At 39.2% G+C, this 72,089-nt stretch overlaps 2 protein-coding genes and 1 long non-coding RNA gene across 53 annotated transcripts in view; 1 reads left to right on the top strand and 2 right to left on the bottom strand.

Moving 5' to 3' along the window:
- The window catches only part of LOC110972619 (NACHT, LRR and PYD domains-containing protein 14-like), a 35,277-nt gene extending 3,499 nt beyond the window's left edge, over positions 1-31,778 (bottom strand). Inside the window, exons 1-14 of one of the 50 annotated variants that reach the window (XM_051942253.1) lie at positions 31,341-31,774; positions 25,180-25,311; positions 23,645-23,752; positions 22,111-22,218; positions 19,711-19,818; positions 19,303-19,410; positions 18,896-19,003; positions 18,488-18,595; positions 17,084-17,112; positions 14,982-16,752; positions 14,262-14,438; positions 12,401-12,574; positions 11,619-11,792; positions 5,059-5,232 (exon numbers count right to left, since the gene is read on the bottom strand). In XM_051942253.1, the coding sequence (XP_051798213.1) occupies positions 5,059-5,232; positions 11,619-11,792; positions 12,401-12,574; positions 14,262-14,438; positions 14,982-16,752; positions 17,084-17,112; positions 18,488-18,595; positions 18,896-19,003; positions 19,303-19,410; positions 19,711-19,818; positions 22,111-22,218; positions 23,645-23,752; positions 25,180-25,292 (3,260 nt within the window). In that variant the 5' untranslated portion in view covers positions 25,293-25,311; positions 31,341-31,774. Of the gene's footprint in view, positions 1-5,058; positions 5,233-11,618; positions 11,793-12,400; positions 12,575-14,261; positions 14,439-14,981; positions 16,762-16,876; positions 17,113-18,487; positions 18,596-18,895; positions 19,004-19,302; positions 19,411-19,710; positions 19,819-22,110; positions 22,219-23,644; positions 23,753-25,179; positions 25,312-26,476; positions 26,549-31,340 lie in introns of those variants that run through there. The other 49 variants (XM_051942233.1, XM_051942235.1, XM_051942234.1 and 46 more) reach the window with 49 other exon arrangements.
- Positions 26,663-29,626, top strand: LOC127531902 (uncharacterized). 2 transcript variants are annotated; one of them, XR_007939136.1, is made up of 2 exons: positions 26,663-27,204; positions 28,460-29,626. It is a non-coding gene; the product is annotated as an uncharacterized LOC127531902 (long non-coding RNA). The 2 variants fall into 2 exon arrangements; XR_007939135.1 differs by having other exon boundaries at positions 28,417-29,626.
- Positions 31,779-41,641: 9,863 nt separating the features above from the next.
- On the bottom strand, positions 41,642-71,852 carry nab1b (NGFI-A binding protein 1b (EGR1 binding protein 1)). Its single transcript, XM_051942305.1, is given in 9 exon segments — positions 41,642-45,669; positions 46,643-46,804; positions 51,186-51,242; positions 51,245-51,344; positions 55,378-55,497; positions 56,752-56,803; positions 58,128-58,261; positions 58,334-59,136; positions 71,314-71,852. Coding segments are annotated over 8 exon segments (1,503 nt in total). The 5' UTR covers positions 59,135-59,136; positions 71,314-71,852; the 3' UTR covers positions 41,642-45,592.
- Positions 71,853-72,089: the final 237 nt, after the last annotated feature.

The following is a 72,089-nucleotide window of genomic DNA, read 5'->3' as shown; positions in this document are numbered from 1 at the left end:
TCTGCTACAAAGTCTCTTGTCTCAACACACTGAAGAAAACAGAAAATATGATCCACAGCAGATTTACAGCTTCATGGATGGAAGTTCTGTTGAACATAAATGAGCTTCAGTTGAAACATATCAGATCTACAACAGTAACAGACAGACAAGGCCCAGTTACATCTAATTTTTCATTCAGATTTTTTTTTCCCCCTTGTCTGCATTATCTTTCTAGCTGGCCACTGTATCCGAAGACAGCATCGAAAAGATCTATGCATTTTTATCTTTGCAGTGAGAAATATTAAATGCGAATCACTGCCAGTGACCTTCACCGGCCCTCCCTTCAGGCTACTCCATCAAATCAAACTTTATTAAACCCCTGATGTGAGCTGCAGGGGAGGGCTGTGATACACCACAGTGTAAAAAAAGGGGAAATAGTGACAGAAAGGACAAAACAAACAGACAGGGAGGATGACAAACAGGTATTGTTATTAATTGTGGGTCGCAGTCCAAGTGCTGTGCTAAGCTAAATCCAGACAGGAAATAAAGGCTGTAAGAAAACCAGGGACACCAGAGATGTGGGGTCTTGATAGTGGGGAGGTGGTAGGCCCATAGGGATGAGAAAGGGAGGGAGCATGCATCACATGATGTAAAAGGTGTGTGAGGATGCCCAACTCAGCATGTTCTGACGGAACCAATCACTTCTAGAGTAAGTCTCGACAGGAGCTTGAGTATCTGTCAGCATGCATGTGAGTTAATCACCGAATACCCAAGTACCTGCCCATATCCCGGGTGACCACAGCAAGGGGTCCTCCCCGAGCCAGCAGGGCACCCAAGACCCACAACATGGCCCCCAAAAGCCACCGGACCCAGGAACAGCCCCAGGACCCCAAGAGGCACCGATCCGTCTCCCCCAAGGGCACCCAGGACAACACCGGGTGGTCCAGGGAGGAGGCCCCCCGCAGACAACACCTGCCTCCACCAACCAACAATCCCCCCCGGCCCCAAACCACCCCTATCCCCCGCCTCCAGCCGCCTCCCACCCCCCCACGGCAGGCCAGGGGCCCCCAGCCCCACCAGGAGCGCAATCCCCCGGGACCAGGCTCCCCCAGGGAAGGGGGCCCACGACACTGCAGCAGCAAGGCCAGGCGGGGCGGAATGTGGGCATGCGGTGGTGGGGTTGAGCCTAAGCCCCGCCTTCTAGAAGAGCTAGGGCCAAAGGACGAGCCGGAGACCACCGTCCGGGTGACCAAGGGGGGCCTGGACCACCCGCACAGAGCGGCAACCCAGAGGCAGCCCCCCGCGCCGAGGCACCCAGTGAGCGACAGCTCTGCGGACCCCGCACCACAGACCGCCGGGAGACACAAGCCCCAGCAGGGCCCACCCGACCCCCGGGCACCGCCCCAGGGCCCTACCCGCAGGCCCCGGAGCCCGACCGCACATGAAAGCCACCGACACCGTCCCAGTAGAAGGAGATTAACTCCCCAGCGCACAGCCTCGGCCATAAGGAGCCGGACCCCATCCACCCACCAATCCCCAAAAAAAACGTGCAACACCCCTTGTCCCCGCTATTCTGTATCCTTGCTCCCTAACAAAGATACATTTTCCCTCCCCCGTGACTAAGTGCTCTAGGTGTAATGTGGTGCATTAAAACTGGAGGAAAGACAGGACGAGCGGGAGCCCACCGACCCCCCCCCCCCCCCCCTGCCCGCCCAAGGGTTGTGTATGTAGTGCAATTAAAATTGGAGGACGGGAGAGGCGGGGGGGCGAGGTAGTCGCTCCCCCACCACCCCCGACTCCAAGAGCCCTAAGTGTTGTGTATGTGCCCCAAGGTGAAAATATGTACAGTGCAATGTGTGAGTTGTGAGGTGCAAATTAAGAGGTTAGGCAAATGGGGGCCAGCTCCACCAGGCCAAGACAAAGCAGGGGGGCGCGGGAGCGGTGCCAATTGGCCTCCCCAGCAGCAAGCCCCAGGACCCACAGGCAACGACCCAGACCAACCCCTCGCGGCCAGGCACGCCAAGCAGGAGCACCGCCCCCGGCAGACTGTGGAACAAGAGCCACCGACCCAACGCCCACCAAAAAACCCAGCCCAGGCGGACCGCCCCAGGACGCCGCCCCCACGTAATGACCACAGGACCCCCCAGGACCCCGAACCAGCGGGCCCCCAGGCCCACTCCAGGCCCCGACCCACAAGGGGAGGCAGGACTGGCACCAGACGACACCCTTCACGAGGAAACCCAGCTCCATGATTACACCAGAGACCGCCCCATCCAGGCCTGGGCCCCCACACCAAACCTGTTAATTGGCAGGTGGGCCCGTGGGCTGCGGCATCAGGGCCCCCCACCCAGAGGCAAGCCAGGCCCCAGCAGCGAACCCCCAGGAGGCTGAAGCCCCCCGGCCCCACACAAGAGGGAGGGGGGCAAGCGAGGCGAAGGGAGGAGGCAAGGGGCCCGGGGCGGACAGCAGGAAGGAAGAGGCACGGGTCCGCCGTGGAGGAGTCCCCCACCCCAAAGCCCCGGGGCCGGCCAAGGCACCACCGGGGAAGCGGCCAGCACCATCCTCAGACCCCGTCGACCACACCCAGATCCAGCAGCTCCGGGGGGCAGGAGACAAGCCATAGAACACCCCAGCATCCCATGAGGAGGCCGCCAGGCCAGTGGGCCCCACAGGGCAGTGGGTCCGGTCTGGGTACAAAGATGGAAAGTTGCCCCCGACTACCATAACCAGAGTATACTTATCGTCTCGAGGTCCCAGGAAAGTGTACTATTTTAAAAGGAAGAGAGAAACAACAGACAGAGCAAGGGGCAGCGCGAGTTTGTGCATCGTGCGTGTGTGGGTGTGTGTGTAGGTGCGTGTGTGTATGTGTGTGGGGGGTATTGGCAAGCAGAAAAAAAAGAGGTAAATAAACAATTATGGTGAGGTGAGATTTACATTTTTGTGCTTTTAGGTGTGCAAAAAATTAAGAAAAGGTGATCAATGAGCTTGATCATCTGCAGTGTTGTTGAGAGGAGAAGTTAGATTTTCCAGGGAGATGTAGTCAGAGAGAAGTTTTTTCCACTGGGCTAGATCTAGGGATTTCCTTGATTTCCAGTTTAAGAGGATAGTTTTCTTGGCGATGGTTAGGGCCACAAGAAGAACTCTATTTTTGCTTGTGTTAAAGTTAAGTGAAGATACGTCACCAAGTCAGCAGAGTGAGGGAGACAGTGGGATGTGACTTTCCAGAAAGAGGGATAGGGACTCTGTGACCTTTTTCCAGAACTGTCGAATGGGTGCACATTTTTCATTCGGATTTAATTCATTTGGAATCAACTCATTCGGAATTAAAGGTCTGTGCTTGGCGTGTACATAGAAATATTAATTCCGAACTGCGGTTTACATTGGACCACACACTAATTCCTCTTCCTTAATTCCGCTTTTAGGCTTTTCCATTGGAAAGGATTCTGATTGGACAGGGAGTGAACGTGACGTGTCCATGTGTTACCGACCCAGATTCTGCCAGCCGTTGAACCGTGGCTGGGCAGCCCCAGGTAGCGCTAGTCCGTATAGCTTAGCGTGGCTTGTTGGTGGCAATAGCCAACACACAGTCCAAAAAACTTTGCAGGTGGAAGAACGAGGCACTTTATTTAAACGGCAGCAACTCTCCACACTTACTGCTCAGAGCACACACTGGCTTCACACACTTTTCCTCTTTAGCTTTTGTATTGTTAGGTGCAGCTCAATATACCTCGATCAATACTCGTCTCTGCCACAGACACCACTGCGGCGCTCCTCCTACGTCTCACACACACACAGAGACAGACACAACCTGCCTCGGTTAAGGGGGAGTGCGCCTTATTTCCCAGGTTCGCAAAGCCATTATATTGTATAGGCTCTTAATGTTTGATATGACCCAATTTAACATGCTATACATAATTTTAAAGCTTATGAGTTGCAAATTATCATTTTAACTGTTAGAAGTTACATGCAGTGATCCCTGGGGACAAAATCTTGTCATAAACATGCCAATACACATTTCCCGGTGACCCATCTTTAGATGCCATCTACTCAGAGTCCATAAATTTTGGGTTAATGACTATTATACCTTTTGATAGAGTAACCTACTGTAAAAAAATAATAATGGGTGCTTTGGGAATAACTCTTTTTCTTATTGCCACAGCAACTATTTCAATATAAATAACTCTTTACCCCAGAATGAAAATGGTTTTAAGTGGTCAGATTGTAAAGTATTTTAAAAAAGCATCCATTATTTTAAGAAGTACCGTCTTAAGAACAATCTGTGAAAAATCAGCATGATTGCTCAAATAGTTTAAAAGTTATTAGGTTTTATGTAACGCCTGTCCCAAAAAATACAGATTTTGAGAAAATGGCAGATAAAGATTGTGAACCATGCACAAGTACTTGCCAAGCTGTTGTATGTCACTAACTAAACATTTCTTTGATACCTAAGGAATAGTCTAAGGACTTAACATTTTTTTTTAGATTTTTGAAGGCATATAAGGTGTACTCCCAGCTTAAGGGAGAACAGGCTAGGAACAACCACGCTTTTCTTTTTTTTTTTTTGTTTAAAGTTATTTTTTGGGTTTATTTGATAAGTGAGGTGAGAGACTGACAGGAAACGGGGGAGAAGAGTAGTGAGAAGACATGCAGCAAAAGACCGCGAGAGGGAATCAAACCCGGGCCGCTGCGTTAGGGACCAGCTCCTGTACTAGATTTACCCGCTTAACCAATTGAGCTATACGAACGCACTTCCCTTTGGTTTTTATTGTCGTTTTGAAACAGCAACTCAACAAAGGTCGCAGTACGTGTACGTCACTACATCATCGCGACGTGAGGAGCCAAGCATGCGCAGAATGACCGGAATTAACTAAAGTGAAATTAACTGTATACATGGATAGAACATACACAGGAATTAGTTTATTCGGAATGAACATCGGAATAAACCAGGAAGTTTATTTGGAATTAACTTTTAAATTCGGAATTAGGTGTTTACAAGGACATTTTTAAGCAGAATTAACTTTTATTCCAAATGAAAGAGGACTTAACAGTCTCATGTAAACGGGCTGACAGTGAACTGACCTCAGAGTCTTCAGGATGCAGTCTGGACTCTCCAGAAAACCACACAGATGTTTCACTCCTGAATCCTGCAGGTTGTTCTGACTCAGGTCCAGATGTTCCAGATGGGAGGGGTTGGACTTCAGGGCTGAGACCAGAGAATCACAGCTGATCTCTGACAAACTGCAGTTCTCCAATCTGAAAAAAAGAATAAAAGATGTGAGTTTAGGAGACAAAGTTCCCGCTTGAAATCATTCGGAGTTTTATCATGAGTTCAGAGCTGAAGAAGCTTCAGAACTTCCAAGTTTAGAAAATGGAAACTCCAAACAGCTGAAGCCAACAGGATGCAGCTTCAAACAGTCCAACAGAAGCAGTGAAGAAGAGCTCTCATTAATATTAATGACAACATGCTGCTGCTTCAATAAAGACGGAGTGACTTCAGCTCTGAAACTCTGCAGCTTCACCAGTGGCTCCATCCACACAAATTCATGCTGAGCAACAAACACAAAGAAAAAAACTCTGACATTCATTTCACTTTCTGCTCAGTCATAGAAACACACAAGAAGGAATCGTGGACAAAATGAGGCTCTAGACCTGAACCACTCAACCCTCGGCCTGCATGCTGTAACGGTGCGTGCCACGGCTTACTGTCAGCAGTAAATATATTTTTTTCTACTTTTAATGAGGACAAAAAGTTTCTGAAATGCTGACACCAGAAGGCAATATGTTTGACCTATTGACAACAGGCAGGTTAGTGTTGCAAATTGTGGGACTGTACCAGTTGGTGGCGGTAATGCATCAATAGGCTGTTTGCTAACTGCAAAAAAAAAAAAAAAAAAGACGACTCAAAACAAGACAAATCGAAGTGGCGTTCATGGCTGCCGCCGGTAAAGTTAAATGTAAGTTATGTGATGATCACAGGACATTTCAACAGTCATGGGAGGAAGAATTTGCTTTTGTGGAGGTAAATAAGCCAGTGTGCCTTCTTTGCCAGAAACAGTCCATTCCAAAACGACCGACTCTCCAGCACCACCACGACAGCTGTCACAAAGACTTCAAAGTTGACTATCCACCAGGCAGTAATATAAGGAAAGACAGAATATGCAGTCTCATTGGAAATCTTCGTAGTCAACAAACTGTTTTGAGATTCAGCTGTAAAGAAAGTGACAGACTCACGGAGGCATCATTCAAAGCAGCATGGAATGTAGCAACGACTCAGCGACCTTTCACTGAGGGAGAGCTGATAAACAAAAGTGTTTCTGGATGGCAGTGAGTCCCTTTTTGCCAAGTTTAATAACAAATAGCTGAGATCACCCGGCAGATATCCAAACTGCAGTTTTCAGATTCAACCCTAAGCAGACGTGTGGAAAACATTTTGGATGATTTGTTCATCAAATTGATTGACGATCTTAAGAAAACGCAGCACTTTCGCCTGGCCATTGACAAGTCCACTGATGTGTCGGATACAGCGCAACTTATGATATGGACTCGGGTTTTTGCCACTGACTGGTCAAACAAGAGGAGAGGACATTTGTTTGCCATTCATGGACTTTTTCCAGGGACCAGCGAGAGAGATTGATTTGGGGAAACTGGTGTCAATTACCACCGATGGTGCACCGTCGATGGTCGGAAAAGAAAGAGGACTTGTGACAAAGGACTTGTGAGAAAAGACGACACATTTCCCGACTTTTTTGCCTGCCTTTGTATTCTTCACCAAGAACAGCTCTGTTGCAAACTCAAAGGTGGTGAACTGAAAATAACGATGGGTAAGGTGGTGAAAGTTGTTAACTGCATTAGAGGCCATGCTCTTAAGCACAGACAGTTCCACATCTTGGTCGAAGAATATGACAAACAATAGCAAGACCTGACAATGCAGGCTGAAGTGCGATGGCTGAGCAGAGGCATTGTACTGGACACGTTTGTGGATTTACTGCCAGTGATTGGAGCCTTCATTGCGCAGAGAAAGCATGCTGATCTGTATTATGTCAGCGATGAGAGGTTTGCACTGGAAGCAGCTTTTCTGGCAGATACAACCAAGCACTTGAACTCCCAAAATTTGAAGCTCCAGGGAAACAACAAATTGCTGCCTGCCTTAGTGAATGATGTTTCTGCATTCATGGAGAAGTTCTCTCTTTATCAAACCAGCTTGGTAACAATTACTTCACACACTTCCCAGACCTACGTTCACGTCAGTTAGTTGCGCAGCATCTCATCTGAACCTGCTATCTGTGTTCAGTATTTGGGTGAACTTGCCAGTGAGTTTTCCAGTTGTTTTAATGACCTACGCGTGATTGTGCCAATGCTTGTTGTTGTTGTTGGTTTTTCAAATGCATTCAACTCCATCCAACCCACCATCCTCAAAGACAAGTTCACAGAGATGGGAGTTGATCCTTCCTGTGTTTCATGGATTACAGATTACCTGACAGGAAGGCCGCAGTTTGTCAGGCTGGGGAACTGTGTTTCTGGGACATTGAGTAGTACTGGGGCTCCACAAGGAACAGTCCTGGCTCCATTCCTGTTCATTCTGTATACATCTGACTTCAAATACAGCACCGAGTCCTGCCACATTCAGAAATACTCTGATGACACTGCTATCGTGGCATGTATCAGAAATGGACATGAAGCTGAATACAGAGATCTGATAAGTGCCTTCAGTGACTGGAGTCACAAAAACTGCCTGCTACTCAACGCCTCAAAGACAAAGGAAATGATCATAGATTTCCGCAGATCCAAACCCCCTCTTCAGCCAGTGAACACTTGTGGCGTGGACATCGAGATGGTGACATCATATAAATATTTAGGTGTCCACCTTGATAATAAGTTGGATTGGTCTACAAACGTAGACTTCATCTACAAAAAGGGCCAGAGCCGACTTTATTGCCTCAGATCACTAGACATCTGCAGTAAGATGCTGCAGATGTTTTATCAGTCTGTGGTAGCAAGTGTCCTGTTTTATGCTGCAGTCTGCTGGGGAGGCAGCATAAAACAGAAGGATGCAAGGCATCTGAACAAACTGATTAAAAAAGCTGGCTCTGTGGTTGGAATCAGATTGAACACATTGGAGGATGAGGTGGAGAGACGGGCACTGAGCAAGATGGAGGCCATTCTGACCAACATGGATCATCCACTTCACATTTGCCTCAATGAACAACGAAACATCAGTGGACGGCTCCTATCCCTGCGCTGCAAGACCGAAAAATTTAGGAAATCTTTCTTGCCATCAGCAGTCAGGCTATTCAATTCAAAATTAAACAGATAAGAACCCTGACAACTGAATTTCCCTTCGGGGATGAATAAAGTATTTCTGATTCTGATTCTGATTAAAATGGTGGAAAATCCATACAATGCTTACGTGAGGGATGTTTCACAGCACTGTAAGAATTTTGGTGTGTCAAAGGAAAATTTTGAGGAAGAGCTGATTGAATTAAGGAACAATCACGCTTTAAAGCAGAAGCATTTGGATGAATCCATGGTCACTTTCTGGATGCAATCCATACCCACCACTTACAGCACTGTCACCCTGTGTGCAAAGAAGATCTTGACCCGTTTTGGATCAACCTATGTGTGTGAAAGTGGTTTTTCCACAAAGGGGGTAATCAAGTCAAAGCAGTGCAACTCTCTAAGTACCGTATTTTCACGACCAAAAGGCGCACTGTACCAAAAGGCGCAGTCTCAGTTATGTGTGCCATTACTGTATTTAATACACACATAAGGCGCACCTGATTATATGGCGAGGGTTTTATATACAATCCACGCCCACACCTCCCCCTTTAACGTTCTCATGGTGTCCTCTACTACGTCGGCCTTACAACAACAACACACACACAAGCATACAAGTGTGCGTATTTAAAAATAGAGCGGGAGCAAAACTGAGTTTGGTTGTGCTTTATTTAAGTATTGATTACAAAGTACTAACATTTTTTTTAATCATCAATAGGCGCGGGCATGGTAAAACACAGATAAAACAAGCACACAAGTGTGCGTATTTAAAAATAGAGCGGGAGCAAAACTGAGTTTGGTATTCACATTTTTTTTTACCGGTAATCGTCATCAGTCAAACCCATGGAAGTCCTCATCCTCTGTTTCTGAATTGAACAGCTGCGCTAAACCTCCATCAAACATGCCAGGCTCACTTTCTTCACTGTCAGAGTCACTTTCCGTGCCGTGCGGCGCCTCGGAAATGATGCCGGCTTTTGCGAAAGCTCGAACAACAGTGCCAGCAGACACGTTAGCCCAAGCATTTACAATCCATTGGCAAATTGTGGCGTAACTCGCCCGGCGCTGCCTTCCACTCTTAGTGAAACTGTGGTCTCCATCGGTCATCCATCGCTCCCACGCCGCTCGCAGCCTTACTTTGAACGGCCGGTTCACACCGATGTCCAGCGGTTGGAGTTCCTTTGTCAGGCATCCCGGAATGACAGCAAGCTCAGAGTTCATTTGCTTCACTTGTTTTTTCACATCGGCTGTGAGATGGGCACGCATAGAGTCACAGATCAACAGCGATGGTGATGCGTGGAAAAAACCACCTGGTCTACGTCCGCCTTACAACAACACACACAGGACGCACTGCACCATAGGGCGCGCCGCACAATTTGAAAATCTAAGACTTTTATGTGCGCCTTATAGTCGTGAAAATACGGTAACCAACACCTCAGTGACTGTCTGCACACAGCAACATCTACATACCAGCCAGACCTGAGGTGATTAGTGGCAAAGATGCAGACTCAAGTCTCACATTAGGTAACAAAAACTGATTTATTCATTTTTGTCTTGTAAAATTAAGCATAGTAACTGTGAAAACAAGAATAAATGTTACTTGTTTTTCATTATTATTTTTTGCTGTATTTACACATGTGCTGGATCAAGTTCAGCCTGTCAAGCAAGCATGCACAGGATGTCCTTTTTTCAGTTTATCCCTGAGACACTTCAGAAACAGCCATAAACATTTAGCAGCTTAAATATTTTTTTGGAACTGTTGGACAGTCCTCTCACTGCAAGGGCTCTCATTTAGACAGATGGGAAAACAGAAAAGTGGACAAGCTTTGGCAAGCTCAATCTGAAAGAAAACCTTTTGGTTACAGTCGAGGAAACAGACTTACCCAACAGGAGTTCTCTGGAAACGACTACATAATATTTCAGGATTGATTGTAGAAGGACCGTATCCTCCTGTGCTCTCATGTATCACCGTAACTGTTTATTGGATGGAGCTTATGTAGTCGATTACACAAGCTGCACTATAGGTGTTCAACCCTGATCAAAGAGATCCCTTGTAGCCTTTAAAGTTACAGAACCTCAGACTTGCTTTTAATACTCTTTGGTGACCTGCAAACTCTCCTTCTGTGTGTGGTATTGCTGAAAATTTTACATCACACACGTCTATATGCACAGAAACGCACCCTAAAACTCTCCCAGCACAGACAGGCCAAGAAAAACAGCTGAGAAGAGTTCAGGAACTTGGAGTGAGTTTCTGTGTTGGCTAATGTGTTAATACACTAGGACAGCACCACTCAACCTGTGGCAACATCTACACTGCCACTATTTTGATACTGAGACACTTCAGAAAGCTGTTTTTTCTTATTTTAAATCCTATGTGAATTTGACTTTGCTTCTCCATGCTAAGGAATGTGATACAACGTCCTGATTTCAACTGAGTGTAATTGTTTTAGCTTTGAAATCTTCTGTCAGTGCTGCCTATTGATGCACAATTTCTGTAAATAATGCACACCTATACGTTTTTAAAAAAAATCATTTGGTTGTACCTCATTGTTCAAAAAAGTAAGTCACCTAAAGAGCTATGTTTGTATGTTTTACAATGGTTGGTTTTTGGCCACAGATGAACTTTTTTGTGACATGCAAGATTTAATTTTTGCTTTATTTTTTGGAGTTGTAGATCAGTTAATTTTTATAAGCAATCTCCTGATTTATTTACTTTTTTTTAATAAAGCCTACTTAGTTTTCTGATGTAATTTAGGGAATGTTTAAAAAAAGCATTGCTTGAAAAATGTTTTAAAAACTTTGAAATATTACTTTTATTTGTAACAAAAAAGTGCTGATACGCATAGTATGTATTTTGTTCTTATTTTGTGAATAAAGTCCCATTTTGTAATTTGATATCTATGACCATTTTTTTTTTTATATCATGACATTTGGCCATTTTGCTTTTTACTGGAAATGCAAAAAAACAGCCACAAATAGAAACATAATTTTGACGCAAAAAAATTCAAAGTAAGAAATATAGCAGCTTTTAAAATTCAGAATGTGATGAGTCTGATTTGCTTCCATATTGAGCTCCACATGACAGCTTCATCAGTCATGAAAAATAAATGTTAGTTTACCCAAACCATAACCCTGATGGCAGTTCTTTGGAGGATCTTTCGTGTTGTCTTGAGCTTTGAAACGTGCAGCTCAACATTGCTCTGCCAGTTAACTAAAACTAAGACTAAAGCAGAGAAGAAGACAACAGACGTTACCATGAAGATCCTCAGTGTGGATCAGTAGAACATCAGCCTGATGGCTACAGTTTAGAGTCACCATAACTTTACATCACATTCATCTCAACAAACAAATAAAACATGAAGTCTGACCTCAGAGTCTTCAGGATGCAGTCTGGACTCTCCAGAAAACCACTCAGACGTTTCACTCCTGAATCCGTCAGGTCGTTGATGCTCAGGTCCAGATGTTCCAGATGGGAGGGGTTGGACTTCAAAGCTGAGACCAGAGAATCACAGCTGATCTCTGACAACCTGCAGCCCTCCAATCTGAATAAAGAATAAAAGATGTAGATAAAATCATTGATGATCCATCAGATGTGTTCAGGTTCTGAATGTGCAGATCAACATTACTTTGTCCTCATCAATCAGCTTTTCTCTAAAACCAGCAGAGTGACTTTGTCCTTCTCTTATTGTGGATCATCATCATGTCAGCCTTCTACACACATCATCCACATGTCAGCACAACATTCATCCACCTATTCATGTCCACACATCAATAACATGCTGCATCATCAACAGGATCAGTATCAGTCAAATAAAACTGAACTCAACACAAACCAAAGAAATATTTCTGTTTCACTCTCCAGATTTTGCCACTTCAAATTGATTTGAGTTCAGAAGATCTTCTGGATCCACATGTGACTCTTCAGTACAAATTACAAATAATCATTTACTTGAACAACAAACACTGAACATTTTCTACACTTTCTCCTACGAAAACTCGTCTCTTGTCTCAACACACTAAAGAAAACAGAAAATATAAATCACAGCAGATTTACAGCTTCATGGATGGAAGTTCTGTTAAACATAAATGAGCTTCAGTTGTCATTAAACACATCAGATCTACAACAGTAACAGACAGACAGTGAACTGACCTCAGAGTCTTCAGGATGGAGTCTGGACTCTCCACAAAACCACACAGATGTTTCACTCCTGAATCCTGCAGGTTGTTGGAGCTCAGGTCCAGATGTTCCAGATGGGAGGGGTTGGACTTCAGAGCTGAGACCAGAGAATCACAGCTGATCTCTGACAAACTGCAGTCCTCCAATCTGAATGAAGAATAAAAGATGTAGATAAAATCATTGATGATTCATCAGATGTGTTCAGGTTCTGAATGTTCAGCTCAACATTACTTTGTCCTCATCAATCAGCTTTTCTCTAAAACCAGCAGAGTGACTTTGTCCTTCTCTTATTGTGGATCATCATCATGTCAGCCTTCGACACACATCAGGGTTCTCGCCAGCGAATTTCAGCGTAATGGCCCGTTACGTTGTCTAACGGCCCGTTACGCTGTCGTTACGCTGTCTAACGGCCCGTTACGCTGTCGTTACGCTGTCTAACGGCCCGTTACGCTGTCGTTACGCTGTCTAACGGCCCGTTACGCTGTCGTTACGCTGTCTAACGGCCCGTTACGCTGTCGTTACGCTGTCTAACGGCCCGTTACGCTGTCGTAACGGCCCGTTACGCTGTCAGTTTAAAAGATTACGCTGTGATTAGGGCCGCTACGCCAGCGCATTTCAAAGATTACGCTGTTGTTTTGAGTGTGTGTGGCTCCGTCATAAGAGAGGGAGAGAGAGCAGCGTGTGTGTGTGGGAGAGAGGGGGAGAGCGAGATGTCCAAGCGACCTTGAATGCAGCGAGCGAGAGAGACGGCAGTCGGTTCAGGCAGTTCAGTAGAGGAGGAGAGAAGGTGTGTAGTTACTGGGTTGGTGGTACTGTGCGGCTCAGCCACTGTTGATAGACAATAAAGGCTGCAGTATTCTTCGATACGACTGGGCTCCTGTGTCTTTGCCTCTATGGCTGCTGAGGAAGTGAAGGGGGTTAACCCTGGGCTTCCTGACCACGGTCGGGGGCCGAACAGGAAGGGTTAACACTGTGATTAGGGCCGCTGCGCTGTTATTTTGACAGATAACGCCATGTGCGTTTGTTTTTAATCGACTGGGTGCCTATTTAGGTTAATATGTGTCTCCTGTCTATTGACCGGTTCCTGTCTATTGCGCGCACACGCGCGTGCAGGAGGACCTGCCGTTACACTGAAAAAAAAATCCTGGTGAGAGCCCTGCACATCATCCACATGTCAGCTCAACATTCATTCACCTATTCATGTCCACACATCAGTAACATCTGTTGACCTCAGTCCACTCTCTCATTACAGGATCAACATCGAATCTCTTCGTTCTTTCATTTATTCCATCACCTTCTTCTTCTGTGGAAATCAGCTTCATAGCTTTGTCTCATTCACATCTTCCAGTGTGTCTTCCAACAACAGTCACATGCCATCTATACATTACAGAGGGATTCTGATTCCTGCTGTCCACTCTGACTGTCCACTGCTCTCTTCCTAACACAACTCCACTGGAAGGAATCACTTCATCAGCTCAGCTCACACTAACACCAAGCTTCAGCTTCTGACTCACACTAATCAATTTCCAGACCGTTGACAACTAAACTCCTCTTTCAGTTACCGAGGCTCCACTGCAGCTCAGCACAAACACACTGACTGGATCTGTGGAAGTCACACTGCTGAAGCCTCACATCACTTTCACATCAGCTTCACATTCAGACACACAGCAGGACTGTGGATTCTGTTCTCCATCTGGGAACTCTGCAGTCAGCTGATCAGGGGATTTATTCACAGAGAGATCAAGAAACTAAAATGTCTTCAGGAAAATCCTGAACGTATATCAAACAAAACTTAAAACTTGTGATATAATAATGCCACCAACAGTGAACTGACCTGAGTCTCTCCAGTTTACAGTTTGGACTCTGCAGTCCATCAAAAAGATGTTTCACTCCTGAATCCTCCATGTTGTAGATTCTATTCAGGTCCAGATGTTCCAGATGGGAGGGGTTGGACTTCAGAGCTGAGGCCAGGACTTCATAGTGACTCTCTGAGATTCTACAGTTATAAAGTCTGTAATGAGACATAAATGACAAAACATGTTAAGATGAAAGTGAACACTTTATATTTCACTTCATTTAATTGCAGAACATTGGGACACATCAGTGGTTCAGCTGATCTTCTCCGCACTTGACGTAAAACTGAATTCTCATCAGCTTCTTTCACAGCTGCACACTCTGAATCTGTATTAATTTTATAGAAATATATAGAAATGTAGAATCTGCAGATGAAGGACAGAAGGTGGAGTTACATTCACACTTCCATACTGTCCACATTTTGTCTGTCATCTAATACCATGTCCAGCTACACAAAGTTCTCAGGAGAACATCTGGATCAGAAGAACATTTTCTGTCCTGTTTTTACTGTGACTTTATTGCTTGTTGGTTTTGTATAAACAGTTCCAGCTGAAACCCTGTTGAGGAACATCTGAGACTAAACACTGCTGACATGTGACGTTTGAAATAAACAAATGGAACACTGAGAATAATGACGATCTTCAAGTGGGAACATCTGAAGAACTGAACTACTGATCATGTTCATCACATCTGTACTCACCGAGCCTTTCTGCAGTTCCTCACAGCTGGAATCAGTCTCAGTTTTCCCTTCCATGATGTTCTGAACTTGTCCAGGTCCACCTCATCCAGAACCACCTCCGACATCTGCAGCGTGTAGGCCAGAGCTGAGCAGTGGATTTCAGAGAGTTCCTTCTCTAATCTGTTCTCTGACTGCAGGAACTCTTGGATCTCCTGATGTACTGAGAGATCCTTCATCTCCATCAGACAGTGGAAGATGTTGATGCTTCTGTCTGGAGACATTTTATTCGTGTTCATCCCCTTCAGGTTGTTTATGACTCCCTGGATCATCTCTGGACTGTTCTCCGTCTGATCCAGCAGACCTAACAGTCTCTGGTTGGACTCCAGACAGAGGCCATGAAGGAAGCGAACAAACAGGTCCAGGTGACCATTTTTACTTCTGAGGGATTTCTCCATGGCGCTGTCCAGGAAATCATCCAGGGACAAGTTTATATAGTCTTCTTCCAGGAACTTTTTCAGTACCTCGGTGTTATTGTTGGTGTAACAGTGGAACATGTAGACTGCAGCCAGAAACTCCTGAATGCTCAGATGAACAAAGCAGTAGACTGGTTTCTGGAACATCACACACTCTCTTCTGAAGATCTGGGTACAAACTCCTGAGAACACCGAGGCCTCTGTCACATCCAGACCACACTGTTCCAGGTCTTCTTGGTAGAACATCACGTTTCCTTTCTCCAGATGTTCAAAGGCCAGCCTCCCCAGCTTCAGAAGAACTTCCCTGTCAGCCTCCGTCAGCTCCTGAGGACTCGTCTCATGTCCCTCATGGTACTTGTTGTTCTTCCTCTGTGTCTGAACCAGCAGGAAGTGTGAGAACATGTCAGTCAGGGTCTTGGGCAGCTCTCCTCTCTGCTTTGTGCTCAACATGTGCTCCAGAACTGCAGCAGTGATCCAGCAGAACACTGGGAGTCGACACAAGATGTGGAGGTTCCTGGATGTCTTCATGTGGGAGATGATTGTGCTGGACAGCTCTTCATCACTGATCCTCCTCCTGAAGTACTCGTCCTTCTGGACGTCGGTGAAGCCTCGTACTTCTGTTAACCTGTCCACACGTTTAGGAGGGATCTGATTGGCTGCCGCTGGGCGGGAAGTGATCCAGACCAGAGCTGAAGGAAGCAGATTCCCCTCGATGAGGTTCACCAGCAGAACGTCCAGCGATGACTTCTGGCTGACGTCAGACACAACCTTCCTGTTGGTGAAATCCAGGGAAAGTCTGCTTTCATCCAGACCGTCAAAGATGAACAAAAGTTTACAGACAGCCAGCTGCTCTGCCGTCACCTTCTGTAATGTTGGATGGAAAACATGGAGCAGCGTGAGAAGACTGTGCTGCTCATCTCTGATCAAGTTCAGCTCCCTGAACGGAAGCACCACCACCACACTGACATCTTGGTTTTCTCGGCTCTCTGCCCAGTCCAGAGTGAACTTCAGCACTGAGAAGGTTTTTCCGATGCCAGCCACGCCGTTGGTCAGAACCACTCTGATGGCTCTCTGCTGCTCAGGTAAGGCTTTGAAGATGTCCTGGCACCTGATAGGAGTGCCATGGAGACTCTTCTTGGAAGCTGTTTCCAGCTGGCTCACCTCATGTTGGATATCAGCCTCTCCACTGTGTCCCTCTGTGATGTAGAGCTCAGTGTAGATCCTGTTCAGGAGGGTTCCACCTCCTCTTTCATCACTTCCTTCAGTCACATGTTCACATCTCCTTCTCAGACTCATCTTATGTTCCTGTAGAACCTCCTGCAGAACATCTGCTCACAGACCAGACAAACAAATTCAACAAACACAAACATCTTTCATGTCTGGACAACACAACAACAGGATCAGTTTTCACACATCAGTCCACCAGCAGATGTTCAGTCTTACTTTGTCCACAGCCGCTCTGACTGGCTGTCTGCAGTCCAGCTCTGGTTCTGGATCTTTTTACACACTGGGGACAGGAGGAGTGTCCTGATGGAGCAGACTGGTCCCAGTATGAGGTGATGCACTGTCTGCAGAACCAGTGTCCACAGCTGGTAGAGACTGGATCCTTCAGGACGTCCTGACAGGAAGCACAGCAGGACGGCTGCTCCTTCACACAAACTCTCCTCCTCTTCATCACTCTGTCAACACATTTATTCATCACTGAGATCATTTGGAGAAAAACATCCACATCTGACAACACAGTGCAGAAGCTCAGATGGTCTCGGAGAACAGTAAAAGTCAAGCTACTCTTCTGTCTGAATTCAGTCATAAAAATGCTGCTTCCTTTTATTATTAACACCAGTGAATTCTTTTCCCATCAGCTCTCTGATTAAACTCTGACTGATCTGCCTGCAGTTTGCTGTTAATAGAAACTCAACACTGTGCAGCAGCTGCACAGTAACAGCCTTCCAACACAGGCAGCTGCTTCTGGTCTTTGACGACGACGACCCCCCGCCCCCCCAACGTGAAATGTTTAAGTCTAAGTCCTGAATATAAATATCATCACAAAGTGTGAGTCTATATCATTTTGCTAAACTTTCAGATTCAAATATAATGTTCTTTTCATAAAAACAGGCAGTCAGGGGTGAAGACACATTCCCATGTATTTATGCATTTGGCCATTTAAAAACCTGTACCTGAAACATGTTCATAATCAAAACTTTTTGATCCATAAAAATATTATTTTTTTGTCCAATTTACCTTCTTTTCCTCCTATGTCCAATTCTTCAACCCTTACTATGTACCATATCTCACAACTGTAGCAATAAACTCAACAAAAACCTCCTCTTTCTTGCTTTTCCTGATTGCAAATGACTCGCCTTGTGGCACACCGTTAAGAGATTTCACGCAGTAAAAATAGCATGCTTTTCTGTGATTGGTCGAGAGCAGGTCATGACTCGGGCGTGTGATCAAGATTCGGGTGGCTCCGACCATTTCCGACGCCTCTTATATTCTCGCTCGGGCGTTTCGAAGAAAAAGTAAGTCAAACCCTTTTTTGTTGCTTTTTACAAGAAAAATAGAGCGCCACTGTGTAGACTAGCGCAAGCCTAGAGATGGGACAAATAAGGTGAAATTTAAGTCCCCAATCAGATTTGTGCTTATTCTAGTGTCATTTATTAAGAATTTATCAAACTATTAAATTTTATCTCTGAAACGTGTACATGTCTAAATTCTGACAGAGCAGGACTCCCACCCAGACCAGAACAGGACTCTCACACTGACATACAACATACTACACAGCTCATGAATAACATTTTTTGTCTTTTTCATTCTAAGTGGGCCAAATCACTTGAGCCATTTAACTTGCTATGATCTCGGGTTCTGGACAAGTGTGATGCTGGTGTGGCCACAGTGTACACATCTGATGTTGCTCACTGAGGTCCAAGGGATTCTCAGGGAGTTTGTGTGTTTGCTCAGACACATGAAAAGTTAGGGAGGGCATCGGACACAACATAAAATTGAAAAGTGTGATATAAAGGAGTCATATGAATAAGTTAGAGACAGCTTTCTTACTTTGTTTCTGAGGGTTTAGGTTCTTTGCTGAAGTTTGGACCATGATCGTTGGACCAGTCACTCTTCACAGACAGACAGCTGGATGCTGCAGACTCTGTTCTCTGTATGCTGAAACACGATTGTATTTTCATCAATCACTGATCAATTCTCTGATTAAATATGTAATTTAACGACACAAGCTGCAGATGATGGGATGGTTAATGTTTGCAGTCGTTCTCTTTGATTAGATTACAGTTTTTCTACTGTCACAGATGGTGAGAGGAAAACAGGACAAAGGACTTCTATTTGAAACCTTTTCAAAGTCTATTTCAATCTGCAAATCAAAATTAATCATGTAGGACACAACATATAACTGACCGATGCAAGTATAAAGGAGTCATATGAATAAGTTAGAGACAATTTTCTTACTTTGTTTCTGAGGGTTTAGGTTCTTTGCTGAAGTTTGGACCATGATCGTTGGACCAGTCACTCTTCACAGACTGACAGCTGGATGCTGCAGATTCTGTTCTCTGTATGCTGAAACACGATTGTATTTTCATCAATCACTGATCAATTCTCTGATTAAATATGTAATTTAACGACACAAGCTGCAGATGATGGGATGGTTAATGTTTGCAGTCGTTCTCTTTGATTAGATTACAGCTTTTCTACTGTCACAGATGCTGAGAGGAAAACAGGACAAAGGATTTCTATTTGAAACCTTTCAAAGTTCATTTTAATCTGCAAACTAAATTCAATCATCAAGAACACAACATATAACTGACAGATATAATTATAAAGGAGTCACATGGATAAATTAGAGGCAGTTTTCTTACTTGGTGTCTGAGGGTTCAGGTTCTTTGCTGAAGTTTGGACCATGATCGTTGGACCAGTCACTCTTCACAGACAGACGGCTGGAGGCTGCAGACTCTGCTCTCCGTCTTCTGAAACATGTTTGTATTCTCATCAATCACTGATCAATTCTCTGATCAAATATGTAGTTTGAATACACAAGCTGCAGATGATATATAGTTTAATGTTTGCAAGCATCCTCTTTGATTAGATTACAGCTTTTCTACTGTCACAGATGGTGAGAGGAAAACAGGACAAAGGATTTCAATTTGAAACCTTTTCAAAGTCTATTTCAATCTGCAAATCAAAATTAATCATGTCAGACACAACATATAACTGACCGATGCAAGTATAAAGGAGTCATATGAATAAGTTAGAGACAATTTTCTTACTTTGTGTCTGAGGGTTTAGGTTCCTTGCTGAAGGTTGGACCATGATCGTTGGACCAGTCACTCTTCACAGACAGACAGCTGGAAGCTGCAGACTCTGTTCTCTGTATGCTGAAACACACGTTTGTATTTTCATCAATCACTGATCAATTCTCTGATCAAATATGTAGTTTGAATTCACAAGCGGCAGATGATGGGATGGTTAATGTTTGCAAGCATCCTCTTTCTATGCTTGCACTAGGATTTTGAAATAAAGAGCCACTGTGGCTCACTCATAAGAATAACAATGAGCCACAAATTTCTGTGTCAGTGATAGCGGAAAAAAATCGAGTCATTTTCCTGCATTCTGGTGCATTTTGAAGTAAAAAATGCTCAATTAAACAGTTCTATTTTAACTATTTTATTTCATAATAATACATTTTATTTGGCAACACCTTTCAGAACACCCAAGGTCACTTTACAGAGGATAAAAAACACAGTACAAACACAGTACACAAACACAGTAAAAACATGTTACTTTTTGGTCAAAAACTTTGATATCGATTTCAATACTTTTCTAATATTTCAGAGATATGTTGTACTGTTAAAAAAAACAATAATTTATGCAAATAAAACTTTGATGCACTGCTTTCAAATAAATTTTGCAGTCGTACATGTCACAACTGAACAGATTTTGTTTTCAAGTGTAATAGATAACAAAAAGTGCAACCAAAGTAAATAAACTATGATAATTTCACCAAAGTGCATAAAATGCAAGAAAAATGTAAACAGGAAATGGGACCTTTGCCTAATAACACTAAAAACTAGTGGTGTGCGATACCGCAAGATTTGGTATTGATCCGATAGCAAGTAAATACAGGGCCAGTATCGCCGATACCAACTTTCACAGTAGTAGATTTTTAAGATACCACCGCCCGTTATTGTCTTTGATAATAAAGTATGATACACATTGTAAGGTCATGGCACCCATCTGGTCCCACCTGGTTGCTTAACGAGGGATATTTACCGATGTTCCCTGAACGCTCCACAGTGCAGACTATGGTACATGCTGCTCAGTGGCTGAGTGATCAGACCACTGTGAGAGCAAAATTTACTTAAATTTACTTATTTAAAAGAGTCAGATGAAGTGTCTTCATTTCAGATTAGTCCAATATGAAAGCGATTGATTTTGTCCATATGTTGTTTTCTGTGAGCGGCGAAAACAGCACACGTAAGTGCGCTACGTCTTTTAAGAGGGGAGCACATTTTTACATTTTAAAGGCCGCGGTCAGTTGTTCTCTTATAGTGGTAGAAGCTAAAAATCATGATTGTGATGAATGATTATTTAATTTTTTACAGCAATGGTCTTTGTAATTGTCTCTGGTTTAGTATCTTCCTGCCTGCAGTCTGATCCATCACGGCCGCTGCAGGTGATCTGTATGAATGAGATGAGTTGCAGGACGTGGGCGCGCTCCGCGGATCGCCGTGAGCGCCGGTGTGTTCCCCCCTCTACTGCCGCCCCTCCGGGAGCCTGTCCCTCCCCTCCCTCTCCAGTTATGAGTTTCTGGCCTGTGTTGGCATTATAGTAACTTGGTATTCATTCTGTGAATAAAACCCGTTTAATTTCGACCTGCATGCCGCCTGCTCTGCGTAGCTCTCACTCTGGGTTCAGTTCCACCGTACCATAGCATGATCATCAGCTGTGTCTCACGTCAGACTTCTTCTCTGCCTCCTCTTTCCTCAGTGTTGGTTGAGGAACGTACAACAGCTAAACAGCTCATTAGACAGGAACAGACTGACAGAGCCACGGAAGAAATTAAAGTTATACTTTCCACCACTTTGATTTATGATGTAGCTGAGCACTGCTTGCTTTTTTGTCTGGCGCCGCCGAGTCACATGACGGTTAACATCCAATCACAAGAGGAGGATTAGCAGCTGCTCCTCAGATGGAGGACCTCTGACAGAAAGAGCGCCTGTTCATTGAAGCTGCATCAGTGCAAACATACTCGATGGAAACTGAGACTAAAGCATCGATATCGCAGCACTGGTATCATTCGATATCAATACCCACGCTGGGATCGATATTGTCAATATTTGGGATCGATCCGCCCATCTCTACTTTTTACAAGAAAAATGGTGCGTCACTGTGGCTCACACGGTTCAGAATGACTGCGCCATCCAGCAAAATGATGCGCCAATGGCGCTGTGGCAATCGGCCAGCACAAGCCAAGCTCTTTGATTAGATTACAGCTTTTCTACTGTCACTGATGCTGAGAGGAAAACAGGACAAAGGATTTCTATTTGAAACCTTTTCAAAGTCCATTTTAATCTGCAAATTAAAATCAATCATCAAGGAGACAACATATAACTGACCGATGTAATTATAAAGGAGTCATATGGATAAGTTAGAGGCAGCTTTCTTACTTTGTGTCTGAGGGTTCAGGTTCTTTGCTGAAGTTTGGACCATGATCGTTGGACCAGTCACTCTTCACAGACTGACAGCTGGAAGCTGCAGACTCTGCTCTCCGTCTTCTGAAACACGTTTGAATTCTCATCAATCACTGATCAATTCTCTGATTATGCAGGGTGTCCATAAAATCTCTTTACAGTTTTAAGAATTTGTTACAAAGACAGCTGATAAGATATGAGAATCAGATTTGTTTTACTGTAATCAGTGTTTATTAAAGTTTGTAATCACAGTGAAATTGTGTGTTTCAGTTATCCTGCTGGTGAAAGAGGTACTGTTAAATGGAACTCGATGTTATCCTCAGATGTTCTTGGTCACCGGTGATATTCTCCATAAATTTCATGTTCCATGCTCGAATTGAAGGATGTGATGGTGGATCTCTTCCATACTTAGTTGTGTAGTTTTGGTGGGTCTGCACATCCGATTTTGTCTCAATAAACCATGATACACATTGTGCCTACTCTTGAGGAGTAACCATGTTTTAGGGTTTCATTTAACAGTACCTCTTTCACCAACAGGATGCCTGAAACACATAATTTCAATGTGATTACAAACTTTAATAAACACTGATTACAATAAAACAAATCTGGTTCTGATATCTTATCAACTGCCCTTGTAGGGCTGGGCGATAAATCGAATTAATTTGATTAATTCGCGTTTTTAAAACCTGACGATTTGAAAATTTGCCAAATCGTAAAATCAAGGCGAGCTTAAATATATAACGATACAGATTCTTCTTCTGCCTTTCACGACTTGTGCACTGGCATTTGCTTCCGCCTCTCATCTCCTTCCGCCAAAACACTCACACCCCCGTCATGGTGGACAGAACAGCAGACGAAGAGTTGGTCGTGAGAAAAGGGCCTCATGTTACATCGATTGTATGGAAGTGGTTCGGCTTTGACAAGACTGACACAGAGCAAACGACAGTCATGTGTAAGGTTTGCAAAAGTACTGTGAAAACGAAGAGTAGCAGCACAACTAACCTCTTTCAGCACCTCCAGCAGAGGCATCCTAAAGAATGGGAAGAGTGACCGCAGCTAGGGAAGTGCGGCATGGCTAGCACTAGCCATAGCAAACAGACCGCAAAAAAACAACAAAAATCGATTTAAATCGTAATCGTCCAAGATGACTAAATAAATAAATAAAAAAAATCGAGATTTTATTTTTTGGCCATATCGCCCAGCCCTATGCCCTTGTAATACATTCTTAACCCTGTAAAGTGACTTCATGGACACCCTGAATACATAGTTTAAATACACAAACTGCAGATGATGGGATGGTAAATATTTGCAGTCGTCCTCTTTGATTAGACTGCAGCTTTTCTACTGTCACAGATGCTGAGAGGAAAAAAGGACAAAGGATTTCTATTTGAAACCTTTTCAAAGTCCATTTTAATCTGCAAATTAAAATCAATCATCAAGGAGACAACATATAACTGACAGATGTAATTATAAAGGAGTCATATGGATAAGTTAGAGGCAGTTTTCTTACTTTGTGTCTGAGGGTTTAGGTTCTTTGCTGAAGTTTGGACCATGATCGTTGGACCAGTCACTCTTCACAGACTGACAGCTGGAAGCTGCAGACTCTGCTCTCCGTCTTCTGAAACACGTTTGAATTCTCATCAATCACTGATCAATTCTCTGATTATGCAGGGTGTCCATAAAATCTCTTTACAGTTTTAAGAATTTGTTACAAAGACAGTTGATAAGATATGAGAATCAGATTTGTTTTACTGTAATCAGTGTTTATTAAAGTTTGTAATCACATTGAAATTGTGTGTTTCAGTTATCCTGCTGGTGAAAGAGGTACTGTTAAATGGAACTCGATGTTATCCTCAGATGTTCTTGGTCACCGGTGATATTCTCCATAAATTTCATGTTCCATGCTCGAATTGAAGGATGTGATGGTGGATCTCTTCCATACTTAGTTGTGTAGTTTTGCTGGGTCTGCACATCCGATTTTGTCTCAATAAACCATGATACACATTGTGCCTACTCTTGAGGAGTAACCATGTTTTAGGGTTTCATTTAACAGTACCTCTTTCACCAACAGGATGCCTGAAACACATAATTTCAATGTGATTACAAACTTTAATAAACACTGATTACAATAAAACAAATCTGGTTCTGATATCTTATCAACTGCCCTTGTAGGGCTGGGCGATAAATCGAATTAATTTGATTAATTCGCGTTTTTAAAACCTGACGATTTGAAAATTTGCCAAATCGTAAAATCAAGGCGAGCTTAAATATATAACGATACAGATTCTTCTTCTGCCTTTCACGACTTGTGCACTGGCATTTGCTTCCGCCTCTCATCTCCTTCCGCCAAAACACTCACACCCCCGTCATGGTGGACAGAACAGCAGACGAAGAGTTGGTCGTGAGAAAAGGGCCTCATGTTACATCGATTGTATGGAAGTGGTTCGGCTTTGACAAGACTGACACAGAGCAAACGACAGTCATGTGTAAGGTTTGCAAAAGTACTGTGAAAACGAAGAGTAGCAGCACAACTAACCTCTTTCAGCACCTCCAGCAGAGGCATCCTAAAGAATGGGAAGAGTGACCGCAGCTAGGGAAGTGCGGCATGGCTAGCACTAGCCATAGCAAACAGACCGCAAAAAAACAACAAAAATCGATTAAAATCGTAATCGTCCAAGATGACTAAATAAATAAATTTAAAAAATCGAGATTTTATTTTTTTGGCCATATCGCCCAGCCCTATGCCCTTGTAATACATTCTTAACCCTGTAAAGTGACTTCATGGACACCCTGAATACATAGTTTAAATACACAAACTGCAGATGATGGGATGGTAAATATTTGCAGTCGTCCTCTTTGATTAGACTGCAGCTTTTCTACTGTCACAGATGCTGAGAGGAAAAAAGGACAAAGGATTTCTATTTGAAACCTTTTCAAAGTCCATTTTAATCTGCAAATCAAAATCAACCATCAAGGAGACAACATATAACTGACAGATGTAATTATAAAGGAGTCATATGAATAAGTTAGAGACAGTTTTCTTACTTTGTGTCTGAGGGTTTAGGTTCTTTGCTGAAGTTTGGAGGATGATCGTTGGACCAGTCACTCTTCATAGATAGACGGCTGGAGGCTGGAAACTCCTCCTCCTCTTCACTCATCTTGAGGACTTCAGTCAGTCTGAGACGAAAACCAGCAACACTGACTGTGAGCTCAAGAAGCAATAAAAGTCAAAGTAACATACAAGTTCATATTTGTCTTCATTCAGGTCCTTTGTGTGCACAGAAGTGAAATCTGACAAAAGTCCTCAGAGAGAAAACTGCCTCAGTGATTGAGACTCCCACCTGCCTCCATAATCAGGATTCTTCCTCTGACTGAGTCCAAACTAACAGACAGCTGTATTATTTCCTCCCTGTTCTCATGTTACTGGATCATCTGCTTAGTGTTGCTCCTCCTCTCCATTTATAGCTCAATGCTGAGCTCTGAGATCTGTTTGTTTGTTTGTCAGCAGGATTCCACCAAAACTACCAGCTTACATTTCATGACATGTGGAGGAGAGGTGGAGCGAAAGGAAGAACCAACAAAACAACTGGAATGTGATGATTTCTTCATATTGTTCAGCTCTGGTGTTCATTCAGATGTGCATGATGTATCTGAACGTCTCTGGCTTAAACAAACAAAGGCTGAGCTTGGCCAACTTTCTGCTCTGTCGGAGTTACCCTGTTTCAGTGTATAGCTCTATCCAAAATATGACACATAATTCAAAATGGCCGACTTCCTGTTGCGTTTTGATGTTATTGTCAAGTATATCTTTGTGCGTCTTGATGAGTTATATATGCCGCAGAGGCCATCGTCTCTTTTGAAACTTTCCAGGTGGCGCTGTAGAGCCATTTTTTCCCACACGTGTACAATTCCCCTAAAATATTAACTTTTTGCCAGTCCTGATATGTGTGATAATTTTCTCGGCAGGTTGTCAGGTCGAGCTCAGGAACTCCCTGAACGGCTTGAAGCAGCTCCTCACTCTGCCTCCTCTACAGACTGATTCAGGCAGCAGAAAGTGGAGATACACGGAAAAAACTACCATAATCAGCTCCTGACCACCAGCCATCTTTACTGTATTATTATTTACACACTTGACTATTATTTATTTATTACTTTAGTCGACTGTTTCTGGCCACGAACACAAAATGGCGGACCTCCGATTTGTGTAATTACTTCAACCAAACCTTTCAGCTCCAGAGAAAGTTTCAAGTGAGTGTCAAGTTTCTGCTCAGTTTTCTAAACAACTATCAAACATTAAATACCGAAAACGAACAAATTCAACTTTAAAAGCTGCGGACGTTACCTTCATACGGACGAGAACTTAAACTGCGCCACAGTTTTGGAAGAGGAAGGACACTGAAAGTTTGACACAGAGAGACGTTTGCGTCCAAGTCAAAACATCGGAAATCAGAGAGTTCAGCTGGAGATTAACCGCGTTAGGAAAATACAAGATATTTTAGTGTTTACTGAGCTTCAATTATAATCGCACTTACAATATAGTGTAGTTGTTTTCAAAATGTTTAATACAAAAGCATTTATTTATCGTTGTAATCTGACACTGGGAATCCGCTGTCCCTGGGCTGCCTCCGCCTCCACTGGCAGTTCTTTCTTTTTTCCTCAAACGCACCCTAACATAACACGTCCGCGCACGCTGTCAGATGTGTTTGAAAGACGGAAAATGTAGCAAGGGTGGCGCAGAGAAGGCAAGAATCAGCAAGAGGAAAGCTCTGGAAACAGACGCAGACAAATGTGCTGAACAAGGAAACTTCAGCACTAAATCGAGCTCGCTGTTTGAAACCACAAATGAGGACGAGGAAACGGGGACGGCAAGATGTTGAACTTTGCAAATCATCGTTGAAGTTAATTATCAAGTCAATGAATTGTGTGGCACTGTGGCATATAACATAACATTACATAATTTAAATAATAGTATGATGCGACGCCACATAACTGGAAAACTTTGTCTTGTAGCCTCTCAGAGTCAGAAGAAAGATCCAGAACCAAGCAGCAACCATGAGCCCAGAGTGGGAGGTAGGATTGCTCATTGAGCAAATATTATTAAATTTATTATAATAAAAAATATGGTGTAGACCTGCTTTAAATGAGAACTGCCCTGAGATCCTAGGTGATCAGTGTTGGGCAAGCTACTTGGAAACTATAATGAGCTAAGCTACCAGCTACTCCGTGTTAAATCAAGCTTCACTACACTGAAGCTATGACCCACAGAAATGTAGCAAGCTAAGCTACAGCAATATGGCCAAAGTAGCTTAATACATTCAAGTTAGTTTTTTTCTTACCAAAAAATTTCAGGGACTAATGAAGTCAGTCAAACGGAGACAAGAAAATGCTGACTTATTTATTATTAAACGATCATTTTTGTTCTCAGTGCTCCAAACTTAGTAAGTTGATACACTGAGGAATATGTGGAGCTATATTTAAAATGAATCAACCTTTTTACATTAGAAATCATTGTTTTGATTTTCTTTTTAGTTTGTATTGCAGACATAATGTATCTGATAATTAAGTTGCAGCAGCTTATTTTAACACACCACTTACATTGGAGGGTATAATAGGTTGCATTTGATATAATTTCCTTATAAAGTAAGCAATATTATAGTAAGACAATTTTATACATAATTTGGATATTTCACGTTGGGTATTAAATCAAGTTTTATTTCTTAAGTCTAATATCTATGTAAAATCATTCAATGCTTTCCCAAAGTGCTGTATCCACTGCTACTTAACTCAATTTTGGTCTTGAGTGTAAGATTAAGATATTTAATCATTTATGCCATCACTTTTGTTACCCTTTCTGTTATTTTTTTCAGCCATTTGCTCATTAGTGTTAACAGTAATACTGAAGAAGACAGATTTTGGTTTTACTGTTACCTCGTTTTCTCCCATACCTCTTCCCTCCTATATGTATCAGTTTATTTAATCCCCCAATTTATACATATTCACACACTGCCACCACAACCTTACGCTTAATTTAATTAATTTACTGCCACGCAAATTTTAGATGTTGAAAAGTAGCTCGTTTGTGTGCGCATCTTATACTGCGGTTGACATGTGGTGGTTAGCTAACTGCTGCTGGTTGTGCATATTCGGTAGTCACCTGTATATGGGTTCTCTGATTTGTATTTGACGTCTTTGAAGTTGACAGAAACTTTGCCTTGGGCTGGCACAGTAGACATCTGAAAACAACTATTCTCTGTTTTTTCACAAAAACTCATAACTATTTAGGTAGGGTCACGGTGACTCTGACTCCTTCTCTGCCATCTCTCAGTGAACTGAAGCGAGCGTCTGTATGTGTGGATCCAGTGGAAGGGATTGTTGAATGACGACATCAACAGTTCCTCCGCTTCTATTGGTCGACAGACATGTCGGCGTTTGGAGAGGATGTCACTGTCTGATCCTTAAAAGTGTGAGATGAGACTGCAGCAGAGCAGAAAGCTCCGCTTCAAGCAGTTCAACATTCATCATTTTTAATGTAGCTTTTTGCGTTCGCTACCGCGCTACAGGACCAAAAGATCAGCTAAGCTGTTGAAACGTTTTTTGATTTTGTAAACAACGACGCTATCACGTCGTTACAGAAAAATGTAGTTAAACTACTAACGACGCTATTTGTAGTGACGTTACTGCCCAACACTGTAGGTGATTGAGCACTACTTCAATGAAATCGACCTCAACTGATCAGAAAATTTGGAAAAAGGGAAGATTTGTGCTGCAAATTATGGCCATTTTAAAACTGTGATTTAGTGTCAGAGGCAGAGCCAGTAGTGATGAGGGGATTACTGCTGTCAGTATGGAAGGAACAGGTGAGCTGTTGGAACAGAGTGAACAAGCAAGCATTAGTTCCAATAAAACCACTGTCTGTGCCCAAATGATAGCAGTTTTATTTTTTTATCATTAAATGTAAGACAGTAAATACACAAAGCCCACAACTGAAAGGAATGAAAGTAATATGAAATAAGCCTGCATATTTTGCCATTGAATATATCTTAATTGCTTAAGTCAAAATGTGCTTTCTATATCAAATGTGCTTCAGCCTAACAGATTGTTATTTTTTATTGTGATACAGGGAAACTGGAGGAAGTGTTAAAGGGAGAGCAGAGTCACTCAGGGACTGATTAGAGGCAGCAGAACTCTGAACCACATGTTAGGGATGGGACAGATGAGGATGAATCAGCTGATAGTTTTGAGCACTTTGCTCGCCCTCAGTCACAGGATGTACATATATATATTCTGATGTGAAGAATAGTTTTGGAGATTTGCAATTTAACTCATGTTCTCTAAGTCGTAATGGAAGTGTTTCTTTTTATTTATCCTTTAATTTTTAAGGTTTGGATATCTGTGAACACTTATTTGAACAGAATATAGATTCTGATATTGTTGTGAAGAAACATGTTGGAGATGTGCACTCATGTTGAAATAAATCCTCATTGTGAAACAACCCTTACTTGCACTGAATTTTGAAATATTTTAGAAAAATACACTGAATTACACAGCTTTACAGAACAGTGTGTTATTGTAGACTTAACAAGTCAGGTTATAATTACATGATTTTAATAATAATAGGACCGGTCTGAGGTTAAAACTCCAGGCTGAAAATGAGTCCCACTCCAGCCCTGTACACATGACAGCTCTACTGATTATTAGTCACCCTCATTCATACAACACATAATAAAAGAGACGTTGTGCCAAAGTGCTTTACTGTAAACAAATCAAACTGGTTTGACAAATGAAATGAACAAGTTGAAATACTGAGGTTACGGTAAGTCCCTACAGTATTACTAATCAGAAAGCGAAACCTAACATGTTTAAACCAGACAGTGTTAAGATTTATGGAGATTAATCAGAATAATTGAAATATTAAAATAAAAAGTTAGACAAAGCACCTTAAAGATGAAATGTCCCAGTAAGGAAAATGCTCTAAGAATTTATTTTTTTACTTTTGTGTTAAAAAAAAACCTTTATTGAACATGTAAATGTTTTAAAGTGATTTACTGAATATTATCTGTAATTAGACAAAGCAGGGAAAATCTGTAAATATAACATTTTAAATATATCATTTACTATTTTACAATCCAAAATATACAAATTTTTTAAATCAAATAACAGAAAATATTGTAAAAATTAAGACATTTTTGCAGATTTAAAAAAATATATAATAAAAGCATAAATTACTATTTCTAAAAAAAACCCACAGATGGTTAATGAGGGCATTATTTTCAGGTTTTCCATATTTTCTTTGTTTTGTTTACATTGAACTTTTAATTTTTAAAGTGACTTTATTGAATATTATCTATGATAAGATAAAACGGGGAAAAACTGTAAACATAACATCTTAAGTATATTAGTTACTATTTGTCAATCCTAAATAAACATATTTTTTGTCAATAATAGAAAATATTGGCAAAAAGTAAGATATTTTTGCTTATTTTGTTTTTTAAAAAATGTAAGATTATAATAAAAGCATTAATTACTATTTATTAAAATATATCAGTGATGTGGACATTATTTACTTTTTCTCTGTTGTCTTTGTTTTGTTTACACTGAACATCTAATTTTTTTAGTGATTTTACTGAATATTGTCTATATTAGATAAAACTGGGAAAATCTGTAAATATAATATTGTTTAAATATTATTTACTATTTTACAATCTTAAATATACATATTATTTTTAGAAAAAAAAATTAAGACCGTGTCATTTTATTGCTGTTCATTACAAAAAAAAACCCCACTTATTTATGTTTATTTTTTTCCGCCCTGGGTTGTTACGTCACAGATGGGTGGTTCTTGTCCCGAAGGAAAATTGAGACTCAAACGAATACTTCTGTTTTTTTCTCGCTGTAATAAATGTTGTCATTTTGGTGATTTTTTTTTTAAATGAAGATAACTCGTCTGTTATACCTGCTGGTTGGTGTTTTTGGGCACAGAAAGTTAAAAGAATAAGCCCTTAATCTGAAAGAGCATCTGTGAGAAACGTGGTGCAGCAAAAAATACCGAGGACAGAAAACAACTCAGTCGCAGTTTGACCACAAAATCAACTGCTAATGTTTCAGACTTCAGTTAATTTAACAATTTGGTGGCAGATTGTTGCTGTTTTACAATCAGAAAACGTGAGCGAAGAGATTAAAACATCGATAAATGGAGATTTTCTCACCTTCATGTAGAGAAAAGAAGCTGCGTCACGATCAGCTGGTGTTAAACATGAACTGGTTGCCAGCGTTTCTGAGACAGACGTTTCGTAGGCGTGGCTTTTCAGGACCCCTTACCTACTAACCAGGAAATAAACAATGGGACAACTTCGTCTATAAAATGAGATTTCTGCTGTTCTGTTTGTTTCGGTCTTGACAAAAATATCTGGAAATAAGAGACGTTCTCATTTTAAAAGTCCTGCGCATTCACGTTATTTGACAAAAAGAACAGAAAGCCAAAGTGTTGCAGTATAACATCAGTATATTGATACAGTAGGGTGACCATACGTCCTCTTTTGCCCGGACATGTCCTCTTTTGAGAGGCTGTCCGGCCTGTCCGGCCGGCGTTTATAAAGTCCTTCAAATGTCCGGGTTTTTGATCATGCCGAGCTTGAGCGCGTCACAGACCAGTGTATTTATCATTCACGTTGAATGGTTCCTTTGGAAACACGCTCTGAGAGGCGGAGTTTGAGCCGAACCCCGGAACGCTCCACACTCACTCACTCCTCGCAGGCTGACAGGCAGGTAGGCACACTGCGAGAGAACACTCGAACCGAAAGAAAATACCGAAACGCAAATGTCATTTCACTGATGAAATGCGAAAAAAGTACCCCTGTTTTCGTCCGGGTCGTGTCAAATGGGAGGCAGAATGTACAGTCTGCAAAGCTGGGACTTATGTCTCTGTAGCTAATAAGAAAAGGAAAAAGAAGGAAAAAAAGGACTGTTGACTTGAGGCATTATTTCTATATTTTTTTCATTTGCCATTAGACACACTATTTTGAAGAATGGGCTAACTGAACATTGAAGAATAGGCTACCTCTCTCTTTTTCTTTTTGTTTAATATTTTGAGGCATTATTTCTATTTTTACATAATTGATAATTGGGAGGTTATTTTGAAGAACTTTTCCTAGCTAAGGTGTAAGTGTCAGACTTAAGAGAGATGATTATTTCTTATTTTGTTAAACATCTGAATACATGTGTTCCTACACAACTTGAGTCAATAACTATTAAAGACTAGAGCATGCCATATTTGTATGTGACTGATTATATTGTTTAGGAGAATTGCTTTAAATTAATAAATATATTATTTATAAAGCAACTGTTTGTGAGTGTTTTGGGCTATTTTTCTGTATATCCAGGTAAAGTGTTCTTTTCTGGGGAATTCAGAATATCTGTTTAACTGAGTTTGAAGCACAGAAAGCCCCCTGACCCACGGAAAACCCCTAAAAATGGGGGGGGGGGGGGGGGGGGGGGGGGATTTTTCGCGCGCGAGCTGGAAGTGTGTCCTCTTTTCAGAGAAACAGAATATGGTCACCCTATGATACAGTATTGGCAGGTTTAGATCACATTGCAGCTACACTGTCTTATTTAAATACACAAACGTCAAAATTTTACCAAAACAGCCCAGCAGTATTTAATGTATTGAATTTGAAATGCAGCAATTTAGCAAAAAATTCACGGGACATTCACGTTCAAACCAGCAGTAGAACTTTGTTGTGTCGTACTACTCTGAACTGACATGTCATTGAGAAAAGACAGCAATTCCTTTCAGTAAAATACATTTATTGGGGCTGTCAAATAGCTCAGCCGGCTTAGTGGGTGATCAGAAACGTAAACATAAAGTGTAAAAGTTTTCAGTGAAGACATGGTTTTTAGTCTTTTTTTAGACTGAGAGGGATTCTGCAGGTGGAACAATGCAGCAAGACGATCTTATTTGGTTTGTTTTTATTCATTCTTATTGAACGGACTGGTTAGGAGGGCTGGTTCTGTCCTGGACTGTTCCCTGGACTCCATAGAGGAGGATGTTGGCAAAGCTCACATCCATCACGGACAATCCCTCTCACCCACTGCTTGACACTGTGGGATCTTTAAGCAGCTCCTTCAGCAGCAGACTTTTAGACACCCACCCTGCAAGAAGCTCTATTGCAGGTCATTCACCCCATCTGCTGGAAGACTTTAGAACATCATCATCACTGGCTGATGCTAACATAAACTGGACTCATATCACCACAAACCATAAAATTTGCACAGCAATTCTTGCACTGCTGCATCTTTGCACTTTTTAAACTTGTTTTTTTCCATTCACATTTCCCATCCCTGTACACATTGTAAATATTATTACTATTTTATTATTATTTGAAGCGATATTTCAATTTAGTTAGATGGAAGTCCTCATTAAACGAAGTATGTTACTAGTAGACTGAGCAGCTGTGAGTCCAAACAGAGCAATAACGACAATGATAAAAGTGACAAAAAGAACATTTCGTAACAGTTTATTGACGTCTGTGTGTTTTGAACAGGCATCGGTACAGCCACCTATGCCTTGTATTGCCGTTGTATAACAGCCATCATATCTATCGTAACAGCTGCCTCGCTCACTGAGTATCACCAGTTCATCTGCAACACCGGGAAAGTGAAAGTAAACTGAGCAGGGGAAGGAGGGAGGAGTTCTGGACTTCTACGCAGTTTTTACTGGAAATCACACGGAGAACAAGAATCAGTAAATCATCAATACAAACACCTGTTAACAATAAATCAATCAAGCATTTAAAATGGAACCAAAATATGAATCATATCTTTAATTTTTACATTCCTTCCACAGATAGATAGATAGATAGATAGATAGATAGATAGATAGATAGAGGGAAATTCAAGCATATGTGTTCTCTGATGTGCTCTTTATTTATAGAACATAGTACAACTAAAAATGTTTGCAGATTTCAGCACAAAATGATGAAGAAAATTATCAGAAATGCACAAAATCAGATTTTTAAAGCACATTAAAGCAGCTTTTTAAAAATCTTGTCCTGATTTAAATAAAGAAATGCTCAGTTGGGCTGATAATTATTCATATTTTGAATTATAGTGGATTTTTATTTCAGTAAAAGGCTTCTTACAGCTGACAAATGATGGTAATGATGGATTTTAACGGATGTCTGAAGTGAAAAAGTGGCTAAAATCGCCTTATTTTTGCTTTTTTGCAATTAGAACAAAGGTCTTGGAGTACAGAAACTTTCTTAGCTGACAGCATAAAAGTAACTAAGTACATTTACTGAAGTACTCAAGTTAAGAATGGCGTTGAGATACTTGATGTATTTTGAGTACTTCTGTTTTTCTTCTACTTTTTACTGCGATTCAGACACAAAAGTTGTACTTTTATCTCCACTTCAGGCTCAAGCAGTTCGCAGATTTGGCTCCATAATGTGAAATACAATCAACAAATGGATTGCAATGTCATTTTATAGATTAAAATTAATGTTTGTTGATCCAAGAAGGGAAATTCACAAGCAGAAATAAAGTAATATTCTGTATATTGAGTCAGTGCAGTCTTATTTCTCTAAAACTGGACACATTTTTAACCCGTGTTCAGACACATTTTCGTCATTTTACACACATTTTGAATGATTTCTGTTGTATTTTTCTATCATTTCTGACACACTTTAAGTCAGTTTAAGCAGGTTTTGAGTTATTTCGAACAGTGTTTGTTGTTTTAAACTCTTGTTTAGCCACTTGGGATAAATTTTGAACAATTGTTTGATTATTTTGAACATTTTTTGAGTCATGTTGAAAAACTGAAGTCATTATTAACACTCATTTGAGGTATTTTGAGTCATTTTAACACTTATTTGAGGTATTTTGAGTCATTTTAACACTTAAAAAAGTTGGTATGGCAGATTTTGTATCATTTTTGGACAAATGTTTGTCATTTAGGACCGACTTTGATTAATTCTAGGCAGCTTAAAAGTCATTTTGCAGAGATTTTGAGTCATTCTGAACATTTTTTGGTACATTTAGGTGCTACTGCTGTTGTATTTTTACTCGTACTTGTACTTCCACACTTTGTATTTTGCTGTTTCTACTAACAGATCTGGATCATTTGTCCTGTTTTGTGCCATTTGCCACCATAAAAATTTCACATCTTGCTTTACAGGAGAACTCCACCAGAACTCAATGATTGACCAATATTTTCCATTTAATTTCCGTTTATTTTTTTTAAATAGGAGCAACATCACCTCACTCATGGTGTTGAGGTCAGTTGAGGTTAGTTGTCTTTTTAAAATAATAATATATGTAAACAAACTTTTTGTGGTTTAAGTAAGAGTCATATGGAGGATTATAAAAAAATAACAAAAACTTTTTGCCCCATGGTATAAATAAAAATGAATGCTTAATAATAATTATCCGTACTTGTTAGTTTGCTTATTTTATTCAAGTATTTCATGTATTTTACTCACATTTTATGTCTTTTTCTCTACTTTTAAGCTCTGCTTTTCTTATATTATGTTTCTGAATTTTATTCAGGGATAATAAAGTTTGATCTTTGAATAAAAATCTGATCTAGATTTGTCCGAACCCCACCACTTCTGAATTAACTGACCGTAATTAATTAGAAAAACAGGGAAAATCTGAAAATCTAATATTTAAAAATATTATTTAATATTTTTCAGTACTAAATATACATTATTTTATAAGTCAAATAATAGAAAATATTTTTAATTTTTAAAATATTTTTAAAATCAACAAAAATTAAGATATTTTTGTTGATTTAAAAATATTGAAGATAGTGTCTTTTTTATGGTAATGGCATTAATTACCATTTATTTAAAAATACAGATTGGTGACATAGACCTTATTTGCATTATTCTGCCCAATTTTCTTTGTTTTGTTTACATTTAACATGAATATTTTTGGGGTGATTTTACTGAATATTATCTGTAATTACATAAAGCTGGGAGAATCTGTAAATACAATATTTTAAAAATGAATTACTATTTTTTCAATACAAAATATGCATAGTTTTTAGTCAAATAATAGAAAATATTTGCAAAAAAATTAAGTTTTTTTTCTTGATTTTAACTTTTGAAATAAAAATTGTGTAATTTCATGATAAAAGCATGAATTTCTATTTATTAAAAAACAGATCTTTGAAGTGGACATTATTTACAGTTGAATATTTTCTTTGTTTTGCATATTTTTTTCAGTAACATTATCTGTAATTAGATCAAACGAAGAAAAGTTGCAAATATAATATTTTTAAAGTATTATTTCATATTTTTTCCAATCGAAATAAACATAATTTTTTTAGCCAAATAATAGAAAATATCTGTAAGTTAGTTAGTTTTTAATGCATTTTAAAACCCTTCTACTGTCTGAACAATAAAGGACAGTCTGAGAGCAGCTCCAGTGTTTTTATTCAGATTTCTTGTCCTGCTCTGCCTCCCTGTGGATCCTGTCGGTCCTGCACTTCCTCACTGAGCTGATGGTTGAAATCAGCCACAGCGCCCCCTGCTGGCCAGAGATGATCCTCCACAGGCTGCAGACACAAACTGACAACAGGAAGCAGCAACAGTCGACTCACGAAGCCTTTTCTGTGTCTGTTCTGTGCAGAAACTCCCTTTTTGTGTTGTTGTTTTTCGTAGATGTGAGCAGAGACTCCCGCTGATCAGATGTGAGTCAGTGAACGCACCTCCTGACCTCCTTCCTCTCTGTGGGTGGAGTTCAGCTCCAACTAACGACCTACTGAACACATTACTCACTGCACAGTGTTTGATAAAGTCTCGGCTTCCCAGCTTTTATTTGAATGTGGGTAAACTCCGCCCACCTGCAGCTCCAAGCTGGATAAAACAAACACACCAGCGCTGACTAATAATCCACATGAAACATTCATGAATTCAAGAGAAAAAAGGGGACTTCCAGGTAAGGTTACATGTGGGAATCCAAGGTTTTATTTGAAAAAAAATCCCCATTTTTGTTATTTTTTCTGCAGATAGTCCAGACTGTGGAAGTGAGAGTTCCATGACCAGAAGTTTGTGGACACGGCGGAGGATAAACCGGTTCAGCTCCACACAGGGACGGCGTGTGGGCGTCCACATACTTTTACAGCTTCTGAAAATAGAACAGTCTGCTTAAATGTCATTAAAGTTCGTCCTGAGCTCTGTGCGCATTTTAAACAGCAGATTTACAGTTTAAATTTACAGGTTGTACACAGAAGCTTTTTATTCAGGTGATCTCAGAGTTTCATATTTCAGTTTTATTGCAGTGTTTCTAAACCCTCTGAACCACAAACCTTTAAAAAAAAAAAGTCCAAATTGTATATGTGTAATTTTTAAATATATTTTAAAAATATATACATATTTTTAATCAGTCTTCTAAATTAAATTATTTCATATTTAGAATTATATTGAATTTATAATATAATTAAAAATGCATACAGATTTTTTTTTAAAAAATCTGCCTTTTAAATTGAATTATCTAATAATTATATATCATTTTAAAATATATAAAAATATATGTATTTTCAAAAAACAGTCTTTTAAACTTAATTGTATAATAATAATTATATATAATTTTATAATATATTTTAAAAATGTATAAATATTCTTACTCAGTTTTCTAAATTAAATTATTTCATAATTAGAATTATATCAAATTTAAAATGTAATTTAAAATGCATACAGATTTTTAAAAATCTGCCTTTTAAATTGAATTATCTAATAATTATATATCATTTTAAAATATATAAAAATATACATATTTATTTTTTTAAATTGTTTAATAATAATTATATATAATTTTAAAATATATTTTTATAAATGTATACATATTTTTTTAAATCGGCCCTCTTAACTTAATTATATTTTTAGCATCTTTTGTATCGTTTGTCTTTTTTAGCATCTGTTTGTGTCATTTTGTGCGATTCTATGCTTCTTTTTAAGCTTGTTTTGTGCCATTTTGTGTCATTTTTAGCATCTTTTTGTCATTGTATGCTTTTTTAAGCTTCTTTTGTGTTGTTTTGTGTCTTTTTTAGCATCTTGTATATCATTTTGTGTCTTTTTTGCGTCATTTTGCGTCTTTTTTAGCATCTTTTGTGTCATTTTGTGTCTTTTGTGCATGTTTTTGTGCTATCTTTGTGTCATTTCTGTGTCTTTCTGTCATTTGCCCATCTTTTGTGACTTTTTTTTAGCATCTTTTTGTGTCCTTAGTGCCATTCTTTGCTTCATTTTTAGCTCTTTTTGTGTCATTTTCATGTCTTTTTTAGCATCTTTTGAGCCATTTTTGTGTCTTTTTGGCATCTATTCATTCTGTTCTTTTTTAGCTTCTTTTCTGTTGCTTTATGTCATTTTTCAGCATCTTTTGTGTCATTTTTGTGTCTTTAGTTGCATCTCTTTTATCATTTTTGTCTTCTTTGGCATCATTTGTGTCTTTTGGGCATCTTTTGTTTCCATTTTTTGTGTCATTTTGTGCTTTTTTTTAAGCTTCTTTTGAATTAATTTGGTGTCTTTCTGTCATTTGTGCATCTTTTCTGTCTTTTTTGTGTCATTCTGTGCTTTTTTAGCTTCTTTTGTGTCATTTTGTGTCTTGTTTAGTATCTTTTGAGTCATTATTGTGTTATTCTGTGCCTTTTGTGCATATTTTCATGCTTTTTTTTTGTCACAGAAGACATTTCTGAGTTCTCCTTCATGTTGTTCTGTTTCTGTAAAGCTGCAGAACTTCAGATTGCATGAAAAATGAACCCACAGTGAGTGAAAATGTGTAAATACATGACGGTGCAGGCTTGAAACATCTGTGTGGTTTATGATGGTCATGCCAAGTTAAAGCTACAGTAAGAAGTTAGTTACATGTATGTGAACCTCCGGTCTGCAGGAGGAAGTCCAGTTTCTGTTCATGTTTCCAGTCCCTCTTCAGTTTAAGATGCAGAACACTAAAGAGGAGGCTCAGAAGTTGCTGAAAGTGGCAACTTCTCCAAACTAAAAGTTGAACGCCGTGCAGAGGCCCTCCTCCCCGACGAGAAGCCGCGTTTTCCCTGCAGTAAACCAGACAGAAAACAAAGGAAGGAAGGAAGGGAGACAAACAAGGCGATCCCTAACGAAGCTGCAGGGAGGAGAGGCGATAATTCACCGACACCCACACCTTCTCTGAAGCAGCTTCCTGCTCCTTTCAGAATGAGGGTGATGGCTGCGCTCGGCACATCCCTCCCACGCTGCTTAGCGGCTGGCTTCCGCCCACCGCCAGCGGAGCCGCCCACCTCCGGCCGTTGCCCCGGCAACACATCATCATCATCATCAGTGACTTGCACCGGAGGAGGAGGAGGGAGGGGAGGGGAGGGGTGGCCGGCGGAGCGGGGCTGCCACTGCGAGCAGCAAAGCGGCGTGGGCGTTCATGAGCCGAGCCTTTCTCCAGAGAAAATCTGTCTACATGCGCGTGAGGGAGGGAGGCTGAAGGGGGAGGATGATGGGAGGTTTGCGAAAAAGGACCTGCGTCAGAGTGAGTCATCAGCCGGTTTCACAATGTGTTGATGTGACGCTGATGCAAATGGCCTGAGCAGGGATTCATCTGAAGCTCCTCTGAAGGCAGCAGACCTCCTCTACCTGCATGACGCAGCACATTTGCAGCTTTGCTCAAAGGCTCCGTGGAAGCAGCAGCAGCAGCAGGATTCAAACCTGCACTTAGAGCTTCAGCTCCTCCCTGCAGCCAGAAGCCAAATATATAATCCAGCAAAACATGATTATCACTAAATGATAGTGTTGCTCAGAGCAGCTTGTTATTACAGGAGAAGCTTTCTGCCCCATTAGTCACTTCACTGTGACCTCTGTGCTACTTCTGTTGGTCATGCTAACATGCTAATGCTGCTAACAAAACAAAAACATATAAAAAGGGCACCAAAAAAATCCAGTACAGTGGAAAATAACAGTCTCACAAAAATAAGATTGTATCAGCCCTCTAAGCTTCATTATTTCACAAATATAATTATACATAATTTCAAATATATATTAAAAATGTAAACATTTTTGAAAATCAGCCTTCTAAGCTTAATTACCTAATAATTATAATTATTTATAACTTTGAAATATTTTTGAAAAAAGCATATATAAGCATATATGTCGTTTAAACCAGTCCTCTAAAGTTAATTACTTATTATATATGATTTCAAAATAGATTTTAAAAATGCATCGATATTTTTTAATAATCAGTGATTCCAAACTCAATTATTTCATAATTGTAATTCCATATAATTTTTAAAATATATTTAAAAGTTTACATAACTTTAAAAAATCAATCATCTAAATATAATTTATTATATATCATTTAAATATATTTTTAAAAATGTATGCATTTTTAAAAATCAGTTATCTAAACTTAATTATTTAATAATTATAATTACACAGAATTTTTAAAATATTTTAAAGACATACTTTTAAAAAAAATCAGTCTTCTCAACTTAATTTTTTAATAATTATAATTACATACTGTATACTTCTTAAATTATATTTTTAAAATATGTATATTTGTTAAATCAGTCTTCTCAACTTGATCACTTAATTAATAATTAGAATAATATATGATTCAAAAATATATTTTAAAAATGCATACATGTTTTTTAAATCAGTCATCTAAACTTTGATTCATAATTTTAGTTATATATTAGTTTTTAAATATATTTTAAAAACCACCTTTTTAAAAAAACTGTCTTCTGAATATAATTATTTAATATTTATAATTACATGTAATTTTAAAATTATATTTAAAAAATATATATTTTAAATCAGTTGTCTAAATTATTAAAATTATTTAATAATTATAATTATATATAATTTTAAAAAATATTTCAAAAATGCATTTTTTTAATTCAGCCTTCTAAAGTTAATTATAATTCTATATCATTTGAAATTATATTTTAAAAATGTATGTATTTCTTTTTAAATCAGTCTCCTCAACTTAATTATTTAATAATTATAATTACATATAATTTCCAAATATATTTAAAAAAATGAATAAATATTTTTTAAATCAGTCTTCTCAATTTAATTATTTCATAATTCTAATTATATATAATTTTAAAATATATTTGCTGACATCAAATGTACACAAAAATGGTGGCAGAAAACAACTATTTTTGATTGAAGGTGTAAAATTACATATTTTATACAATTTATTTTGCTAAAATTAATTTGTAATAGCTGTTAGCTTGTAACTGATAACTGTTGTCCATGTAGAGTCGTAGAATAGTTGGAAGAGTTAATAATTAGCAGTAACTGTGGTCTGTTCTCTTTGCTCAGTGTGTTGCATAACATTTCCTTTGTAGGTTCGACTTTAAAGCACCGAACACAATAAAGTCGGGAAAGAAATTTGCAATTCGGGGAGGAGCAAGATTTTTCTTTTCCTCTGCACAAAAAGAATAAAAATCCTAAAACTGATGTGATTTTTGCTGCAGACTGACACCAAACATCCATGATCCTCGTGTGACAGAAATCAGAACACCCCACAATAGAGTTCAAAAAAATAAAGTTTAATGTTTATGTGCTGTATAACAAATAAAATATATTAGTGTTTAAAAAACAGGTGCATAACTAGGTGAAGCCTAATCTATCACTTTACAATAAACAGTGAGGAGAACGGTGAGACGGCGGGTCAGACATGCGCTGTTCTCTGACAAACCCACCAGTACCGGAACCGCCCAGGACCAGGTCTGAACAACCACCTCCAGTCCTCAAACCTCATCGTGGAATTTGGCGGAAAGAACACTCTGAGAAGCGGGACGACACAAACATCTTCTGTTCCCGGACGTACAGTTACTGAGCACACAATAATGGATCCACAGAGAATGCAAATAGACTTATTACTTACATAAATATTGCATTGGTCTCTCTGAGTGAGACTAGACTATCTGCAGGACCAAATTGTCGGGACGTTTCTATCACCTCGGACCAAACAGACGTATTTACACAATGTGGCGAACACGGAAAAACACAGTGAACACTTATTTGTTATGCATCTACCTCTAAACAGCAAAAAACACATTTGAAATCTGCACTGGAGGCCATCACAGGTGGATTAAACACTGTTAGGAGCTAAGGCTAACAACATTAGCATCATGTAAAGCAGGTTTTTTATACACCAGACACTTTCACACGCTTGTATTTTTTTTTCCTCAATGACATTTAAGATTTCAGATTTTTTCTCTTTTTTTTGCTCTACATACATAAACACTTGTATTGACACCAAAAAATCTACAGCAAAGTTACACTCGACGAAGGAAAACCCTGGTTGAGAGATTAGGCTAGCACTATTTGTTATCACGTATTTACAGACCTGCTTCCACCGAGAGCAGCGACAAACAGGAGTTTTTATCTGCAGCTGATGTCGGGAAGTTGCGAACCTGCAAGCTTTTAACATTTCACCGCACACAAGCCTCTTTGCTCCTGAACTATTCCCCGCTTGCAGATGCGCGGGTTCGCCTCAACAGCGGCGTTTTGCTAAATTACAAAGTGAAATGAACCAATCAGCTCGGCCTCCAGCCAAAACCATCCCGCCAAGACGGACGACAGAGGTTCCACAACAGCTCCTATACATCCTCTTCTTAAATTACCTCCCATAAATATACACAAGACAAGAGCGAGGAGGGCGGGATTAATCCCAACTCGCCTGTTTTTTGTTCTTTTTTTAAAATTTTATTTCCCATTTGAAGTGAAACGACAAAAAAAAAAGAAGTGAACATAAGAACCTGCTACGGGGGGCTGCATCTTAACTCTCCCTACAGTACGGACGCTTTTTTAATTTTCAGTTACAGTACAAAACGCAGAAGTTAGATTTTGGGAGGGACGGAGGCTCAGAAGATGTCTGGAGAGAAACGACCACGAGAAGCAAAGAAACGCTGCTGAACGTTCAAACTTCACCGATAATTACAGGGGGTCCTCGGTTTACGACGTACGGTGTTTCGTTACGTCAGAACTCGTTACGTGGAACTAGTTGGTGAGCTGAGTGGATGAATACATCGTCATGTGGCGCTATAAGACGGCTTTGTTTACATTTGCCAGTTGTACGTCACCTTGGATTGTGCCACATCTGCTAACTTTTTGCCCTTCATCATGGCTCCAAAGCATAAGTTAGACTCTTCTGATGCTTCAAAGAAAAAGAAAGCCGTCTTCATGGAAGTGAAATCCGATATAAACGCTTGGAACAGGGCAAACAGCGATGTCATGATGCACGTTGCGGCCTTGTTTGCATTTTTACTAGAGTTTTGACTTAGAACGAAAATCGATTTATGTCGCGCTTTAGGAACGGAACTCCCACCCAAGTCGAGGACCCCTGTAGTTGTTTGGTCGATTAAACAGTGAAAAAATGTTGATCGGTGTTTCCCTAAACTCCAAAATATTCAGTGTATTTTACTCAGATGGAAAGAAGCTGGCAAATATCAAAGGCTTTGGGCTTTTCTTTCTCAAACAACCCAAAACAATGAATTAATTGGTCAACTATTCATTGCTTTTTGGAAAAACTTAGTAGCGCAGACAGACGAACTGCTTTGTGACGGGTTAAGACTTGAGTTTGTACAGTGACTAAAGCTGTCTTTCACATTCATGTGGCGCCAGAATAATCTGAAAAATGAGTCATGAACTGGTAAAAATTAGTGAAAGACCTCTAAAACTGCACTTGCCGAGATGTTGACCTCAAATGTGCAGCAAAAAGTAAGTAATGGTGCAATAAATATGTCTTGCATATCATTTATTTTGCTAAAATCCATTTGTCATATGGAATCAGGTTGTAACTTTTAAGTTTTATTTCCTAAAAACAACCCAAAACAATAAATTAATTGGACGTCTTGTCACTACTCATTGCAGCAGCATGTAAATTAGTGAGAAAAGTTACGTTTCTGCCATTTCTATCTTAAAATTTGACACCACTTTCTAATGTTTCTCTAATAAATGACATACATTTGTAACTAATAACAGATCGATCACATGATACGGTGACAGTAGCCGTGTTACTTCCTGTGCACATGTTTCTTGGAGCTAAATGCTAGTTTTAGCATCCTAACAAGGTCACTGACAATTTTAAGAAACAGGTAAAGTTTGCCATCATGCTAATTATTAGTAATCAACACAAAGAAGAGCCCTCTGAACCCCAAAACCTGCAGAGAGGTTGGAAAGCAGGTTCGTCAAATTAACTCTATTTTAGAGCCAGAAGCTTAAAGTTGAGATATTTCATCAAAACCGTTCTTTATTTGTCATTTAAATTCAGTGGAGCTCTGCTTTCATAGAGGTGCAAGACTTTAAATATGAGACCACAGGGAAGAAAACTGGAAAAAAAAGAAAGTGCTCTGGGTTCAGAGGGTTCAATGTAATATACATTTAATTAAACAAGCAGAATTTACTTTGTAAATAACATGAATGATGCTTCTTGCAATTAAAACATGCACACGATGATTAATTGCATCTCTATCTGTGTATTTATAAGTATCCCATTGGAAAAAGTTGACGTAAATCTAATATTTACTTCACATGACTGATCGGTTGTTTCTGCTTCTAGAGAACAAAGATCTCCCCAGTCCACTCCTGTAGACGCCAACATGACTCGGTTCACCCTCAAGGTTTTGTTTCCAGGTCATGACCTCTACTTCTTCTTCTTCTACGTAGTCTACACTGCCACCTTCTGCTTATTAACCACATTTTCTTTTATTTGCGAAATGGCAAAAGTTTGCTTCAAGTACAGTCCTTTAGAAACACGGCTACTGTCTGCATAAAGTCTGGTGCCAATCCTTTTAGTAAATATGGTCAATTATAATAATCACCCAAAACTCTTCTCTGGACACACATGGACCAAACTGGTGATCCGACCAACATTACCACCACTATAAATAAAATAAATAAAAATATTAAGAAAAAAACCCACTGGATACTTGAAATATTTAGTTTTTTTCACACCGATATCAGCAGGTTAAGGAGGCCTTGAAGTACGTGGTAGCGGTGTAAAGTGTCACCATTTCCCCCAATGTTCTGCTTTTCCATTTCTGAATCTGCGCATGAGTTAAGATTCAGCCCCGGCGCCGCAGCCCGCGACCCGGCTGTCCGAAGAAAGCAACACAAACAACAGCCAGGGCAGGCGGAGGTAAAGAGTACACACAAGTCTGCAACAGATCACTTTAAATTACACGTACAGCCAACGTGTACAGTTAATCAACAGACAAAGACCTGCAGAGCACTAAGCTTCTCCACATGCTCTCTAGGTGCTTTGGCAAATACCTTTAAAAATAAAGAAAAACCAAAAACAAAACTAAAAATAAATGCTATTCATGAGGCAACGTTGGTTGTTAAGGCTCTACTGTGGCTGTGCTTGCTTAGTATCTATTGACGGGTAATAACTGCATACTGTCAAGTGTGAGTAGAATGAACTGGGGGTGGGTACAAGGGAGAGTCGGGGGGGTGAGGCGAGGTGGGAGGCACTATGTGGAGTCTTCTGGCTCTGACTTGATGGTCTTCTTCTCTGCGTTGCTGGACGCTCGCTGCGACGTCCCGTTTTCTGAAGATAAAGAAGGATACGATACAATCAGATCAACACCCATTTAGCGCTGTAAACGCTCTGATTCTTTCTTATTGAGCATCAAAAAGTTGACTCCAAATTACTAATCTCCGTAATTAACAGTGTCGTGGGGTCTTAGCGATAATATTTCTAAAAGTTAAGGTTAGAGTCGTCGCAATGTTATTATTTTAGTTATTCTGTTTCAGGCAAGGAAGCTAACTCGGAAAAATGCTAGTCGACATATAGGAACCAATGACGAAAAAATTAGCCTTGTCATTGCTGAATTTTACCAAGTTTAATAGCAGATTTTACATCTCTAAAGCAGGTGAATCAGGAAGGTTCAGGTTAGTTCAGGTTCTCAAACATATAAGTGACTGTCAACTGCGTAAAAGTATTGAGAAACTCTATAATTCTGTATAATGTGGCTAGAGGAAGCATGTTGATTGAAAAAAGCTGCAGACCAAGTATAGAGCCTTGAGGAACACCACAATTAAATCAGGCAAAATTTATGTGATTTAAGATTAAGTTCCATAATTTCTAATACCGCTGGGTCGTAGCTACGGCATTTTTTTATTTACTTTTTTTATTTCAGTTTACCAAGCGAAGTGTGAAGCTGGTAGTATTGGAAACAAGTTTTGTGAAATATTTTACATCTCTGAAGCAGGTAAACAGATTTTCTAGATCATTGAAGTTCTAAAAAACATAAGTGAGTGTCGTCTGCGCAAAAGTGTTGGGAGATGCTATGAGTCTGTATAATGCAGCAGATCAAGTATAGAGCCTTGAGGAACACCACAAATATATTTTATAAAACCATAGGAGCTTAGCAATATTCTTCATTTAAAATTGAGCTCTAATGCATTTTCAAAACTCGACACTTGCTTTATTCTAAAGCATTTTGTAACTTGTTCTGCTAAGGTGTGATACAAATAAAGGTAGAATTATTATTGTTGTTATCATTATCAATTTTACCAACCTGTTGCTGGTGTTTTGGTCTCCTCTGTGGTGTTGTTGTTGTTGTTATTGTTGTTGTTGTGGTTGTGATGGCGCTTCAGCTCATTGGCTAGCTGCTTGCCCAATGGGAGCTCACCTTCCTGCATGCTCTGACTGACCACCCGCAAATTGATTGGCCGTTCATCTGGAAGAAACAGAGATTGTTTTTGTTTGATTAATTAATTTAAAATAATTAAAAGAAAATAATTATAGTACAAACAACAAACTGCATTTATACAGCACTTTTCTTAACAAAGATACAAAGGGCTAAACATCATCAAAACAACTGAAAAGGCTAATAGTGTTAATTAAAATGAGTAAAAAATATGATTTTAAAGATGGATTTCAAATGAACGTGCCACAGTTTCAGCCTTTAATGGCAAAGGCCTGGTCTGCTTTGTTCACAAAAGAATCACCAATCTGACCTGGAACATAAGAGGCGACCATGCGTTCAAATAATTCATTTAATACGTTAAAAAGTAGTTAATAGAATTTAAAAATCAAAATTTTTCTTCTGGGGGGAGGGGTGCAAAGTAACTGAAGCATGCTAGTAGAAGTATTGGGACCAATGACATAAATATTAGACATAAAAGCTGGTGTCAGCGTAAAAGTGTTGTGAAATACAATGATTCTGTGCAAGAAAGAAATGACATGTTTACTGAAAACAGCAGAGGACCAAGTATAAAACCTTGAGGTACACCACAATTAAAGCATAAAAGACGTACAGTTCCCATTTTTAGACATCAAATCTAAAAGCATGAGGACAGAGCAGTAAAACCTACAACATTAAAAGCCTTCAGGACGGCTGTGTCTGTGCTATAAAACCTGACTATAAAACATACTATTGAACTACACTATTAACAACCCAATACAAATTCACAGTGCACCGACAGTCAGATTTAAGTGAAGTGAACCCAGCTGGATTGAAGCAAACATCAGCCCAGATGTTGATGTAAGACCGGCTTTGTTTCACATGTTCAATATTCCCAAAGGCATCAAAATGTGTGCAAAGCTGCTGATCCCTTGTGTTTGTGTTTTATTCCCTCCAAGAGACAGAAAGAAACAAAGAAGCTGTATTTTCTTCACCAGTGGACCGTTTTCAGCTTCAGACTCTCAGTTATTCTGGATTTCACTGGATGTTTGTTCATCTGCTCTCCAGTGTGCTGCTTTTTAATATCATCTTGGTTTTAATCACATGTCAAAGGTGAAGAAATCTGATTATTTATGACTGAAACATAATGCGGCCGAGTGGCTCAATTAAAAACTAATGATGTTAGGAGAGAGGAACAGCTTCATTCTCTGCACTATTGACTTTGTGTGTCTGCTGCTTGAGCTAAAGTGTTGATTTAATGGCAGGTCTACACTAAAAAAAATTTAAAAAAATGGAGAACTTTAATTTAAAAAAGCGTAAAAACCATATGTAAATAATGTCAAATCTCAGTAAAATAACTATGTTTTTGCTGTTATAAATACAGAAAAAGTAGTGTAATTTTATAGCCAAACTCTGTGAAAGAATGAAATAGAATTTATAAAAATACAGATTTTTGATGTGAACATTATTTACAGTTTTGGTGTGTTTTTATTTCTTTTTTTTTTAAACCTGTAATTTGATCTGTATTTGAATATATCAGTGAAAAATCTGTGAATAACAGTTAAAAAAATATAAAATTTACCATTTTTCAATCCTTAATATATCGAATTTTTGTTTCAAATTACAGCAAACATCTGTAAAATAATATTTTTGGAGATTTAAATACACTAAAACTGTAATTTCATGGTATAATTTTGTAACATTACAGATTTTTGATATGGACATTATTTACATTTTATTTATTTTTAAAGTTAACGTGTAAATTGGTAATAGATTTTAGAATACAATAATAGATTTTACTAGTTCACTAATATCTGTAATTTAACAAAAACAAAAAATGGCTAAATAAAAGTAAATTGTTGAAAAAAAATACAGTTTAAAATGGCTAAAAGCGAATAGGATGGTAAGACAAACAGCCAAAAACTTCACTAATGTTTGCATTTCTACCTAACTGGAGAACTGGTGTATTTAGGTTTCTCAACTTCTGATTTCTCAAGCCAGGATGTTATTTACATTAGAATGAATGAACATAAGAGCATCTTTCCTTGGATATTTTCCTTTTCTTGGCAGAACGAAGGTGGATTTGCATCAAAGTTTAGCGTAAATTTTAAACCAACTTTCCAGGAAATCTGCAAAAACGGTGCAGAAATGTGCATTTTTGTTGAAAATACAGGGTTTTCTGACTGAGAATGCAGCTGTGTGGGGCAGAAGTTTACCTTATTTGATAGAGATCTTATATTTCCTGTTATTTCTGACCATTTCATGAACAAAAATGCAGATTTTGATTGATTCGGCGCTACACAAATGAACAAAAACGGCTATTTTTGTTCTCAGTTCTTATCGTTTTGGTCAAAAACCTCTGTGGGGAACGTCAAAAAGAAAAAAAAAACATGATTGCTGTCACCAGAGTGGCTTACTCATTTATTCTGCATTAAAACACTGCGTTAGAAGACGACAGCTTTCTGCTGAGCGAAACAACATTCAAGACTTTTTATGGTTTCAGTAAAAACTAGTGGATTGAAATGTGATTAGATTCTTAGGACAGTTAATGTTTTATTTCGGTGCAAGAAATAAAACGAATGCAAGGAAGCAATAAAAAAGAAAAAAAGGAGAAGAAAGGCAAAGAATAAAATAGAAAGCTGTGGGGAGAGAAATGTCGAGACGGGCCGGGAAGACGAGAAGGAGGAGAGAAGAAATGACAAATGACAGAGGGGAAGAAGAGGACAAGAGGAAGAAGAAAGCAGAGAAGAAGAGGGGGAGGACAGAGAGAGGTAAACAGAGACTGGGAGAGAGAGAGAGAGAGAGACGCCCCCCTCCAGGCAACTGGCTGGAGGTAAACAGGCGTGGGCGTGATAATTACAGGTGCATTGTGGGATTTGTGGGAACAGCGATATAATGAGCTGTCGTGAGTGGGTGAGGGAGGAAAAGGATGAAAATGAGATGAGGCCCGGAGGAGAAGTAAGATCCTGAATAATGATGCATCTTCTTCTTCTTCCCCCCCTCAGTGTTTGAGAAGTCAGAAAAAAAAAGAAAAAGGTGACAGCTTCCACGGCTGGGTGTGGAAAATCACCACCTATAGGTGTTGTTTCCAACCACACAGCCGCATCCTGTGGCAGAGATGACATGAAATAAGTCTTCAAATTCGCCTGAAACACTCCAAGAGTCAAATCGAGTTAAAGTCAATCTGTGGAGCCCAAAGACCAACAATTATGCTCCAGACTGCAGCAACATCTGGATGTTTTCTCCTGACAGGACACCGGGGGCAGCAGAGAGTCGACTACAACTCAAAAAAAGATGCAAAGAAATTCTCGGAGAAATCAAACAAATATTAAAATCAATCAGCTATTATAAGAATTTTTTTTTCTTCTGTTGATCAGTGACAAGATAAAGCAATATTAGGCCACATCTGGATGTTTTCTACTAACTGGACACCGGGGGCAGCAGAGAGTCAACTATAACCAGCAAATAATGCTAAATAACTCACGGGCAAGCCAAACAACTGTGACAAATTGGCATAACGCCTGACTAACAGCTAATGTCCCCCTCAATCAGTGGCGTTAATTCTGCCAGCTACATTTCCGAAACCCTCAGATCTAGAATTAAAGCATAACCAAAACTAAGTTGCTTTTGTCAGGCCAGCTGACCAATCAGAGCAGACTGGACTTTTCAAGAGGGGGGAAAACGGAGCTTTTCAGAATGAAGAGGTGCCGCAGAAATGTACAATGTGAGAAAAACAATGTGAATTTGCACATTAGGCATACAAACATTCTGTAGTAAACTGTAAAACATGAAATTATGAACCTGTAAATGTGGAGAATATGGGCTCTTTAAGGTTTGTTTTTGATTCTTTTAAGACATTTAGAGCGAAACTTGACTGATATTTACTACAGCCATGAACACGACTGACTTCTTGTGTGAGACGTCGCTAAAAAAAAGCGTGAAACTTGAATCTGAAGGGATTTCTTAATACATATTTAATTAGAGAGAAAGCTTTAACTGAGGGGAAAAAGGTACTACTTTCCCGAAAGCATTCGAATCAAATCCACGGATCTTTATGGGACATTTACGGTTTGAAAGGACAATCAGGACTTTGCTATTTAACCTACTTTCTTGCCATTTCACAAACACTCGACTGACTCAGAGGGTGTGTCGCTGACAAATCTTGGCTGCAGCGTCTGATAAGTTGGTAGAGCGTGAGGCTGGTTGGTGATCTGAGTGCTGCAGTGATGCAGATTCTTTCTTCTATTCATGCTCTGCCCACAGAGCAAGGTTATACCTGGTTTCTCGTGGTATTTTTAGTCCACACACCGGGTGACTGTGGAGTCTTTATCCCTTTACGCCGTGACTAATGTGTAGCTATAGTAACCTCAGCTGTTGGGTTTTCTCATTTGCATCTTGAATATTCCAGACCCAGCGCTGGTGTTTCTCCTCCTACCTTGGTTGGCGTCGGCGGCGGCCCCGTTGGTGTTCTGGGCGTCGTTGAGGTACTTTAAGGCGGCGGGGGGATCCTCCAGTCCAGAGCCTGGAGTCGCTCCTGGACGGCGGCGTCTTGCAGGATCTCCATCTGCCTCGCCAGCAGACGCTCCAGCTGCATCTAACAGACAAAAAACACAAGAAAGACCAGGATTTAAAGTGTCCTGCTTTTGTTTTTGTGCATGTAAACACCACATCCTGATTTTAGGAACCTGAAGGCTGAACTACGAAGCAAGCAAACCAAAAATCTCAGTCAGATCTAACAGGTGCTTTTCAGCTTTCTTTGTCAACTCAGATTTTCTGCTTCAGACTGTGTTCACATAAAAGTGGATGTTTTAGGGGTTATGTGACTCTTCTCCTGCACAAAACGGACCTGTCATGTTCAGCTGCTGATGAAAACAATGAGGAAAATAAAACATTATTACTGATACTGTAAACGATGCGACAGGAGTGCTGCTAGAAAACCAGTTTCTTCCCATTCCAAGACTTCATTTTCTGGATTTTCTCATGCGAATTCACTTATTGTCAACAAATCCAATGAAAAAATCAACTATTTGTCCTTCTCTTAGTACCTTGACCTTTGAAATAATAGTTTGATAAAAGAGAAAAGAGGCTGTTGTCAACTAAAGATAAAATAAATGCCTCCCTTTTCTTTAAACGTAAAAGAATCCAATGAACTTTGGTGCAAGAAACAACAGCAAGAGCTTGTTTAGGAGGATTTCTCACCGCTCCAACACTTCATTTTTGATTTTCTACATTTTCTCATGCACAGTTACAGTCAAATATCAACAAAACAAAGATATTTGCTGCCTTGTAAACACCTGAAATGAGAGAAGTTTCATTCTTGACCTTCAAAATAGCAGCAAGAAGACATTTTGACATCTAAAATGATGTCAAAACTTGAATGAAACAATAGGAAGTGTTCATTTTGGAGGATTTTTTCTCATTCTAAGACTTCCTTTTCTAGATTTTCTCATGCACAGCTGCACTTACTGTCAACAAATCCAATAAAAAAAGACCAAATCAACTATTTGTCTGTCTCCTAGTGTCTTGACAAAAGAGAAAAGAGGCTGTTGTCAACAAAAGGTGACAAAATGGAAAAGAAACTTGCTGCTGCTCTTATTTTTTCCAATAATTTGTTGTATTATATTTAAGTTTTCCTTGCATATAAAGCTACAACCCCACAAGGAATTCTAATGCACCTGTACAAACGGCAATGAAACTATTCTGCTCTAAACAGCTGCAGCTTTTTAAACAAGCAGACAAGTTGAAATTAGTTGGGAACTATTTTCAGCGGCGGATGCATCACATTTGTTATTGTCTAAAGGGTTGATGGAAAAAAGTGAATATTTTTGATCTACAGGAGACTTGACTCAGCCTGCATGAATAAATGAACTACAACAGTTGACAAATTCAACACGTGATGACGTTTAGAGTGTAAATGAACTTTAAAATGTGAAGAAAAAAAGGATTCTGTGCATAGAGGCCTATCTTCTCCTGTCACAACAACAACAAACCCCAAAACTCACTTAAAAATTCCCCAGATACCAGCGTGAGAAACTGTGGAAACACAACGAGTCAGCAGATTTTCAGCTTTCAGACAGTTGGGACAGAATTTTAGGGCTTTTATAAATAAAAACCAGGCCTTTTTCTGGCTGAAAAATACAATTTAAACCCTAATTATAACACACAGCGATGACTATCATATGTACTACTGTTCAAAACTTTGAGTTCTCTTAGAAATGTCCTTATGTTTGAAAAAAAAGCATTTTTTTCCAGTGAAGATGACATTAAATGAATGATAAATCCTGTGTAGACATAGTTAATGTGGTAAATGACTATTCTAGGTGGAAATCTTTAATGGAATATCTCTATAGGGGTACAGAGGAACATTTCCAGCAACCATCACTCCTGTGTTCTAATGCTACATTGTGTTAGCTAATGGTGTTGAAAGACTCATTGATGGTTAGAAAACCCTTGTGCAGTTATGTTAGCACATGGATAAAAGTGAGGGTTTCATGGAAAACATGGAATTGTCTGTAGTGTACGTAGAAACTAAAGTCAGAAGAAGCACAATGCTCTCAGTGTTTGGCTTTGTGTGTTTTTACACTTTAAATGTGACATTTCAAACCAACTTAGACAAGCTGAACGGCAGAAAAACGTCCGTAACAAACAAACAAGAGCCGAGGGATAAAACCTGCAGCCCTGTTTGCTCATTGTCACTCCGTGCGTCACTGTCACTGTAAATTACTATACGACCAGCTTTACATCCCCGCCAGGCCTCCGGCGCTAACGCAGCCATGAAATCTCTTCGTCTTCTGAATGCCGGAAATCACATCAGCGCTGACAAGTGGAACTGCAGCCTGAACGTACAGCAGACGCATGTTCACGCAGCCAGTCGACATGTTTCCTGGCTAATGAGTGATCACAAAGCTCCCCTCCTACACCGTGGCTCTAATTAGGAACAAGCCGGAGCAGCATGGAAACCAATAAAGAGCATTACTGGGATCAGACTGGATCCTGCTGCCGCAAACATCTGCTGACACGGAAATCTGCTGCTCAGGATCCTTTCAACCTGCAGCCGAGACACTGTGGCTCACCTCTGATGTGCAGATTTACTCCTGGTAACAGAACTTCAACATGTGCTGCCACCAGGACTGAGCTGCTCCCACAATGATGCTGATTTACAGTCAAACACCAACTGAACGACGTTTGTTGCTAAGCTAACATCTGAAATGTAAAAGGTTTCATACTTGACCTTCCAATGATAGCAAGAAGCCATTTTTGACAACTAAAATTATGCAAAATGTCACCTCTTCTTAAAGAAACTGGAAATATCAATGAACTTTGGTGCAAGAAACAATAACAAGTGTTCATTTTGGAGGATTTCTTATAATTCTAAGATTAGATTTTCTAGATTTTCTCATGCATAGCTGCACGTACACACAACAAATCCTAAAAAAAAGACCAAATCCACAGTTTGTCCATCTCTTAGTACCTTCACCTTGGAAATAGTAGTTTGACAAAAGAGAAAAGAGGCTGCTGTCAACTAAAGATGACGTAAAACGTCTCCCTTTTCTTAAAACATGAAAGAATCCAATGAACTTTGGTGCAAGAACCAACAACAAGAGCTTGTTTGGGAGGATTTCTCACCACTCCAATACTTCATTTTTAAATTTTCTGCATTTTGTCATGTATCACTACACTTATTATTTAAAAAATGAGACACGGTAGATCAAGAAAATAAATGGAGTTTGACTCAGAAACAGTGAACAGAGCAGCAAGTTGTTGAAGTTACATTCAGCATGGTGAAACATCTTTCCACAGATGATGAGCAGAGACTCAAAACTGGACTAAAACTTTTCAAAAATGACTAAAGTTGTCCATAATGACCGAAAATTTGTCCTTTTAAACAGATTTCGAGTCAAGATTAAAAAATTTTTGAGAGTTTTTGAGCTATTTTAGATCATTTTTGGGTCGTTTTTGACTAGTTTTACACTATTCTGGCCACATTTCAAATTATTTTTGGACAATTTTAGACTAAATAGACAATTAAACGTACTTGAGCAGTAGTATAAACACAAAACGATCAAAACGAGAAATGAATTAAGACATAAAACACATTAGATCAATAAAGAAGATGCAGCATTGATTAAAAACAGTGAACAGAGCAGTAAGTTGGTTGAAGATACATGCAGCATGGTGAAACGTCTTTCTACAACTGATGAGTAGAGACTCAAAATTTGTACAAAATGACTCAAATTGTCCATAAAGACAGAAAATCTGTCATTTAAAAGATATTTTAAATACATTTTAAGCAATTTTGGAGCGTTTTTGAGTCATTTTAGACCATTTCTGAGTCGCTTTTGACTAGTTTTATGCTATTTTAGTCACATTTTAAATGATTTTGTACAATTTTAGACTAAAAAGACGATTAGATCTTCTGGATCAATAAAATAAACACAAAATGACCAGGACGAGACACGAAATAAGACAAAAATAAACACAGCATGGCTCAGAAACAGTGAACAGAGCAGCAAGTTGTTGAAGATACATTCAGCATGGGGAAACCTCTTTCTACAGAAGATGTGCCAAAATGTCTGTAAAAATGTAAATAGTTAAATGTGGTCTAAGATCAGGAATCGTTCTCCTACCTGCAGACTTCGTCCAACGGTTTCTTCTCCTTTCGACTTGGCGCAGGCGAGCTGCTCCCTCAGCATCTCCTGCCTCATGTGAATCGCCTGCAGAGCCTCCTGGATGTCGAAGAAGTTCTCCTGCAGCACATGAAAACAGCATCTCTGAGTTCTGTCAGTGTGAGCTCATTAGGCCGTTACTGAGCGAGCCAAACGTCACTTTAAACAACATTTTGAGGGGCGTTCCATGTTTTTCCTCACTGACAGCTGTCATTCAAGTTTATTTATTTTAGTTGAATTTCATTTAACTTGAAAACGTTTTCAGAAAGTTAGACTTATAGATACTGATCTAGATGGATAAATAAATGTACACAGTATTTATTGATTCAAAATGGAAAATTTATTAGAATAATTATTTAATCAAATAATCACATTTTTGCATTTATTTCCTTTTTTTGTAACGATTTTAATCCCATTTCTTATTCATATTTTTTAAAAAGTTCAGCTCATTTGATTCATTCAGTATAAATAATTCTCTTGTATTTTCTATTAGTTTGAAAATGGGACTGGTTGCTGTTAAATGATGACACTGGTTAATTTACATTTATTATATTTAATTTTAAAGAAGTGAAAGTTTCAGGCTCCAGTCTCACCTTTAAAGTATGGATTATTACTATTATTTATGTATTTATTTAAAATACAACCAACTTTGCTGTTATTTCATACATAAAAATATTGATATTATTATTATCAGCGAACATGAATAGTGTGATTATTTCCTTTCCTTTCCTTAAATAACTGAGAAACTCTAGAGTTTTCTTTCTGTTTCAGTAGGAGTGACTTTAAAGCAGGAATTCCCCCTGTTTTTTCTGTATTTTTTTAGGATCTCAGAGCTGTTCTTGTTGAGCAGGTGTCGGTTCTCGGTTCTGGTTAAATCCCTGCAGAGTTCACATGTTTCCCATCATCGTTTTTTTTTACACTCTGAGCCTTTCAAAGAGATCGTCTTTGTCCGCTCAAGGCTGAAGCTCCTTTCAGTTTCTGCACAGAGAGGAGCTGCATCTGACACGACCACGCTTCAGGTTTTACACATTTGAAACATCACAGATTCTGGAGCTTTAACATCATTATTCTGTTTCATTTAAAGGAGCTCATCTGTGTCATTATCAAGCAATTTGATGATGATTTTCTCAGTTAAATTAGTATTTATTTGGACTAAAAAGCAAAAATTCTAAAACAAATGCGAATTTTGTGCGACCAGCTGGTACAACATTCAGTTAGAAGAAAACAAAGCAGCAAATTCGTACAATTAAGCAACAAAAAATGACACGGTTTCACATATTTTTGTTGGGAAATGAAGCGCAGAGTTTAGATTATTTCAGCGACAGAAAATCTTACCTCCGTTTTGATTCTTTTAGGGGACGGTTCGTCTCTGTCTCCACAGCGAGATCTGCAGAAAACAATATCAGTTATGACTTCATTACCAGCTGTTCAAATACAGTTTCCAAAGTGAACCAACTAAAAACGTGTCAAAGAAGTCGTCAGTTTGGCTGTAATTTTGCTGTAAAAAATATTGAAAACAACTATTAAAATAACTACATTTTGCTGATTTAGACAGATTAAAACTGTGTAATTTTACAGTCAAAAATAATAAGAGAAAAAATCCACTTGGCATATTTTCTTTGCAGTTAACATGTAAATTAATAATTTTTTTCACTAGAAATTATCTGTAATTTAAGAAAACAGGGAAAATCTGTAAAACAACAGTTTAAAAGAGTATTTACCATTTTGTTTCTTTGAAATAATGGAAAATATTATTGTTTTTATATTTTTGACAATTAAATTAAACTTTCTTAATATACATATGTTTTCTCTAAAATAATTGCAAGTATTTGCAAATATAAAAAAATAATCCTTAATATGCAGATTTTTTCTTTGAAGTCAAAGCAAATATTTTGAAATTATATTTTAATAATTTTTTGAATATTTTTTTCTTTTTTGCTGAGTGAAAAAGTTAAAAATTGTGTAATTTTACAGTCAAAAGTTGCAAAAGATTATTATTTGATTGTTCTGCAGTTAATGTGCAGCATAATATTTTTCATGTGTTTTTTCTAAATATTATCAGTATTTTAACAAACAAGGAAAATCAATAACATTTTTATTAGTTTTAGTTTTTTATTATTATTATTGTTAAAATTATATTTCATGACAATTTTTCAACCCTTAATAAACAGATTTTTTCTTTAAAATAATGGCAAATATTTTTTTCAATTTATGATTATTTTTTGTTAAATTAAATACAGTAAAAAATGTGAGGTAGACATTATTATTTTTTGACATTGTTTTGCAGTTAAAATGCAAAATATGTTTGTTTTTCAGTGATTTTACAAAATATTGTCAGCAATTCAGGAAAACATTTAAAATATGTAAAGCAAAGAAATGTGCTCCTTTTCTATCTTTCAAATATCATGATATATCAGTAAAATGATTTTTTTCTGGATTAAATAGAGTAAAAATGGTGAAATTTTAGATGTCATTTATTTTTATGATCTGTAATTTAACAAATCGGGGAAACTTTGTGAATGTTTTGCCCCTTTTACTGCTATAACTTTCAAGCTTTTGTTTTGAAGTAGAAGCCTCATAAATGACTTTCAAAATAAAAGTCATCACATTTTGACTTTGCAGGAACAAATACTTTGAATCTAAAGTCAGTTTTTCTGAAAAAACGCTCCAGATCAACTCTGAAGTAGTTTTTCAGTGCGGCCGGCTCTTACTTGCTGGTGCGGTAGGTGTACTTGTAGGTGACCTCTCTGGAAATCTGCCGGGCGAGTCCGAACAGCTCATCCCGGCGGGTCAGCAGCGCCATGTCCCTCATACAGAGCTGAGCCGCCGCCTCGTTCACCGTCAGCTGCAGGTCAACAGGAGTCAGTTAACACAAACACAAACCACCTCTCTACACATTCAGCCTGAGTTTATCCACCTCGTGCAGCGTCAGGTGTTTGCCGTCCCTCCTCTTGGAGTCGAAGCGGCCGTAGATGGCGCTGTACTTCCGGATCTCCTCCTCCCGCCGCGGGTCGTCGTCGCTCATCTCAAAGATGTGTCCGATCATCTTGGCCAGTTTCTTGTTGTTCTTCAGCTGCTCCTTGACCTCGGCCAGGTCCGTCTTGGGGAGTCCCGGCGCCATCCGGTCCACGCACTCCAGCACCGACTGCACGGCGGCGGCGTCCAAGGCCTCCAGGGCGTCTCTGGGCGAGGATGGCGAGCCAAGGTCCGACGGCGACAGGCTGTGCTCGCTGTCGTTGCTGTGACCCGACCAGAAGCGAGCCTCGCTGCTGCCCTGCAGGGGCGACCCGGCCGACACTTTGTCCCTCGCCACATCCAGCTTCCCCGGGTCGGAGCAGGCGGCGGCGATGGCTTTGGGCATCTTGACGCTGGCGGTGTTGGCCCGGTCCTGGGCGTTGAGCAGCGTGGGCGAGCCCTCGGGCAGCTTGTAGACGGGGATGCTGCAGACGGGCAGCGAGGTGAGCGGCTGGTTGAAGATGGCCGGGTTGGTGACCCAGTCGCGCAGCGCCTTCTGCAGGCGGCGGACGTGCAGCGGCTTGCTGGCCATGCCGACGAGGGCCATGATCTCCAGGAACTCCTCCTCGCCGGCCTCGCACAGCTGCTGCACGTCGTCGCCGCCCTGCTGGATAAAGGCCTCGTAGTAGTAGAGCAGGTTGGCCCGCTGCAGGATCCTGTAGAGCTGCAGCTCACCCAGGGTCCTCGGCAACACCGCCGCCATACCTGACAGGAAACAAGACAGGGTAAAGACACTACCAACCCCCTGTCTATGGTCTTCATGCTAAGCTAAGCTAACTCACTTTAATCTGTTTAAACTAGGGCTGGGACTTTAACGTGTTAACTCTGATTAATTAATTACCGAAAATAATTATAACACATTTAATAACACCTTTCTCAGTTCCCTAATTTCTGGCACACCAGTAGCACTGATGACCACTCCAGCCCAGTAGGTGGCGGTAATGAACCTGAAGTCTGTTATCCAGGAGTGAAGAAGATACACAGGGCGCACTGAGTGACGTCAAGAAAGTTTGGTGAGCAGTGCAGGAAGACGAGATCGCTTTGAGCTTGTCGGACAGGAAGCTTCTATTAAAAATCTTCCTGATGGCAGCTTGGATAAAAGCGTGGTTGTGTGCAAATTGTGCAACAAAAAGTTTTCTCATCACTGCAGCACTTCAAGCCGACGGTATCACCTCAATGCAAAACATGTTTCTGTTAGCACCAGAGCTAACCTTAGCTATGATTGTCCTGCTACTAGCTAACACCCCCCCCCACCTCCACCCCTGGTCGGACATTATGGGGCGGAATGAATATTTGGATATTCGTCGAGGCCAGAAACCACTATTCGTGCTTACAATGTAGTAGAGGGATGAACAATGCAGATAAACATAAATGAAATCTAAACATTTTTGTTGTTTTAGCTCACGTATATGTCTGTTCATCCATTCACTCGTCAACCAAAATGCATTGGAATGAATAAACTTTGCTAATTGTGTCAAAGATTGCTACACACAAAACTTCTAACTATTTAAACTAAGTTCTTAAATCGTGTCCCAGCCCTACTTTAAACACAAAGATAAAAGCAGATTTTCTTGGATTAGTCTTTTTACAAAAATGGAACCAAAACTGGAATCACATCCAGAACTTCTCCCCTAATTCACAATCCTTGAAAAATCCGTTCAACTCTACAGACTCCAGGTTTTTGTACATTTGTTACAGTTTAAGGACCAGATCACTCTGTGCCGCAGAACTGAAACATCTGAAAAACCTTTTTCCAAATGGCCAGTATGATCAATACTGGAAAAAGATGACTCCACATCCTGTAAATGTTTCACTGCTTACGTTTTAAATCTGCTCTGCATAAACACAGCCTGCAGTTCAGCTGATAAAATCCCACAATTTTTTTATCAAGCGACTGTTGCTCACAGCTGAGTCACTGATGGATTCTTGGCTGCACTGAGAAGCACAGAATTTTTAGTTTGTTTTTTTTACCCAATCCAGTTTGTGTAAACAGCATATTTTAGGGAATTTTTAAAAATGAGTCGTGGTTTTGATTATCCTGATAGAACACAGATCAGATCATTTGCAGAACTGAAGAAAACCTCTTTCAAGAGCCAACAAGTGTTGAATTAGCTGTAAAATGAGACATGTAGAATAAAGTGTTGGATGAGTTAAATGGATTTTACATCACTGAGAATAATTTTAGATAACTTTGGACAAATTATGAATAATTTGGAGCAACTTTCAAGTCATATTGGACAATTTTTTGCTTTTTTTGTGCAAATTCGACATCATTTTCAACTGATTTTTGTGTTTTTTTATGGAATAATTTGAAGCTATTTTTAGTCATTTTAGTCACTACAGTTTGACTTTGTGCCATCAACCCATCACCCGTTAATTATTAAATTAATGCTCAACTAGTCTGAGTAATTTCTGATTAAAAATCGTGTGAATTCTGCGATTTCAGCTTCTTTAGTGTGAATACTTTCTGCTTTCTTTCCTGCTCTCTGACAGTAAACTGAAGCTCTTTGGAGAAAACAAGGCATTTGAGGAAACTCTCATTGACGCTTTTCACCATTTTCCGACATTTTAGAACCAAACAATCTGCAGTTGAAAGGAGCCTTTTGGTGAATTGATGATTTTTGTGGATTTATTTATGATCTGTGGACATTAAAGATGCCATGAACTCAGTGTGTAAATGCAGCTGAAGTTCTGCTCGTTAAAAATAATGAAAAACGTCACGAGTTCCGGACCAAACAAAAAAAAACACACATTTTAAAATATGAAGAGTTCAAGAGGATCTGGTTAAAGTTCGTGAACGGATGAGTAGTTCAAGGACCGTTCTGAACAAAACAACAAAATAGTTTTAACCAACTCTTTTTTGTATCAACTGTATCAGCTCAACTGAAAACTTATTGAATTTTTATCAAGTAAATGTTGGTTGTAACGGAGACATTCATGGCTTCATGGCTGCTCTGAGGAGAGCAGAATTTTTTGCTTTTTACAGACTCTTGCTAGTGTAAATCGTTTATTTATTTATTTATTTTATTTATGAAATATCAAGATTTTTGGAGGATCTGGTTAAAGTTCCTGATAAGAACGGTGCGTCACAGATCAGTAGTTCAAGGACCGTTCTGTGCTGCAGAATTTAAAAATACAAAAGCTGGAAAATAAACTCCACATTCTCTTAATATTTCACTGCTTACATTTTGAATCTGTTTCTTTACTCGTCTCCTGTCTGTTTTCCTGCAGTTCAGCTGAAAACGTATCGAATTTTTATCAATTAACTCTTGGTTGTAGCTGAGTCCCTGATAGTTCCTCAGCTTCACCAAGGAGAGCAGAATTTTCCGTTTTTTACAGAATCCAGTTAGTTAATGGTTTGTTTTAGGCAAATTTCCAAAAGTTCCTCATCGATCGATGTGTCACAGATGAGTAGTTCAAGGACTATTCTGTGCTGCAGGATAAAAACAAAAAAAAAACTGACAAAACAAAACTGTGTTACCAAAACTGGACAAAAAAGTGACTCTGCATACTAGAAATATTTTACTGCTTAAGTTTATAGTCTGTTTCGTCTCCTCTCTGTTTTGTTCAAACACAGCCTCTAAAATTCCAGAATTTTTATCAAGCGACCGTTTGTTGCAGCTGAATCACTCCTGGCTTCTCAGCTTCGCCAAAGAACACAGAATTTTTTGCTTTTTACAGACTTTAGTTAGTGCAAAAGGCTTATTTTTGATGATTTTTTAAAAAATACGACAAGTTGGATAAAGTCATATTGAAGAAATATCAAGAGGATTCAGTGAATTTTCTGATGAAACGATACATTACAGATGAGTAGTTCAAGGACTTCAAACCATTATTTCCATTTCTACAACAGACAACGTGCCTTTTAAACTGATGGCAGATTTCAGATTTCTTCTAATTTAAATCTAAAAAAAAAAGCAGACAAACAGCCAAAGCATTGAGCTCTTCTTTTGACTAGAGGATCACCTCCTATCTGCCAGCGCTGGAAAAACTCGTCCTTCAAACATTTCAGATGTATAAAAATGTCAGATAAGTCATTTGCTGACTGCAGGGCCTGAAATCCTCCCGCTGAGCACCAAATGGTGAGAAAAAACTGAGTTGCCCTTTCTGGAAAAGTCAGGAGGAGAGAAACGTGCAGGACAGTAACTCTGCGATCATCGCGTCTGGATTCCTCCGTAGATTTCAGTCGCTAGTGTTTGTCTTTTTGCGTCGCGTTGATCGTAACGAAGCAGAAACAACTCTAAACTGTTTTCTCTCTGCAACAAAGAAGAGCTTCTGACCTTGACAGAAAAACAAAAACTCAGGTTTGTCACTGAAACTTCCACTTAAACCTTCATCAACTTGCAAAAACAACAAGGTAAAAACATAAAAACTCTTAAAAACCGAGCCAGTATTTGCAGAAATAAGAACGTTTCAAGTCAAAAATGTTTGATTTTTTTCATGTTACAGCTGCAGTAAAACGCTCGTTATATGTAAAATGTACATGAATTATATTTGGACTGTACGTTTTATCTCTGGCAGGTGCAGGATTTGGGTTTATCAGGCCGCCACGCTGCTGACAAAGCCGATCATTTTTAGCAGAAACGTCTTTGAAGATGCACATTTAAGTGCAACAAAAATGCATTTATAAAGAACAAATGAAGGACGTTGTCATATTTACTATAGCCTCGATGTGTGAGTCTTAAGATGTCTTATTTTTCTCTTTTTTAGCTCTATTTTATAGTTTGAAGTCAGCAGAGGAGCTGTAGACACTAAATGACCAAAACACACCACAAATGCTGATTCTAGGACACAAAAGGACCATGACGGCACTCAAAAAGCCCAAAACAAGACCAAAAATGACCCCTCAAAATGTCAAAGATACAAAAATCAGTCAAAAAGATCCAAACACAAGATCCAAAATGACCAAAAGTCACTTAAAATGCTAAGTATCAGACACAAAATTATCAAAAAAGTCACTCAACATGTAGAATACAACACACTAAATGACCAAAGTCACACAAAATGGCAAATACAAGTCACAAAATAAACAAAAAGACGTTAAAAATGTTGATTTTAAGACACAAAATACACAAAAAGTCACTCAAAATGTCAACGATAACAGAAATGTTTAATACAAGATCCAAAATGAGCAAAAGTTACTTAAATGTTAAATATGAGGCACTAAACGGCCAAAAACATATTAAAAATGTTGATTATAAGACACAAAATGACCAAAAAGTCGGTCAAAATGTAGAATATGAGACTTAAAATGCGCAAAAACAGAGCAAATGGTCATAACTAGACACAAAATACACAATAAGTCAAACAAAATGTCAAATATAAGTCACAAAATAAACAACAAGACATTAAAAATGTCAAATATAAGAGAGATAAAGACCAAAAAGTCACTTAAAATGTTAAATATGAGACACTAAATGACCAAAAAGACGTTAAAAATGTTAAATATAAGACACAAAATGACCAAAAAGTCGGTCAGAATGTAGAATATGAGACTCAAAATATGCAAAAACACAGTAAATGTCCAAAACAAGATGCAAAATACAAAAAAAATCACTCAAGATGTCAGATATAAGTCACTAAATGACCAAAAAGACGCTCAACATGTCTTGGAATCTGTTGTTTTTCATGCTAACATGTAAATCTGAGAGCAGAAGCTCATTTTTCTGACGATATGCAGACAAATTTCACTTTTTTTCATGCTACTGCTGCAGTAAAACAGAATTTCTATGGAAAATGTACATGAATTATATTTGGACTGTACGTTTTATGCCTGACAGGTGCAGATTTGGGTTTATCAGGCCTCCACAGGTGTGTGAAACGGTTAAATTTGGATACTCTTCTGCAGAAAAAGCCGATCATTTTTAGCAGATGCACAGCCGATTCATTCATCTTCCATTTCTCGCCGTTCTTTCGCATGCGGCTCGAGTGATAATAGCCGGTATTTTTAACTCTAGATCTGTGTGAGTAAACTTTTTATGCGGCTTATCTTGGAAAGCGACGCTGTCACTCCGTCACAAAGACGCTCTCTGAGCCAGACTCCTGTTAAAGGAGAGCGTTTCTGAGCCCAGAGGCCCTGCGGAGGCCCAGCGAACAGAGGAGTGGCCGTCAGCAGGCCCAGGCTGCTGGGAGGACCACATGCCTCTCTCCACCCCTGCAGGATGTGTAGGTGGTGGGCTCGCCTCGCCCAGAATAGGCCCGGAGAGCCGGAGCTCAGGGAGCCAGGCAGGCAGGCGTCGGCCGAAAACGACAAAAGACAAAAGCTGCAGCTGAAATCATCACCTAAACGTCCACAAACAAACCTCCTAATTCCAAAACTGGATTTCTTTCCTGATTTTAGTGCAGGGTTGGTTCGTTTAACAGCTTGTAGCTCAAAAAAACAAAAAGAAACGAGCAGAAAATACAGAAGAAATGAAGCAAGTTTCCATTTTTACGGCAGACTAGATGTGTTCACGGGTTGGGGATGGTAAATGATTTAAAATAATGATGAATTACAGCTTTTGTATGCTTCTTTTTTAGCAGTATTGTCAGTTTAAAGTCAGTAGAGGAGCTAAAAAATCGCAGATTGATAGTTTAGAAAACGGATAAACACTCAAAATGGCCGAAAGAAGACACCAAATGACCAAAAGTCAACTCAAAATGTCAACAATAACTTCCAAAATAAACAAAAAGGCACTCACAATGTCCTGGAAGGCACTTAAAATGTCCAAAACAAGAAGCAAATTAACCAGAAGGATGTAGAATATGAGACAAAGAATTGTTCTAAAAGACACTCAAAGTGTCCAAAACAAGATGCATATTCACCAAGAACACACTCAAAACTTTAAATGCGAGACATTAAATGACCAAAGCGTCACTCAAAATGTGTGTATACCAGCTTTTGTGTAATTCTTTTTCAGCAGCATTTTCTGTGTAAAGTCAGCAGAGGAGCTAAAAAGTTTGAGATCGATTGTTTGGAAGATAAATAAACACTCAAAATGGCCTGAAAAAGACACTAAATAACCCAACATGAACTCAAAATGTCCTGGAAGATGCTTAAAATGTCCAAAATAAGATGCTAAATAACCACAAGGACACTGAATATATTGAATATAGGACACAAAATGATCACAAAGACACTCAAAATTTCAAATATGCCACAAAAAATGACATAAAGGTTGGTCAAAGTGTAGAATAAGAGATTCAAAATACAAAAAAAGACACTCAAAACGTCCAAAACAAGATATCTGATACCAAAAAAGGCATTCAAAATATAGAATATGAGACACAAAATAACAAGAAATGGCTTAAAGTGTAAAATATGAGACTCAAACTGCACAAAAGACAGAAAATGACCAAAATCACTCAAAACGTGAAATATTGGGCATGAAACGGCCACAATGACACTCAAAATGTCCAAAACAAGACACAAAATGACCAAAAGTGAATTAAAATGTCAAATATTGGGAATGGAATGCCCAAAAACACATTAAAATGTTGATTATATGACACAAAATGACCAAAAAATCACTTAAAATGTACGTATATGAGCTTTTGTATACTTCTATATCAGCAGTATTGTCAGTTTTAAGTCAGCAGAGGAGCTAAAAAGTTTTAGACTGATAGTTTGGAAAATGGATAACACTCAAAATGGCCAAAACAAGACGCCAAGTGACCAAAAATGAACTCAAAATGTTAAATACAACTAAGAAAACAAACAAAACAAACTCAAAATGTCCAAAACCAGAAGCAAAATAAACATTAAGACACTGAATACGTTGAATACAAGACACAAAATAACCAAAAAGCCAGTCAAAATGTCGAATATGAGATTCAAAATGCACAAAAACGCTGTAAATGGCCAAAACAAGGCACGAGATACACAATACGTCACTCAAAATGTCAAATATTGGTCACAAAATGACCAAAAAGTCACTCAAAGGCTAGAATACAAGACTTAAAATCACTAAATTCACAAAAAATGACCAAAAAGTCATTCATAATGAACAAAGAAGACACAAAATACACAATAAGTCACTCAAAATGTCAAATATGGGGCACAAAATGACCCTAAAGACATTCAAAATGTCCAAAACAAGAAAGAAAATGACCAAAAAGACGCTAGAAATGTTGAAATGGAGACACAAAATGACTAAAAATTAGATCTAAATGTAGAATATGAGACTCAGAATGCGTAAAAAATACACTAAATACACAATAAGTCACTCAACATGTCAAGTACGGGGCATGAAATGACGCTAAAGACGTTCAAAATGTTCAAAACGAGAAAGAAATAACTAAAATGTAGGTCAGAATGTAGATTATGAGTCAAAATGTGCAAAAAAATACACAATAAGTCACACAAAAGGACTAAAAAGTAGATCAAAATGTAAAACATGAGACTCCAAATGCGCCAAAAAATACAAAATACACTCTAAGTCATTCAAAATGAATGAAAAGTCACTTAGAATGTCCGATTTCCTCCTCATTCTCTCACGCTGCTGAGCACATTTGTTCTTCCACTAATGATTATTTCCATTGTTGTTATATCTGTTTATCACATGTTTGGTCTCTAAAAAGTCTAAAAGTAGCGAAAAATATCCACCAGTGTCTCCCAAATTCCAGAAATAGTAAGTTTACCGTCACAAAACACCGGAAATATTCACCTTAAATGAGCAGGAACCAGAGAGTCTAGATTTTAAACAGTTCATCTGTACTTTTTTATAGGTTGTTTGCTTAAATTAATGACTTTTTTTCCATTAATTATCCCATTTTCACCTTGTTTCCGGTTTGTCGGTGGAAAAGTTGCTCTCAGGAAACGATGAGCGTTTCTGAATTCTGCTGACATCCCATTTTTTTTCCAGGATTTTTATCGGTTTAAAACTGAACTCGAAGCTGGACGTGATGTTGCACCAGGTAAAGAAAGAAAAAATGTGGAGCCTAGATGTGTAAGTGCTTCAAAAAATGGTTTCTGAGCATCTTTTTAGCACATTTGATGTCATCAGTCTGCATTTGGACAAAACCAGACACATTTTGACTGACAAGAAGCCACGTAAAACGTCAAACATAAGACACAAAATAACCAAAATGTCGATCAAAATTTTAAAAAATGAGACTTAATGTGCAGAAAAAGACAAAATGGCTAAAACGTTACTCAACATGTCAAATAATGGGCAAAAAAATGACCAAAAACACGTTAAAATGTCGATTGTAAGACAGGAAATGACCAAAAAGACGCTGAAAATGTCAAATATAAATGACAAAATAAACCAGGAGACACTCAAACTGTCCAAAGCAATCTTGTTTCAAACACTTTGAGTCTTAATTTAGCAATGTTGTGCTTTATATTACGCCTCTGAGCACGTTTTTGGTCATTTGGGGTCTTGTTATGGACATTTTTAGTGTTTATTTTCCAAGCCATCGATCTAGAACTTTTTAGCTGAAAAAGAAGTACACAAAAGCTCGTCTACGGCCATTTTGAGTGACTTTTTGTTTACTTTGTGTCTTGTTTTGGTCCTTTTGTGTCTCTTATTCTACATTTTGAGTGTCATTGTGGTCATTTTGTGTTTATAATCAACATTTTTAATGTGTTTTTGGTCATTTCCTGCCCAATATTTGACACTGTGAGTGACTTTTTGTGCATTCCAAGTCTCATATTCTACAATTTGAGTGACTTTTTGTTGATTTTGTGACTTATATCGGTCATTTTGTGTCTCGTTTTGGCCATTTTGAGTGTTTATCTGCTTCCAAACTATCAGGTAAAGACAACAAAGATGACCTGAGTCCAAATCTTTCTAGCAGCGTGAGAGATTTAGGAGGAAATTTGACATTTCATTGACTTTCCATTCGTTTCTTGTCTCAGATTCTACATTCTGAGCGTCTTTATGATCATTTTTGTGTCATATTCCACATATTCTGCATCTTCTTTACTACAATTTGAGTCTCAGTTTAGACATTTTGTGCCTCAAATTCTACATTTTAAGCTTCTTTTTGTGCATTTTGAGCCTCATAATCAACATTTTAACTGACTTGTAGGTCATTTAGTGTCTAGTTCTGGACATTTAGTTTTTTGTGCATTTTGAGTTTCATATTATACATTTTCAGTGACTTTTTTAAAATCATTTTATGTCCTACACTTAACATCGTGACTGAATTTTGTGCATTTTGTGACTTATATTTGACATTTTGTGCCATTTTGTCAATTGCGGGTCATATTCCGCTTTACTTTTTGGTCATTCCGTATCTTGTTTTTGGACACTTTGAGTGTCTTTTTGGATAATTTTGTGTTTTATATTCGACATATTCAGTGCCCTGGTCATTTTGCATCTTGTTGTGGTCAATTTAAACGTCTTCACAGTCATTTTTTTTCTATTCGTTTGGCATTTGCGTGACTTTTTGTCATTTTTGCGTCCTGTTTTGGATATTTTGGGTGTCGATTTAACTGCTGCTGCCACAAATACTAAGTAATTTCTGCGCAAAATGAAAAATATTCTAGTTCTAGCATCTTACATGTGAATATGTGATGCTTTCCTGTGAGATACGAGAGATTAGTTGGACTAAATAGTTATTTTTTTTAGATAAACGTGGTGAAGTTGTCGTTGTTTGCAGCAGCAGAGGTTCAGGTGTTTTTCTCAACAGTGAAAAACTATATTTAGCTGCAGTGTGAACCAAGCGTAACAAAGAGTGTTTATCAGGTAAACTGACCACAGACACTAAAACAATCTTTACTTCACAGGTCTGTCATTGAAAGGACAGACCTCTGGTCGTTTTGGTAGTTTTTTATCTTATATTTACCATTTTGTGCATTCTGTGCTAGTTTTGTGGCTAATATTTGACATTTTCAGTGTCTTCTCCATTACTTTGCATCTTGTTTAGGACATTTTGAATGACTTTGTGGTTATTTTGTGTCCTATATTTGACATTTTGCATATGTTTTTGGTAGCTTTCCGTCTTATATTGAACATTTTGTGTATCTTGTTGTTGTTTTGTGGCTAATATTTCACATTTTGTGGTAGTTTTGTGACTAATATTTGACATTTTCAGCGTCATCTCCGTCATTTTGCATCTTGTTTAGGACATTTTGTGTGATTTTACGGTTATTTTGTGTCCTATACTTGACATTTTGCTGATCGTTCTTGTCATTTTGCGTCTTACATTTGACCTTTAGAGTATCCTTTGGGGTCATTTTGTGTTCTATATTTGACATTTTGAGTCAAAGCATACTTAGACTTGTTGTTGGTTCAATGTTATATCGAACATTTTGTGTATTTTGTGCTAGTTTTGTGGCTAATATTTGACATTTTCAGTGTCTTCTCAGTCACTTTGCATCTTGTTTAGGACATTTTGAGTGACTTTATGGTCAGTTTGTGTCCCAAATTTGATATTTTGCTGATCTTTTTGGTAGCTTTTGTCTTAAATTGAACATTTTGTGTATTTTGTGGTAGTTTTGTGGCTAATATTTGACATTTTCAGTGTCTTCTCAGTCACTTTGCATCTTGTTTAGGACATTTTGAGTGACTGTATGGTGTATGTGTATGTTTGACATTTTCCTGATCTTTTTGGTAGTTTTGTGTCTTAAATTTAATATTTGTGTTTTACGTGGTAGTTTTGTAGCAAATATTAAACATTTTGCTGATAGTTTTGGTATTTTTTCATCTTATATTTACATTTTGTGTATTCTGTGGTAGTTTTGTGGCTAATATTTGACATTTTCAGTGTCTTCTCGGTCATTCTGCATCTTGTTTAGGACATTTTGAGTAAATTTATGGTTACTTTGTGTCCTATATGTGACATTGTACTGATCTTTTTGTTCATTCTGTACCTTATATTTCACCCTTTCAGTGTTTTTTTTAAACTGACCACTGAGTCTATTGTGCCTGGAGACTAAAACAATCATTCAGTTCAGAGTTTTTTCCTTATAACAGCTTCAGTAAATGCTGCTGTTGGTTTTTCCTGGTCCTGCACAAACACTCTGACAGCTACCAGCGTCTTTATCTGGGTTCCTCTGGCTGAAATGGTGTAAACCTGTCAATGCCAGCCTCTAACTGAAGTCCACGGAGCGAGTTTAGCGAGTTCGGCTTTTCACCTGGAGAGGCGAGGCGTGCGCTGGCACAATGGCACCGATGCCACACAAACAAACACAAACGCGCACACACACCGAGACGATGGAGGCCGACGTGTGGCTGTCCAGCAGCGAGATGAGGAATCCTTTGATTTCACTGTGATGCAGGAGGAATTTCCCGGTTTGTCAGTGTGGAACTACTGAATGATGTTGCAATCATGAGTGCGACAGGAGAAGCATGTGTTCAGAACACTGTAACCTCATGTTTAGCACATTTACTGGGGGGGGATTTCACTAAAAATGTCTCTGTAGCAGCTAAAAATAGCACAAATGAGCCAAGCAGCATGCTGAACAAGGACACAGAATGTACCCAGAACGGGGAATCCTTTAAAAATTCCCGTCTTTGCTGCTCCACTGTGACCCTTTGACGCTGTTTCAACTTCAATTCTACACAAATAATATCAAATTATTCTACACAAGAGGCTTGAAAGCAGATTCCATTGTGTTTTCCCACGTATTATAGTGAGTTCTGTTGCTTTAACTTCTCTTTGTGTCACTATAATATTCACTAAAGGTATTCTAATCCCCTTTGCTATTTCCTTGTGCGTGTGAAGCGTTCAGAAGTAAGTTTGGAATTATTTCTATCTCGCTATAATCTTCCTTTCTGGAGTTTTAGCTGACTTTACGTGGCATCCAGTGAAAATTTCAAGCATTTCCTATAATATTCTCACGTCACGTAGCAGCTCTGTGCTCGCTATCTTTGCAAAACATGACAGAGTTGAGGATAACAGCAGCAGCAGCAGGTTACATGCACAGTTTGATCCGTGCGTAATTGCGCCTACCTGGTGAGTTTTTGGCCCCCTTTGGTCCGCCCTGGTCCGGTTCCTCTTCTCCGCTGCCTCCTTCTTCTTCTTGCTCCGCTTTACTGTTTATCAACACAAACCCCGGGTGTCAGTGAGCGCACAAAGAAAGCCCGCAAAAGACGAGATTCCACAGAAAAGAGCGGCGTGCGTAAAAAATTGCGAAAAACCCGAATTCAATTTAGCGATAATTTCCAGGACGCACACACAAAAAGAAGCAGCCAGAGAGCGTCTTGCTTGTCTCTGCTTGCTCAAACCGAGCGACACTCCTCTCCTTGTCTTTGTGGAAACTTTTTCTTTCGCCCGCCGCTCAGAGAAAAGAGAAAGAAGCAGCAGAATGTGAGTGAAAAAGCCGCTGACCTTCGTGCGTCTTCTTTCCTCCAAGTGTGTGTTGCGTGTGTGTGCGAGTTTGGTGAGTGTGTGTGCGTGTGTGTGTGAGTGTGTGTGAGCGTTCGAGTCTCTCCCAGCGTCGCTCCACTCCCCTGCACCGCTCAAGCTGCGTCAAAGCGCACACGCTGGCGTACGAACGCTGCTTCCTGCCGCTACAAAATAAAAGCACCGGCGCTGCAAGCAGAAAGATACATGAAGAAAATCACAAACTGAGCAGATAGTGATGCAAAATATGTCAAATGATTGTTGCTTCAGTGCAGCTGATTTATTGCCATTATAGTTGGATGTCTGGAGTCATAATTTGGATCGTGTGATTAAGAAAAAGCAGAATTTAAACACAAAATGTACAAAAAACATCATCTGAAATC

Source organism: Acanthochromis polyacanthus, chromosome 22 (assembly GCF_021347895.1).
Source record: "Acanthochromis polyacanthus isolate Apoly-LR-REF ecotype Palm Island chromosome 22, KAUST_Apoly_ChrSc, whole genome shotgun sequence".
In the NCBI taxonomy this organism is placed as follows: domain Eukaryota; kingdom Metazoa; phylum Chordata; class Actinopteri; family Pomacentridae; genus Acanthochromis; species Acanthochromis polyacanthus.
This window is presented reverse-complemented; position numbering and strand designations above follow the sequence as displayed.